General features: G+C 41.9%; 2 protein-coding genes and 1 long non-coding RNA gene across 4 annotated transcripts in view; all 3 read right to left on the bottom strand.

The window, feature by feature from the left end:
- LOC106590989 (sialoadhesin) overlaps positions 1-2,569 on the bottom strand; it is a 6,431-nt gene extending 3,862 nt beyond the window's left edge. For both annotated transcript variants that reach the window (XM_014182164.2, XM_014182165.3), the window contains exons 1-3: positions 2,488-2,569; positions 2,137-2,214; positions 148-402 (exon numbers count right to left, since the gene is read on the bottom strand). In XM_014182164.2, coding sequence (XP_014037639.1) covers positions 148-402; positions 2,137-2,191 — 310 coding nt within the window. In that variant the 5' untranslated portion in view covers positions 2,192-2,214; positions 2,488-2,569. The remainder of the gene's footprint in view (positions 1-147; positions 403-2,136; positions 2,215-2,487) is intronic.
- Positions 2,570-38,066: 35,497 nt separating this feature from the next.
- Positions 38,067-52,983, bottom strand: LOC145862419 (uncharacterized). Its single transcript, XM_082966464.1, has 3 exons — positions 42,494-52,983; positions 42,112-42,271; positions 38,067-40,364 (listed from the first exon to the last, which is right to left on the bottom strand). The coding sequence occupies exon 3, from the start codon at positions 40,134-40,136 to the stop codon at positions 39,066-39,068; it is 1,071 nt and encodes a 356-aa protein (XP_082822590.1). The 5' UTR covers positions 40,137-40,364; positions 42,112-42,271; positions 42,494-52,983; the 3' UTR covers positions 38,067-39,065.
- A 51-nt stretch (positions 52,984-53,034) lies between these two features.
- Positions 53,035-66,893, bottom strand: LOC123730802 (uncharacterized). Its single transcript, XR_006762234.2, has 3 exons — positions 66,566-66,893; positions 65,724-65,843; positions 53,035-53,246 (listed from the first exon to the last, which is right to left on the bottom strand). It is a non-coding gene; the product is annotated as an uncharacterized LOC123730802 (long non-coding RNA).
- Positions 66,894-72,089: the final 5,196 nt, after the last annotated feature.

The following is a 72,089-nucleotide window of genomic DNA, read 5'->3' as shown; positions in this document are numbered from 1 at the left end:
ATTTTAACTCATGAAACATGAGACCAACACTTTACATGTTGCGTTTATATTGTTGTTCAGTATATTTTCTTATCAGCTGATTTAGGACTGAACAATACAACTTTAGTAATAACCTAATAAACTTTAAAACTGTGAATCCATACTCACACACTGCAGGAGAGAGGAGATCCTCATAGCCTTTTACAGCACAGGAGTAAATGTCTGAATAGTAAATGTGGATAGAATATTGTTGGGAAATGTGCTCATCTAGACGTTGTCCATTCTTGTACCAGTTGTAGGTGGGGTTGGGGTTGTCAGTCAGAGTACAGGTTGTGCTACAGGTCAGTGTCTTCTGTCCCTCTGCAGCATTGGTGGGAGGCACCATCACCTGGCTTTGTTGTCCACACTTTGTTGCTGTATTTGCTGAGTTGAGTGTAAATGACAACCGTAAATAAGTATAACTTAGTGATGTGTGAGAGACAGCTGAGTCATTCCACGTAGAGTGCCTTTTGCTTCCCTTTGTGTAGCAATATTGAATTTTAAAAGCCTGTTATAGTAAATGAAGTGCCCTTTAATATAGACAACACGAAGAATTCAATAAATCTGATTACCCCTAAGGTCAATGTCCGCGCCCCGCGGAAATCTAATTAGCACAATAACAAAAATCCATCTATTTAAGATATCTCTATCTGTTTTTTGCATTGGATGCGTCTCAATCCACCGTATCTGCCTATCTCGCACTTCCGCATCTGCTGTGAAAGGTGACCGAGCTAGAGCGGTGTCTTCTCACAAAATCGTCTGTAGCGTCCGAACGGTCTAGGAAGTCCACAGGCCTCACAAGACTCGTCTGAAGGTCCCCCGTACCAGTTAAAAATGAATGGAAGTATATATGGACACTGTTTAGTGCCAAAAATAAGGAGCTAAATACATCTAAAAAATAATAATAATAATAACAATCCTGATCTCTCAGATATACAGTACCCGTCAAAGGTTTGGACACACCTACTCATTCAAGGATTTTTCTTAATTTTTACTGTTTTCTACATTGTAGAATAATAGTGAAAACATCAAAAATATGAGAGTGTGCAATGCTGTCATCAAGGCAAAGGGTAGCTACTATGAAGAAGCTCAAATATAAACTATATTTGGATTTGTTTAACACTTTTTTGGTCACTACATGATTCCATATGTGTTTTTTCATAGTTTTGATGTCTTCACTATTATTATACTATGTAGAAAATAGTACAAATAAAGAAAAATCCTTGAATGAGTAGGTGTGTCCAACCTTTTGAATGGTACTGTAGGTCAGATACTTCAGAACAAACTTCCTTTAGATTTGTTTTTGAAATGATCTGTTGTTCTATGTAGTGAATCTGTTATTCAATGCGATTGTATGGGCTAACAGCTGTAAGGGATTTATGTAATTTTGGGGGGATGCTTTAAGGGGTCTTAGAATTCAAAATCAAGTAGTAAAATGATCCTTGGTATGACGTTCTTAAAACAATTACATGTAGCTAAGTCGGACATCTAATAGTTAAATCATCGTGTAAAAGCAGGTGAGCTGGTTCTACACTTTTTTGCCATTTTCTGGTGTTTTGTGGTGGAAAACTGAGCGGGACGAGAATAACACGTCAACCCTGTTACCCATAGATAGACAGGCTAGAAATGTTTGAACAATTAAAACAATTATGTGAAGCTTGCTTTCGAATGCAACTCCCTGTTGCACACAACAACATTCCATTCCCCTTTATCACAAGGGGATTAACGGCGGATTTAAGATGAAATCGTCAACCCTGTAACTTTATTTGGAACTTAATAGGCACTTACTATAGTCATTTTTTATTGAACCTCTTGAGATGGGAAAACACATGTTTTATTAAGTTGAACACGTGCTCTTTATGACAGAATGTTAAAATTAGGTGAAATCTGAATAATCTTTTAACCAAGATATACTTCTCAGAAGGCACCGAATTGGTGGAACAACCCAGCTTCTGAAGGGAAATGGGAATGCCTAAAAGACCCCTGAACACACCAGAATATTCATAATCATGTTGTCCTGAACTGTCTCATGGCATTTTGTAATTGTCTGTTGATTTAATAGCAACAAGGATACCTATCATAAGATACCTATCATCTAAGAACGTGACCATACAGTACCTGCCACGGACAAGAGAAAGACCACCAACACACTTCCTGCTGTTCTCAAGGCCATTGTTGCATCACCCACCCTGCAGTCTTAGAAACATAAACAACAACTCACTCTATAGCTGGTGAATAACTACTCCTTATAAATCAATTGAGAGGTAAACAATTACTTTTTGAACAGACCTGTCTATAGCATTGTATACACATAATAATCAATTTATTGCTCAAAATCTGTTTTATTCTTACAATCCTACAGCATTGAGACATGGGTCCCTATTATTATCATTAGCCAGAAGAATATGGTTTATCACTAAAAACATATTATCAAACACTATTTTATAAGGTATCTTCAAGTGTACTTACAGAGCAAAGTGGAGAGGTTTTGTAAGACAACTCACTGGCAGTATGAAAACGAGAAGTAAGTGACTGGTTGACACATGATGTAGTCAGGGCACAAGTTGCTGTAATTTCCTTCCTTTTCATGCAAGAAGACAACTATGATTGGACGGTTTCCAGGCAGAACACATTGCAGAAGTTGCATCACGGCTGACAAAAAAACGTGTGGCAAGGCGACATTTGCCCCAGCACATTAGATTTTGTTTAATCAAATATTTAGACGCAAAGGGGACAAACATTTTTTTTAGACAGATTTGCCACATAATTTTGTCAACTCACACACAGAATGCTGCTGCAGGCTCTTTGTATGTCTTGACCAATTAGATTCATTGAAATCGCAGGTCGCTTGGTTCGGGCACAACGCACAAAGGTCAAGGAGCGCACTCCACTTTCCTCCTTTATTTATTTAGTAAGCATGATAACACATCAGTCCCGACAGACAGAAGTACCCGCTTGAGAGAAACATTCGCAGAAGAATAAGCAATAACTTTGCAAAATGTATCATAATTATTTATTTACTGAATTATGTTAAAATGTTAAACAAATGACTTTCATATGAATTTTGATTTAAAATGTTGATGAACTGTTGTTTATCAGCCCGTTGCCAAGCTAGCTAACACGTCGGACGCGATAGCTAGCTAATGCTAGTAGGCGACCTCGTCCGGCTTATCAGGTGTTTAGAGATCAACAACTCAACGAACTAGGCCTAGTCGTAGATTCAGCAATGCATCAATTGTGAAGACCCGGACAGTTTTAAAATCATGAATTGGTGAACATGCTAGCCAGCTAAATACATTTCCCCCATTTGTCTTGTTTGGAGGTAAGACATGTTAAAAAATAAATACCATCTGATGAAATAGTGGCAAATGCAGCCAGCTATTATATTAGATCTAGGCTTGCAAGCCAGTCAAGTTATTTGTGCATTCTCTGTTGATGAGTCTGTTTAGCTACTTTACTAGCTAGCAGCATGCAGTGTCTGTTTACTAACTTTCTCTTGTCACTTTCCCTTCCCCAATTGGGTTTGGTGTTGGGTTTGGTGTTACTAGTTAAAATTAGAGCCTGTTATTCTACTCTTATTCTAAACTGACCAAGCATATGACAAACTGTTGAAAAACCTATTGCACATTTAATGTACCTAGTATTTGCATACCGCCCAAACAGATCCACAGATGATGCAATCTCTATTGCACTCCACACTGCCCTTTCCCACCTGGACACCTATGTGGAACACCTATGTGAGAATGCTATTCATTGACTACAGCTCAGCGTTCAACACCATAGTACCCTCAAAGCTCATCACTAAGCAAAGGAACCTGGTACTTAACACCTCCCTCTGCAACTGGATCCTGGACATCCTGACGGGCCGCCCCCAGGTGGTGAGGGTGGGTAGCAACACATCTGCCACGCTGATCCTCAACACTGGAGCTCCCCAGGGGTGTGTGCTCAGTCCCCTCCTGTACTCCCTGTTCACCCACGACTGCATGGCCAGGCACGACTCCAACACCATCATTAAGTTTGCAGACGACACAACAGGGGTAGGCCTGATCACCGACAACAACAAGACAGCCTATAGGGAGGAGGTCAGAAACCTGGCCGGGTGGTGCCAGAATAACAACCTTTCCCTCAACGTAACCAAGACTAAGGAGATGATTGTGGACTACAGGAAAAGGAGCACCGAGCACGCCCCCATTCTCATCGACGGGGCTGTAGTGGAGCAGGTTGAGAGCTTCAAGTTCCTTGGTGTCCACATCAACAACAAACTAAAATGGTCCAAACACACCAAGACAGTCGTGAAGAGGGCAAGACAAAGCCTATTCCCCCTCAGGAAACTAAAAAGATTAGGCATGGGTCCTGAGATCCTCAAAAGGTACTACAGCTGCAACATCGAGAGCATCCTGACCGGTTGCATCACTGCCTGGTACGGCAATTGCACGGCCTCCGACCACAAGGCATTTCAGAGGGTAGTGCGTACAGCCCAGTACATCACTGGGGCAAAGCTGCCTGCCATCCAGGACCTCTACACCAGGCCGTGTCAGAGAAAGGCCCTAAAAATTGTGAAAGACCCCAGCCACCCCAGTCATAGACTGTTCTCTCTACTACCGCATGGCAAGTGGTACCGGAATGCCAAGTCTAGGACAAAAAGGCTTCACAACAGTTTTTACCCCCAAGCCATAAGACTCCTGAACAGGTAACCAAATGGTTACCCGGACTATTTGCATTGTGTGCCCCCCCCCCCCAACACCTCTTTTACACTGCTGCTACTCTCTGTTTATCTTATATGCATAGTCACTTTAACTATACATTCATGTATATACTACCTCAATATGCCTGACTAACCGGTGTCTGTATAAAGCCTTGCTACTGTTATTTTCAAATGTCTTTGTACTGTTGTTTAATACCTTTACTAACCTACACACACACACACACACACACACACACACACACACACACACACACACACACACACACACACACACACACACACACACACACACACACAACCTTTTTTCGCACTATTGGTTAGAGCCTGAAAGTAAGCATTTCACTGTAAGGTCTACACCTGTTGTATTCGGCGCACGTGACAAATAAACTTTGATTTGAGTTAGCACTCCTGTCAGGTAGCTAGCTACAGTTACCCATAGTTTGGTAATTTATTCCAATACATTTCAGAATTGCACTCCTCACTACGAAACTAAGCTAATTTGCCGACGCTAAAATCGTATTTTTCTGAGATGCCGAAAGTGCAGGTTGTTGATTAAATTTGACACTTCACGGCCACCAGAGTTTGACATGTGACTACAGTTTGCATTGAAACGTGGGTCATATCAACCCCGCAAGTGACCAAAGTTGTTCACTCGCTCCTTCAAGCTAAATCGAGGGCCAACGTTAGGGAATTGGACCTCCCTTAAGATGACAATCAAACTGCATCCGGTTTCGACGGGGATACCTGCGAGGGAAAAACAACGTGTTTGGACTGCAGCCATTTATTTTCTTTGTTAGAACGGCCACTTGAATATCTGGTCAAATAATGGCTAATGTGTAAGATATCAGTGAAGGAATGTGAACATGTGCACACCTCGGGAGGAAGGAGATAATTAGGTTATAGTCACAGATTCCTAAACATGATTGTATTAAATGTTGCAGGACCCCAGGAAGAGTAGCTGGTGCCTTGGCAGCTAATGGGGATCCATAATAAATACAAATGATATAGTTGTAGGCTACTTAAAAAAAATAAAAAATTAAATGATTGAACTAGGCAAGTCAGTTATTTACAATGACTGCCCATCAACTGTGGGTTAACTGCCATGTTCAGGGACAGAAAGACAGATTTTTACTTTGTCAGCTCAGAGATTCAGTTACTGGCCCAACACTCTAACCACTAGGCTACCTGCCGCCCCAAACAGAACTACACATGAATGTGGAGGTAAAAAGATGATAAAAACTAGGCCTAGACATTTTATAAAACACAGCAGACCTATACTGTTAAAACCAGACTTACCTGATCCATTGTGGAAGCTACTGTTTCTTTGTCTCTTATGAAATGTTTTCGGCTACAACAGTACAGTAAAGCTGCTGTCTTATTCTTCTTTAGGGTTTAATGGCAGACTACACCTATTGGCGTATTGCCGCCACCTACTGTACGGCGAGTGAATGAAAAATAAAAATATCCATCCAAATTATTTATATCGTAGGTAAAGAATTCATGCAGGACTTCTGTCCATAATAGTGTCAAATCTTCATGAATGTGTTCAATTATAAATCTACTGATGTCTTGCCACAGATTCTTTACATGAATACTATAAAAAAAAAAGATGCAACACTGTTTCTGGGTGGTCATTACAAAAGGTACAATTTGAATGTACCTATTTTTTTTTACTTCTTCATATATGGTTGGCAGGCTAATATTAATGAAACATTTTATAATAATCTTCCTTAGTTGTGTTAGTAAGTATGTATGTGTGAATAATAAAGCAACACCTGAGGGAATGGAGACTAAAACAATTGTAAACTCTTTAGGCATTATAAACAAATCAAATGTATTTATATAACCTTTCTTACATCAGCTGATATCTCAAAGTGCTGTACAGAAACCCAGCCTAAAACCCCAAACACCAAGCAATGCAGGTGTAGAAGCACGGTAGCTAGGAAAAACTCCCTAGAAAGGCCAAAACCTAGGAAGAAACCTAGAGAGGAACCAGGCAATGAGGGGTGGCCAGTCCTCTTCTGGCTGTGCCAGGTGGAGATTATAACAGAACATGGCCAAGATGTTCAAATGTTCATAAATGACCAGCATGGTCAAATAATAATAATCACAGTAGTTGTCGAGGGTGCAACAAGTCAGCACCTCAAGAGTAAATGTCAGTTGGCTTTTCATAGCCGATCATTGAGAGTACCTCTACTGCTCCTGCTGTCTCTAGAGACTTGAAAACAGCAGGTCTGGGACAGGTAGCACGTCCGGTGAACAGGTCAGGGTTCCATAGCGGCAGGCAGAACAGTTGAAACTGGAGCAGCAGCACGGCCAGGTGGACTGGGGACAGCAAGGAGTCGTCATGCCAGGTAGTCGTGAGGCATGATCCTAGGGCTCAGGTCCTCCGAGAGAGAGAAAGAAAGAAAGAAAGAAAGAAAGAAAGAAAGAAAGAAAGAAAGAAAGAAAGAAAGAAAGAAAGAAAGAAAGAAAGAAAGAAAGAAAGAAAGAAAGAAAGAAAGAAAGAAAGAAAGAAAGAAAGAAAGAAAGGAGAGAATTAGAGAGAGCATACTAAAATTCACACAGGACACCGGATAAGACAGGAGAAATACTCCAGATATAACAGACTGACCCTAGCCCCCCGACACATAAACTACTGCAGCATAAATACTGGAGGCTGAGACAGGAGGGGTCAGGAGACACTGTGGCCCCATCCGATGATACCCCCGGACAGGGCCAAACAGGCAGGATATAACCCCACCCACTTTGCCAAAGCACAGCCCCCACACCACTAAAGGGATATCTTCAACCACCAACTTACGATCCTGAGACAAGGCAGAGTATAGCCCACAAAGATCTCCGCCACGGCACAACGCAAGGGGGGGCGCCAACCCAGACAGGAAGATCACGTCAGTGACTCAACCCACTCAAATGACGCACCCCTCCTAGGGACGGCATGGAAGAGCACCAGTAAGCCAGTGACTCAGCCCCTGTAATAGGGTTAGAGGCAGAGAATCCCAGTGGAGAGAGGGGAACCGGCCAGGCAGAGACAGCAAGGGCAGTTCGTTGCTCCAGTGCCTTTCCGTTCACCTTCACACTCCTGGGCCAGACTACACTCAATCAAAGGACCTACTGAAGAGATGAGTCTTCAATAAAGACTTAAAGGTTGAAACCGAGTCTGCATCTCACATGGGTAGGCAGACCATTCCATAAAAATTGAGCTCTATAGGAAAAAGCCCTGCCTCCAGCTGTTTGCTTAGAAATTCTAGGAACAATTAGGAGGCCTGCGTCTTGTGACCGTAGCGTACGTGTAGGTATGTACGGCAGGACCAAATCGGAAAGATAGGTAGGAGCAAGCCCATGTAATGCTTTGTAGGTTAGCAGTAAAACCTTGAAATCAGCCCTTGTCTTAACAGGAAGCCAGTGTAGAGAGGCTAGCACTGGAGTAATATGACAAAAAAATGTGGTTCTAGTCAAGATTCTAGCAGCCGTATTTAGCACTAACTGAAGTTTATTTAGTGCTTTATCCGGGTAGCCGGAAAGTAGAGCATTGCAGTAGTCTAACCTAGAAGTGACAAAAGCATGGATTAATTTTTCTGCATCATTTTTGGACAGAAAATGTCTGATTTTTGCAATGTTGCGTAGATGGAAAAAAGCTGTCCTTGAAACAGTCTTGATATGTTCGTCAAAAGAGAGATCAGGGTCCAGAGTAACGCCGAGGTCCTTCACAGTTTTATTTGAGACAACTGTACAACCATCAAGATTAATTGTCAGATTCAACAGAAGGTCTCTTTGTTTCTTGGGACCTAGAACAAGCATCTCTGTTTTGTCCGAGTTTAAAAGTAGAACATTTGCAGCCATCCACTTCCTTATGTCTGAAACACAGGCTTCCAGCGAGGGCAATTCTGGGGCTTCACCATGTTTCATCGAAATGTACAGCTGTTTGTCATCTGCATAGCAGTGAAAGTTAACATTGTGTTTTCGAATGACATCCCCAAGAGGTAAAATATATATCGAAAACAATAGTGGTCCTAAAACGGAACCTTGAGGAACACCGAAATGTACAGTTGATTTGTCAGAGGACAAACCATCCACAGAGACAAGCTAATATCTTTCCGACAGATTAGATCTAAACTAGGCCAGAACTTGTCCTTGTAGACCAATCTCGCCAAAAGAATGTGGTGATTGATAGTATCAAAAGCAGCACTAAGGTCTAGGAGCACGAGGACAGATGCAGAGCCTCGGTCTGACGCCATTAAAAGGTCATTTACCACCTTCACAAGTGCAGTCTCAGTGCTATGATGGGGTCTAAAACCAGACTGAAGCATTTCGTATACATTGTTTGTCTTCAGGAAGGCAGTGAGTTGCTGCGCGGACCAGCTTTTTCAAAATTTTTTGAGAGGAATGGGAGATTCGATATAGGCCGATAGTTTTTTATATTTTCTGGGTCAAGGTTTGGCTTTTTCAAGAGAGGCTTTATTACTGTCACTTTTAGTGAGTTTGGTACACATCTGGTGGATAGAGAGCCGTTTATTATGTTCAACATAGGAGGGCCAAGCACAGGAAGCAGCTCTTTCAGTAGTTTTGTTGGAATAGGGTCCAGTATGCAGCTTGAAGGTTTAGAGGCCATGATTATTTTCATCATTGTGTCAAAAGATATAGTACTAAAACACTTGAGTGTCTCCCTTGATCCTAGGTCCTGGCAGAGTTGTGCAGACTCAGGACAACTGAGTTTTGGAGGAATACACAGATTTAAAGAGGAGTCTGTAATTTGCTTTCTAATGATCATGACCTTTTCCTCAAAGAAGTTCATGAATTTGTCACTGCTGAAGTGAGAGCCATCCTCTCTTCGGGAATGTTGCTTTTTAGTTAGCTTTGTGACAGTATCAAAATTAAATGTTGGATTGTTCTTATTTTCCTCAATTAAGTTGGAAAAATAGGATGATCGAGCAGCTGTGAGGGCTCTTCGATACTGCACGGTACTGTCTTTCCAAGCTAGTCGGAAGACTTCCAGTTTGGTGTGGTGCCATTTCTGTTCCAATTGTCTGGAAGCTTGCTTCAGAGCTCGGGTATTTTCTGTATACCAGGGAGCTAGTTTCTTATGACAAATGTTTTTAGTTTTTAGGGGTGCGACTGCATCTAGGGTATTGTGCAAGTTTAAATTGAGTTCCTCAGTTAGGTGGTTAACTGATTCTTGTCCTCTGACGTCCTTGGGTAGGCAGAGGGAGTCTGGAAAGGCATCAAGGAATCTGTGGGTTGTCTGAGAATTTATTGCACGACTTTTGAGGATCCTTGGTTGGGGTCTGAGCAGATTATTTGTTGCGATTGCAAACGTAATAAAATGGTGGTCCGATAGTTCAGGATTATGAGGAAAAACATTAAGCTCCACAACATTTATTCCATGGGACAAAACTAGGTTCAGAGTGTGACTGTGGCAGTGAGTAGGTCCGGAGACATGTTAGACAAAACCCACTGAGTCGATGATGGCTCCGAAAGCCTTTTGGAGTGGGTCTGTGGACGTTTCCATGTGAATATTAAAGTCACCAAAAATTAGAATATTATCTGCCATGACTACAAGCTCCGATAGGAATTCAGGGAACTCAGTGAGGAACGCTGTATATGACCCAGGAGGCCTGTAAACAGTAGCTATAAAAAGTGATTGAGTAGGCTGCATAGATTTCATGACTAGAAGCTCAAAGGACAAAAACGTCAGAGTTTTTTTGTAAATTGAAATTTGCTATCATAAATGTTAGCAACACCTCCGCCTTTGCAGGATGCGCGGGGGATATGGTCACTAGTGTAACCAGGGGGTGAGGCCTCATTTAACACAGTAAATTCATCAGGCTTAAGCCATGTTTCAGTCAGGCCAATCACATCAAGATTATGATCAGTGATTAGTTAATTGACTATAACTGCCTTGGAAGTGAGGGATCTAACATTAAGTAGCCCTATTTTGAGATGTGAGATATCACAATCTCTTTCAATAATGGCAGCAATGGTGGAGGTCTTTATTCCAGTGAGATTGCTAAAGGGAACACCGACATGTTTAGTTTTGCCCAACCTAGGTCGAGGCGCAGACATGGTCTCAATGGGGATAGCTGAGCTGACTACACTGACTGTGCTAGTGGCAGACTCCACTAAGCTGGCAGGATGGCTAACAGCCTGCTGCCTGGCCTGCACCCTATTTCATTGTGGAGCTAGGGGAGTTAGAGCCCTGTCTATGTTCGTAGATAAGATGAGAGCACCCCTCCAGCTAGGATGGAGTCCGTCACTCCTCAACAGGACAGGCTTGGTCCTGTTTGTGGGTGAGTCCCAGAAAGAGGTCCAATTATCTACAAATTCTATCTTTTGGGAGGGGCAGAAAGCAGTTTTCAACCAGCGATTGAATTGTGAGACTCTGCTGTAGAGCTCATCACTCCCCCTAACTGGGAGGGGGCCAGAGACAATTACTCGATGCTGACACATCTTTCTAGCTGATTTACACGCTGAAGCTATGTTGCGCTTGGTGACCTCTGACTGTTTCATCCTAACATCGTTGGTGCCGACGTGGATAACAATATCCCTATACTCCCTACATTCGCCAGTTTTAGCTTTAGCCAGCACCATCTTCAGATTAGCCTTAACGTCGGTAGCCCTGCCCCCTGGTAAACAGTGTATGATCGCTGGATGATTCGTTTGAAGTCTAATACTGCGGGTAATGGAGTCGCCAATGACTAGGGTTTTCAATTTGTCAGAGCTAATGGTGGGAGGCTTCGGCGTCTCAGACCCCGTAACGGCCGGAGTAGAGACCAGAGAAGGCTCGGCCTCTGACTCCGACTCGCTGCTTAATGGGGACAACCGGTTGAAAGTTTCTGTCGGCTGAATGAGCGACACCGGTTGAGCAATCCTACAGCATTTCCCTCCAGAAGCCATGACAAAGTTGTCCGGCTGCGGGGACCGTGCGAGGGGATTTATACTACTATCTGTACTTACTGGTGGCACAGACGCTGTTTCATCCTTTCCTACACTGAAATTACCATTGTCTAACGATTGCGTCTGAAGCTGGGCTAGCAGCACAGCTATCCTCGCCGTAAGGCGATCGTTCTCCTGTATATTATGAGTACAGCGACTGCAATTTGAAGGCGTCATGTTAATGTTACTACTTAGCTTCGGCTGGTGGAACTCCTGACAAACCACGTCCAGATAAAGCGTCCGGAGTGAAAAAGTTGAATGAAAAAAAGTTGAGTGAGGGAAAAACAAAAAATATAAACGGTAATTAAAAAGTAAAAACCGTAAAGTTGTCAGGTAGCAAAGTAAGGTTAGCAACAAACCCACAGCAGCACGTAAACAAGTCTGCACACATGGAACCCTAAAGAGTTCTACCTGGAACCTGAAAAAGGTTCTTCAAAGGGTTCTCCTATGGGGACAGCAGAAGAACACTTCAAGTTTCTAGATAGCACCTTTTTTTCCAAAGAGTGTAGTGTTGTTACGCCCACTCCTCGACAACACTTCAACCTTCCAATAAATGATGTCATGGAGCATCACCATGGCGATGATGATTTGTGAGACGTCATCGACAATCCACAATAGTGACTTAATGACATTTGGAGTTCCTGACTGTTAGAGAGGATGGCAGCATCTGAAATGTCACCTGACAGTATATAGTGAATAGGATGCCATTTCAGACACAGACTATGTGTAGGTCAATTCTAGTCGTGTGGATGGATGGTGTAATAGATTGGTCTATTAACATGGTAATCTGCCTAGATACGATTATCATTCACCTGTTTGGTTAATCCTGTGACCTCTTAACTTTAATACGTTGATAGAACGCGCTGCCTCAAACATGCCCCTGTGTTGTACTACCATGTTTTGGATTAGTAAAGTTTCCCAAATGAGCTCCTCTCTCCTGTCCAGTTATTATTAGTTATTCTATAGGTGATAAAACCTAAAATACTACAGATGGGATGTGATGATTAAATCACTGTGTACATTTATTGTTAGGCCTCTTAAATAAAGCTGATTACATTGTGATATTTAATACATGGAGCGTACTGAGTGTAGGCAGTGATTGTAAGCTGTCATTGTAAATAAGAATTTGTTCTAATTTGACTTGCCTAGTTAAATAAAGGTTACATTTCTGGGGGGTGAAATCAAGCCCAGTTTTATCATATACTTTTATTCAAGAGGATAGTTCAACCCTAAATGAAAGTCATTTTAATTGAGCATTTTACAAAATCATTTATTACAATATTAATAGCAAGATGTGTATGAAGAGCCCAATTCAGACTTGAGATAAGTAGACTCAACATATTTTGACTTATGTCCATTTGAAGTCAACTTAAATAAAGTCTGAATAGGTTCTAAAGTGAATAACAGTGTGGCTGTATAGTCTTGTACATTAATCGTTAACAGTACTGAAGCTATAGTAATGATTCCCCAATTTGTTGTGCCATCACCCATGACGACCTAAAACACTATGGGCAAAATTTTCCTCTCGCTAAAACACACGCAAAGAGCTAAAGAAAAACTGCTTAATGACAAGTTTGGTATTGTCTTGTTCCCTTTCAGATATACAAAGCAAAGCTCAGTCTCAAGCCATGAGCCCATGACTACATAGTGAACTAGAGGGAACAAGGTACCATTTGGGACGCAACAAAGATCTTGTGTTCAGGTCTTCTTGGTTCTGGGTTTGTTAACTGTTCTGTAGAACACAGATGAGACCTCCTCAGCTACCTGTGAGAGAAGTCTGATGAGAAAGGAGATGCAACATGTCATCATCAATCCTCACTTCTGGGGTCTCATTTAAAGTCATTGTTTCAAGTTTTATTAGTCGTATGTACAGAATATACATGGTATACACCATCCAACTAAATGCTTACTGGCAGGTTCCTTCTCAAAAATGCAACAACAATAAGACAGAATAAAAGATAACAATACGAACATAAAGAAAATGTCTCAGTAGAATAAACATTGTGGCATAAGTATAATACAGGGAGATGATTAATAGTCCTATATTTTCTTTTGTTTTGGGGAGGGGGGCAAGTGGTTCAATTGTGCAGTATTTAACAATCATAATAAGAGCCTGGTAGCAGCAGTTGTGATGTGTAGCATGAATGTATATGTGTGTGCATGAGTGTGTGCGTGAGTTCATGTGTTCTAATGTGCAAAGAAACAGTGCAGCTGGTCAGTCCAGTTCAAGTGTTAAGCAGTCCGATGGCTTGTAGATAGAAACTGTTTCTGAGCCGATTGGTATCAGACCTCATGCTCCGATACCGTCAGCCCGACGGTAAGGGTGTGAACAGCTCGTGGATGGGGTGTGTGGGGTCCTTGATGATGATGGGGGCCTTCCTCAGGCACCGTATAGTCTGTATAGATGCTAATACAAATAAACTAAACAACTAATGGTCTGCTTAACATACAAGTCTTGTATACATTCCTAATTGTCAAGCACTAGAACCATCTAATTTTGAAATGATCTGAGATGTTGTAATGGAGTACAGAGGCACTTCCTGATTATTGGAGCCAGAGAAGTGGACGCTGGTGTAGTGACTGTCATCCTGCTCGCCTCTGTCTGCTCTCTGTGCTGCAGTAGGGGTCATGGCCACGCCTGAGATGTTGTCATACATGGGACTACAGTCTCCCTGATGGAGAGAGGACAGACAAGATAAGCAGATCTGGGGACTATTCCATTGGTTCTATTGTACCAGGCAAGATTAATCAACCAATGAAATAAATCTGATAGAAAACAAATACTATTTGATCTGAACTCACCTGTCCATCGTCTGCTGTGTCTTTAATGTCAGAGGTGGATTTGGAGTCCTTCCTGTTTTATATGAATTAATTAATGGATGGATGAATGAATGGATGAATGAAAATTACCAAGTGAAAGATAAGTCTTAGAAAGATTCTCACCTGATCCACATGAAGCCAGAGAGACAGAGGATGAGAAACAGAACAACCCCTATCATTCCTACAGATGCAGTCATAACTGAGGTTTGTTTCACTAAAGAAAAATGTGGAGGAAATTACTACATAGATGTTCTAATGAATTTAAAACAAGAAAAATTAATTGCTATAAGCCTAGAAATACTATGCTTAAAATGTCTCTCACTGAGCTTTAAATGTTATGACTATGAGCAAATAATGAGCTTGAAATGTTTATTTTTATGTAAAGACAGACCATTGTTGATTAAACTGTACCTGTTATAATAATCATCAGAGCTGTAGAGTTCTTAGATGCCATTTTATTCCAGGCCTCACAGTGGTAATGTCCACTGTCCTCAGACCTGAAGTTGGTGATGTTGTAGATCTGTTCAAATCCATTTGGTAAAGTCCTATTTTGAAGTACCAGGTGTATTTGTCCACAGGTGGGTTGGCATCACTGATGCAGGTCAATGTCAACGAACTGCCCTCCGCTATTTCACTACAACAAGGACTGACTGACACTGAGGTGTTCCTTGGAGGATCTGGTGTTGAGAATGAAAGGAGGGTTTAATTTTTGTCATTTAAATTGACTGAGATTACATTCTCATTTTTAGCAACAACCTAGGGAGTAGTTACATGGGAGAAGGGATGAATGAGCCAATAGGAAGCTGGAGATGATTAGGTGGACATGATGGTATGAGGGCCAGAATGGGAATTTAGCCAGGACACTAGGGTTAACACCCCTACTCTTACAATACGTGCCATTAGATCTTTAGTGACCACAGAGAGTCAGGACACCCGTTTAACGTCCCATCTGAAAGACAGCGCCTCACACAGGGTAATGTCCCCAATCACTGCCCTGGGCATTGGGATATTTTTTTCGGACCAAAGGAAAGAGTGCCTCCTACTGGCCCTCCAACACCACTTCCTGGTCTCCCATCCAGGGACCAACCGGGACTAACCCTGTTTAGCTTCAGAAGCAAGCCAGCAGTGGGATGCAGGGTTGGTGTGCTGCTGGTAAAATGGTAAGGACAGTGTAACCAACATCACACTGCATCACAAGGAGATCAGATCTAAGATTCTCTGTCTTGCAAACACATGCGACATCCCTCTAAACTATTAACAATCTCTGTCACCAAAAAGTGAGGAAATTCATTGTGCGGTTTGGGGGTATTTCAAGTTCAGGAGTTTAAAGAACTCAACTCGATTCAAGAGCACACACAGTACAAGTGAAGTTTAAAACTGTCATTCATTTAAAAATACTCACAAATGACAGTGAGTCTCTTCAGGAGAGTAGAGATTCTTGTAGCCTTCTACAGATCAGGAGTATCTGCCTGCATCCTCACTGCTGACTGGATCTACGATCAGGTAGTTATCTAGAGTCTTTGAATTGGTGAGATGTTGTCCGTTCTTGTACCAGATGTAGTTGAGTTTGGGGTTGTCATTTAGAGTACAGATGGTGCTACAGGTCAGTGTCAGGTATTAGGCAATTAACATAATCACCTACTTTTTTATTACGTGCTAAAACATAACAAATATAGAACCGATGCAAAACAAACAAAGGTTTTACTATGAGACTGACATGCAAACATTCATTCTACAGACCAAATCACAAAGAACAAAGGTTTTACTATGAGACTGACATGCAAACATTCATTCTGCAGACCAAATCACAAAGAACAAAGGTTTTACTATGAGACTGACATGCAAACATTCATTCTGCAGACCAAATCACTGTCATGACGTTGGCCTGTGGGTAAGGTTTATGACCACCCCCCCCCCTAAAATACCTATTTCCTTCCCCTCTCTTACTGACCCTACTGAAGGACTGCTGTCCTGTTAAATATAGAGAGTCTGGGAACATCAAACAAATGGGGAAAGGAACCATATTTTGTTAATAAAACCAGTTGGAAATATGCTTGATAACGTAATGAGTATGGATTTCATTTCAGTTGTCATCTGAGACATTATGATTGATGACAGGACGACATAAACTGTATCTGAGAAAGTATACGCCCTCTAGTTATCAGAGGCACATGGAATTGTTATGCAATTGAAATGTTTGATATTGAAATTGTTTGTTAGGAGATGAAATGTAATTTTAGCTTCCAAATGAGAGATTTTGGTTTTCATAAGTAAAGTGCCCTGCTTGATCAGTGGCCCACCCCTGTGAAGAGGAGGGGTTATAAACGATGAAACACATCCTTCCCCCCTCTCCACTATATAAGCCTTTGACGAAAAGATAACCACGTTGTTCCAGTACGGGAGGTCTGCAGCCTCTACGTTAGAAGGACACACATGTCAAGGACAGAACTAAGCCAACCTCGGCGTGAGCTTTGGTGGCGAATGGTATGAACTTTGAGCTTATTCACTACAGAAGTGATACTTCCTAGCCGTTGAGTTAGCCGCTGCTAACGTGTGCTAGGAAAGGATGGACGACGGATCCAGTCTAACAGACGGACGAAGATACCACCACGTCTCCAATTTACCACCAGAGACATTCTTAAGAGTTTACAGGAAGATCTGTTGGCCAACCCGGCCAGCATCTACGACCAATCTACCGAAGCGCAGCTCAGAGTAAATATTTATTGCATTTTCCTTTTCCAAATGGGCGGTAATTTAGAATGCATAAGATAATGTATTTACGATAGCCTAGCTGCTGTTTCTCTGTTCCTAAATCTTCCCGCTCTTTCATTCAAGCCCAACCCCATTTCCTTTGTGTAACCAGCCATGATACAGGTTCCGTCCACCAGGACGTTTTTGTATGACATCATATGTATTCGGTGTATTTGTAATTCTGTGTGATTAGTTTAGGTATTTAGTAAATAAATAATTAAACCCAATTTTGTATTGCTGATTCAACTTGTTAGCCAGAGTTCGTGAAGATAACCAAGAATTTACAACTTTCATTATGAGACTGAAAATAAGACAAGGGTTAATATTGACTGCTATCGATGTAAAATATTACAAAGTATTTTAAGAGTTTATTCGGAAGATAACGGCTCTATAAACGTTCTTCCGTGGTGCCCCGACTTTGTAGTTAATTACATTTACATGATTAGCTTAATCAGGTAATATTAATTACAGAGAAATCATTTTATAAATTAGCATGTCATATCACTTAATCCGGCATAGCCAAAGACACGATATCACAAAGAACAAAGGTTTTACTATGAGACTGACATGCTGACATTCATTCTGCAGAACAAACCACCAAGAACAAATTAGAATTGTAATGTAAAAGGTAATATCAAGTGTACTTCCAGAGTGAAGAGAGGAGTTTGGTAGGATACATTATACTGGCTGTGTGTAACAGAAGTGTGAGTTCTGTGGTTGACACCAACTAGATGTACTGAGGGTCTAAGATGGTGATGCAAATCTGTCTTTTTTGACTCAGTCTACTTATATTAATTATAATAATAATAATAACTATACATGGGAATTCTAAAACCCAAAGAGGCTTGATGCAAGATAACTAGTGATGTGAAGAAAGGAGTTTAGTAAGAGACCTTATTGGCCATGTGAAACAGAGTGTTTGTTCTGTGGTTGACACCAACTAGATGTACAGAGGGGCTAAGATGTTGATGCACAGCTGGCTTCCTCTACCCATGATGCTTCTTCCTGACAACCAACACGTCAGTAAATGGCTTATAAACAATATGTGATCTTTTTGGAGCACACTTATTATAATAGAAGGAATGTTGGAAAATATCCCCATTAAAATACTTTAAAGCAAATGCAACATATTTTGACCATACTAATAGGCCTATGGTTTCTCTGTACTTCCGTATGTCTCACCAGCTACACTAAAACCAACAACAGCCATTCATTTGACTCAAACACAGTCTATGGAGCAGCAATGGGGAGGCTGAATTCCACAGCAGCGTACTGGACATCCTGTTTCTGGGGTTGAGCTAGGATGAAAAATTCAGGTTAAGAAAATGTAATAATTATAAATACATTAATTGGACCAGTGTCGTTGCTGATTCTACAGGATTAGCATTGAAAATGTGACCAGCGGTCAAGAAATCTAGTGATAAAGTGGCTGTAGATCATTTGAATTATTGTGTTGGCTTATCCTTTGATATCTTCAACCTTGTGTACTGTGTCTGTGCTGACTACAGGTTTGGACACCATTCTACAGAGAGCCCTCTATCCTGACACCTCTGGAGCAATTCTCTCTCTTTTTCTCTCTCTCGTAATAAAATAGAACCGCTGTAGTTCTCAGTCAACAGACTCACCGGTGTCTCTTCTGTCTCTTATCAACTCAAATGTAATTGGTCACATGTGCCGAATACAACAGGTGTAGAAAAAATACAAAAAAACCCGAATAATTAAAGAGGCCGAGCAGTTGCCGTGCCAGGCAGTGATGCAACCTGTCAGGATGCTCTCGATGGTGCAGCTGTAGAACCTTTCGAGGATCTGAGAACCCATGCCAAATCTTTTCAGTCTCCTGAGGGGGAATAGGTTTTGTCGTGCCCTCGTCACGACTGTCTTGGTATGCTTGGACCATGTTAGTTTGTTGGTTATGTGGACACCAAGGAACTTGAAGCTCTTGAACCTGCTCCACTACAGCCCCGTCGATGAGAAAGAAGGCGTGCTCGTGCCTCCTTTTCCTGTAGTCCACAATCATCCCCTTTTTCTTGATCACGTTGAGGGAGAGGTTGTGGTCCTGGCACCACACAGCCAGGTCTCTGACCTCCTCCCTATAGGCTGTCTCGTTGTTGATCAGGCCTACCACTGTTGTGTCATCGCAAACTTAATGATGATGTTGGAGTCGTGCCTGGCCGTGCAGTCATGAGTGAACAGGGAGTACAGGAGGGGACTGAGCACGCACCCATGAGGGGCCCCCGTGTTGAGGATCAGTGTGGCGGATTTGTTGTTACCTACCCTTACCACCTGGGGGCGGCCCGTCAGGAAGTCCAGGATCCAGTTGCAGAGGGAGGTGTTTAGTCCCAGGGTCCTTAGCTTAGTGAAGAGCTATGAGGACACTATGGTGTTGAACGCTGAGCTGTAGTCAATGAACAGCATTCTCACACAGGTGTTCATTTTGTCCATATGTGAAAGAGCAATAGAGATTGCATCATCTGTGGATCTGTTGGGGCGGTATGCAAATTGGAGTGGGTCTAGGGTTTCTTGGGATAATGGTGTTGCTGTGAGCCATGACCAGCCTTTCAAAGCACTTCATGGCTACAGACGTGAGTGCTACGGGTCGCTAGACATATAGGCAGGTTACCTTAGTGTTCTTGGGCACAGGGACTATGTAGGCCTTCCTGTTTTGTGAATGAACCAATCAATCAATTAAAACATCAATCAAAGATCAAGCAATCAATCAATATAAATATTTTGATTGATTATAAAACAGAATGTGAAAAAGGGTAAATTCATATGAGAATCAGAACAACAACTGTGATTCATAGAAATACATTTTTCAAAGACTTTTCCCCAACTAACGTAACTGGAGAACAGAGATTCTTGTAGCCTTTTACAGCACAGGAGTAGCTTCCTGCGTCCTCACTGCTGACTTGGTCTAGGATCAGGTAGTTATCTTGGGTGTTTGGATTGGTGAGAAGTTGTCCATTCTTGTACCAGATGTAGGTGGGGTTGTCAGTTAGAGTACAGGTGGTGCTACAGGTCAGTGTCACCTTCCCTTCCTCTGTGCCAGGAGACTCCTTCACCTGCAAGTCTGAAAAGGAGTAAATGAAGACAAAATAGCACAATCATCATTATTTCCACCAATAATATAATGACTTAGACTAGATGATATAATACTGTAAGGACAGTATTACCTGTGACATTAAGAGTTATTCCAGGGAAGCTGTATCCCCATTTTACCTCAGTTGTTGTAAATCTAAACTTGTATTCAGCAGACTCACTCTCTCTCAGGTCTGTGATTCTCAGGGTGGAGTCCTTGTCTGTAGTTGGATGGTACTTCACACTACCTGCGTACTCTGGGTCCTGCCTTAGATCTGTAGTAACTCCAGACTCCCATTTGTTGAACCGGGATACTTCTGTGACGTTATTCCAGCTGGGATGTCTATACGTGCAGGTAATGTCCACTGTTGACCCCTTCAAGGCACATATACTCCTCTTGGTGTAAGTCACATTCAAACAGCTCTGACCATGAACACCTGAAACTAAATGTATCTGAATGTATTCCTCAGACGATAATGAGACTAAGTGTTTTAAATGTATTGGACTGGTTCATTTAAACTAATAAAAAATATAGACACTTACAGTGCATTCGGAAAGTTTTCAGACCCATTGACATTTTCCACATTTTGTTACATTACAGACTTATACTAAAATGGATAAAAAATATATGTTTTTGTAAAACGATATAACAATGTAACATATCAGGCATTTTCTACCTTTTCTATTATACTGTATAATTTCCTCATGGTCTTTTACAGCACAGGAGTAAATGTCTGCAGAGTAACGCCAGACCACTAGAGTATTATAGGAGTATTGTTGGGAAGTAGGGGCATGGAGATGTTGTCCGTTCTTGTACCAGATGTAGGTGGGGTTGGGGTTGTCAGTCAGAAGACAGGTGGTGCTACAGGTCAGTGTTCTCTTCTTTTCCTCTGTGGAGGAAGACACCTTCACCTGCAGCTCTGAATGAGTGCTGATTTCAAGGTTTTACTGCTAACCTACAAAGCATAACATGGGCTTGCTCCTACCTATCTTTCCGATTTGGTCCTGCCGTACATACCTACACGTACGCTACGGTCACAAGACGTAGGCCTCCTAATTGTCCCTAGAATTTCTAAGCAAACAGCTGGAGGCAGGGCTTTCTCCTATAGAGCTCCATTTTTATGGAATGGTCTGCCTACCCATGTGAGAGACGCAGACTCGGTCTCAACCTTTAAGTCTTTACTGAAGACTCATCTCTTCAGTAGGTCCTATGATTGAATGTAGTCTGGCCCAGGAGTGTGAAGGTGAACGGAAAGGCTCTGGAGCAAAGAACCGCCCTTAATGTCTCTGCCTGGCCGGTTCCCCTCTCTCCACTGGGATTCTCTGCCTCTAACCCTATTACAGGGGCTGAGTCACTGGCTTACTGGTGTTCTTCCATGCCGTCCCTAGGAGGGGTGCGTCACTTGAGTGGGTTGAGTCACTGACGTGGTCTTCCTGTCTGGGTTGGCACCCCCCCTTGTGTTGTGCCATGGCGGAGATCTTTGTGGGCTATACTAGGCCTTGTCTCAGAATGGTAAGTTGGTTGTTGAAGATATCCCTCTAGTGGTGTGGGGCTGTGCTTTGGCAAAGTGGGTGGGGTTATATCCTGCCTGTTTGGCCCTGTCCAGGGGTATCATCGGATGAGGCCACAGCGTCTCAGCCTCCAGTATTTATGCTGCAGTAGTTTGTGTCAGGGGGCTAGGGTCAGTCTGTTATATCTGGAGTATTTCTCCTGTGTTATCCAGTGTCCTGTGTGAATTTAAGTATGCTCTCTCTAATTCTCTCTTTCTCTCGGAGGACCTGAGCCCTAGGACCATGCCTCAGGACTACCTGACATGATGACTCCTTGCTGTCCCCAGTCCACCTGGCCGTGATGCTGCTCCAGTTTCAACTGATCTGCCTGCGGCTATGGAACCCTGACCTGTTCACCGGACGTGCTACCTGTCCCAGACCTGCTGTTTTCAACTCTCTAGAGACAGCAGGAGCGGTAGAGGTACTCTCAATGATCGGCTATGAAAAGCCAACTGACATTTACTCTTGAGGTGCTGACTTGATGCACCCTCGACAACTACTGTGATTATTATTACTTGACCATGCTGGTAATTTATGAACATTTGAACATCTTGGCCATGTTCTGTTATAATCTCCACCCGGCACAGCCAGAAGATGGCTGGCCACCCCTCATAGCCTGGTTCCTCTCTAGGTTTCTTCCTAGGTTTTGGCCTTTCTAGGGAGTTTTTCCTAGCCACCGTGCTTCTACACCTGCATTGCTTGGTGTTTGGGGTTTTAGGCTGGGTTTTGTACAGCACTTTGAGATATCAGCTGATGTAAGAAGGGCTATATAAATACATTTGATTTGATTACAATTTGATATTATATATTACATGTGACAGTGGATTGTTCCATGGAAGCTGTACCCCCATTCTGCATACTGTGTTGTCAATCTGAACTTGTACTCAGCTGAACCTCTCTCTCTCAGGTCTGTGATTCTCAGGGTGCAGTCTTTCCTTTTGTCCCAAGGTACTCAGCATGACCTGCATACTCTGGAACGAGCTCAGGATTTTTTACATTTCTCTTGGAGATACCAGTTTGATTCTGAGACTACATGATAACTTGGATGTTGATATGTGCAGGGCAGTTCCACTGTTGAGCCCTTCATAGCACAGATACTCTGATGGGTGTAAGTCACGTTGAAACAGTTCTGACCCAGAACACCTAAAACAGTAGTAGGACCAATCATTTCTTCCATTAGATTCTTCAATTATTACTGCACTCAACAAAAATATTAACGCAACATGCAACAATTTCTACGATTTTAATGAGTTACAGTTCATATTAGAAATCAGTCAATTGAAATAAATGAATTAGGCCCTAGAACATATTCTGGGCATTCTGCCACAAGGTCTGAGGGGGTTATGACCGTCTCCCCCTCATATCTCTACCCAGCACCTACAGGAACCAATGATTGTATAAGACAAGATGTAAAATGAATCTCCTCAGAAATAAACATTTCCCCGACACATGATTATACACCTACTATTGTTGAAACATTATTCTACATTATTCAATGGCTCTGAAAACCCCCATCCCACATAGCACTAGATCAGCACTTCTACTCCAACACACTTGATACATGTGGATCCAGACATGCATATTATGCTACACAGGTTACCATTGTAATCAGACTTAGTAAACTGTTAGAGAATGGGAGATATATGACTCTTTACAAGATGTTTTCTTTTGAACCTTTATTTAGGGATCTGGAACTGGTGCCGGAGAGGAGGTAGATAAAGAAAACATGTTTGTGCTTCCTGGTGTTTTATCAGTGACCCTGAGTGATTGAAGCTCTTGCCACAAAGACAGGAGTAAGGCTTCTCTCCAGTGTGTATGCGTTGGTGTGTAGTCAGGGATCCTGAATTATTGAAGCTCTTCCCACAATGATCACAGCTATAAGGCTTCTCTCCTGTGTGTATGCGTTGGTGTTTAGTCAGGTCTCCTGAATTATTGAAGCTCTTCCCACACTGATCACAGCTATAAGGCTTCTCTCCTGTGTGTATGCGTTGGTGTGTAATCAGGGATCCTGAATGATTGAAGCTCTTCCCACAATGATCACAGCTATACGGCTTCTCTCCTGTGTGTATGCGTTGGTGTTTAGTCAGGGCTCCTGAGAGATTGAAGCTCTTCCCACACTGATCACAGCTATAAGGCTTCTCTCCTGTGTGTATGCGTTTGTGTGCAATCAGGGATCCTGAATTATTGAAGCTCTTCCCACACTGATCACAGCTAAAAGGCTTCTCTCCTGTGTGTATGCGTTGGTGTATAATCAGGGATCCTGAATGATTGAAGCTCTTCCCACAATGATCACAGCTATAATGCTTCTCTCCTGTGTGTATGCGTTGGTGTCTAGTCAGATTTCCTGACTGATTGAAGCTCTTCCCACACTGATCACAGCTATAAGGCTTCTCTCCTGTGTGTATGCGTTGGTGTGCAGTCAAGGCTCCTGAATTATTTAAGCTCTTCCCACACTGATCACAGTTATAAGGCTTCTCTCCTGTGTGTATGCGTTGGTGTTTAGTCTGGGCTCCTGACTGATTTAAGTATTTCCCACAATCAAAGCAGGTATAAGGTCCCTTCCCTGAATGAATTCTCTGATGAGATGTTAAGGTTTTAGATGCATGCTCTAGAGTGTGAATTTGCTCATGAATTGTCAAGTCTTGTTTAGCCAAACTCTTCCCACAGTCAGAGCAGCAGTGGTGAGGTTTCTTCCCTATACCTCTATGCTGGTGTTTCTTGAGGTGTTCTGATCTGGAGAGACTCTTCTCTTTCTTGTCAGCATCATGATGTTGAGGCTCCCCAGATGATAAGCCCTTCCCACTAAGAAAACAATGATTAGGGATGTTAGGTTTTGCAAATATGGGTCCATAAACAGATGGGTCCTTCCATGAAATGAATGCCTTTTGCTTCCCTTTCATATTTTTCCAGTATAAATTGTGCACCAGTATTACATTTTAAATCGTTGACATGCTATGAAAGAACAATTTCTCTAATAAACTTGTTTACATGAACACATATGAAATCAGGCTACCTGACGGGACTTTGATAAATGCTGAAAATGGCCAATCAAAATAAACTTTCTACCACAGCAACACATTTTTTTTGAAGCAATTTGGACAAATAAAGTTTGTATGTGAAAACTAAGCTGAATATTTTCAGTTTTTCCTGAACTCACTGCACTCGAGCAAAAGAAGTTAGCTGGCGCTGCTTGTGTTAGCACATGCACAGATTAAATATACCTCTATAACTCTGATTAAAGCATTTGTGTGTCCTAATCATTCTAAAGATTGTTCAGAAAACCAGGTGTTTTTAAAGGCGTATCCTTACTTCGGTTATTACCTCACACCAATTAAGATCAGCAGAGTAAGATGTTTACATGACTAATGCCATACGCAGTCTACTGCCATAATCAGTTTAATAGGAAATGATTAGTGAGCATGTAAAGCCCTAGTTATTTGGTGACTTTGACAGTCATTTCAGAACATCCTTTATTTCATGTAATTAGTGATTCATTTACATCTGTCCCTCATTTTAAGGTCAACCCATGTTTTAAAATGGTGAAACTGTTCCTCACATTTTTTGGGCAAAAGAAACATTAAACAGTCAAATCATAGAGTAAAAGCAGGTGAGCTGGTTCTAGTCTTATCAATTCTCTGGTGTTTTATGTGGAAAACAGTACAACAGAAAACAGTACAAAAAAAAAAAAGAAAATGCATTAAATGAAATGTATGCATTCACTACTGTAAGTCGCTCTGGATAAGAGCGTCTGCTAAATGACTAAAATGTAAATGTAAATGTAAATGTAAAACCGAGCAAGTGAACCATTTTACCCAGAAATGAATATGGTAGAATTGAAGCTAGCATTCAATTTTCACTCCCCGTGGAACAAAACTAGCTCCCATTACCCCTGTCATAAGCAAATTTGTGGCTGATTTAAAGGACTATTTTACCAATGTGAACTAGTGGTTTTGTTGTTTTCAGTAATCCTCTGTTACTTTATTTAGCACATTGACACTTACTACAGTATGTATTTTCATATAACCTCTTGAGATGGAAAACATGTTTTTATGAGATTGAACATGTGCTCTTCATGAAAGAATGTTAAAATTAGGTGAAATCAATCATTTTGGGGGGGACCAAGTTACACTTCTCAAAATTGGGTGGAACTACCAGATATTTTCATCAATATATAATTAACCAATTAATTGTTACAGAAGCAGACTATAATCTAATCCACATGGTTCTTACTTAATGAAATCAAATCTCCATCTTCCTCTTCTCCGTCTCGTCTCTCAGTTCCACTCTGCCCCGGTGTTTTCCTACAGTCGACCAGAACCAGCAGTAAAGTACGGAGAGGTGGTGGACCTGGGGACTCCTGGAGGGTGGAGGGGGACGGACTAGCTTTGTCCTGTTGGCCACAAGAAGTGTACAGTTGATCATTAAACCAAATATTGTATTAATTCAGTCTGAACCTCTGATTTGGGTGCATCCCTCAAATATCTCCTTTTACCTGAAATGTTCAATCGTTCACTACAACCCACAAATCTAAGAGCATTGGGTTGGTGGGCATGGGCTAGTTTCCACCATATTTCTTATACCAGTCATTTCCTATCAAACAACGCGGAAGAGGAGAAGCAAGAGAGATAACTGGGCCCAAAATCTTGCTTCTGGCTTATTTGATCTTATATACATTTTCGTAACGAGTTGGTTGTTAGGAGTGTATTGGTAAAAGTAGGACACGTGACATCCCGGCAACTTTGAGGAAAAAAACACTTTGTATGGGAGTACCTGCCTGTTTGGCCCTGTCCGGGGGTATCATCGGATGGGGCCACAGTGTCTTCTGATCCCTCCTGTCTCAGCCTCCAGTATTTATGCTGCAGTAGTTTATGTGTCGGGGGGCTAGGGTCAGTCTGTTACATCTGGAGTATTTCTCTTGTCTTATCCGGTGTCCTGTGTGTATTTAAATATGATCTCTCTAATTCTCTCTTTCTCTCTTTCTGTCTTTCTCTCGGAGGACCTGAGCCCTAGGACCATGCCTCAGGACTACCTGGTATGATGACTCCTTGCTGTCCCCAGTCCACCTGGCCGTGCTGCTACTCCAGTTTCAACTGTTCTGCCTGCGGCTATGGAACCCTGACCTGTTCACCGGACGTGCTTGTTGCACCCTCGACAACTACTATGATTATTATTATTTGACCATGCTGGTCATTTATGAACATTTTAACATTTTAACATTATGGTCCATATCTAGGAAAGGCATTGAGAGATCAGTTTGTAAGTGGACTGTGCTCTGAAGCTTTGCAGCACAAGATGCTAGCAGAGAAGGATCTAACATTCAGAAAGGCATGTGAGATGGCATTGTCAACGGAGTTAGTTTCCAAGAACACCAGGGAGATTTCAGAGTAACAAAAGAGGCTCAATCAGTAAATGCAGTGAATAAAATGCTAAAACATTTCCCAGGAGAGGAAAAGGACAGTTCAAGGAAAAGTTCAGAAATGACAATGGAGAGAAACAGTATAAAAAAATGACACAAGGCAAGAGAATTCTGGTCAGCAACCATGCTACAGGTGCAGAGGAAAACATTCTGCTCGTGGTTGCAGATTCAAAAATGAGAAATGCATGTCTGTTCTAAATTTGGACACATTGCCACTGCATGTAGGAACCGCAGAGCAGGACAGACACAGTATGTTGTTGCTGCTGAAAGCAATGGCAAGAGTAAGGAGGATGATTCCAAGTTTTTTGGGGTGTATACAGTTTACACTTCTTCCAATGGGAAAAGGGCATTACAATAAATGTCACATTGGATGGAAAGGATTTGGACATGTTGTTAGACACAGAGACCGCTGTCTCTCTGGTCTCGTAACTGTGTTACCATGATGCTCTGACTCACCTGACGTTAAAGAAAACGTAGTGAGAAAATTCCTTTTCTAGGTGAGACCATTCCTTTGCTGGGTGAGACCATTCCTTTGCTGGGTCAGACCATTCCTTTGCTGGGTGAGACCATTCCTTTGCTGGGTGAGACCATTCCTTTGCTGGGTGAGACCATTCCTTTGCTGGGTGAGACCATTCCTTTGCTGGGTAGCCACAGCTCAGTCTCAAGACATGAGCCCACGACCCATGTAGAACTTGTCCAAGCCCTATATTATACTATATTAAACCCTATAGTAGACCCTATAGTATACTATATTAAACCCTATAGTATACTATACTGCTCAAAAAAATAAAGGGAACACTTAAACAACACAATATAACTCCAAGTCAATCACACTTCTGTGAAATCAAACTGTCCACTTAGGAAGCAACACTGATTGACAATACATTTCACATGCTGTTGTACAAATGGAATAGACAACAGGTGGAAATTATAGGCAATTAGCAAGACACCCCCAATAAAGGAGTGGTTCGGCAGGTGGTGACCACAGACCACTTCTCAGTTCCTATGCTTCCTGGCTGATGTTTTGGTCACTTTTGAATGCTGAGACGGAGTCTACAACCCACACAAGTGGCTCAGGTAGTGCAGCGTATCCGGGATGGCACATCAATGCGAGCTGTGGCGAGAAGGTCTGTCAGCGTAGTGTCCAGAGCATGGAGGCGCTACCAGGAGACAGGCCAGTACATCAGGAGATGTGGAGGAGGCCGTAGGAGGGCAACAACCCAGCAGCAGGAACGCTAACTCCGCCTTTGTGCAAGGAGGAGCAGGACGAGCACTCCCAGAGCCCTGCAAAATGACCTCCAGCAGGCCACAAATGTGCATGTGTCTGCTCAAACGGTCAGAAACAGACTCCATGAGGGTGGTATGAGGGCCCGACGTCCACAGGTGGGGGTTGTGCTTACAGCCCAACACCGTGCAGGACGTTTGGCATTTGCCAGAGAACACCAAGATTGGCAAATTCGCCACTGGCGCCCTGTGCTCTTCAAGGATGAAAGCAGGTTCACACTGAGCACGTGACAGACGTGACAGAGTCTGGAGACGCCGTGGAGAACGTTCTGCTGCCTGCAGCATCCTCCAGCATGACCGGTTTGGGCGGTGGGTCAGTCATGGTGTGGGGTGGCATTTCTTTGGGGGGCCGCAGAGCCCTCCATGTGCTCGCCAGAGGTAGCCTGACTGCCATTAGGTACCGAGATGAGATCCTCAGACCCCTTGTGAGACCATATGCTGGTGCGGTTGGCCCTGGGTTCCTCCTAATGCAAGACAATGCTAGACCTCATGTGGCTGGAGTGTGTCAGCAGTTCCTGCAAGAGGAAGGCATTGATGCTATGGACTGGCCCACCCGTTCCCCAGACCTGAATCCAATTGAGCACATCTGGGACATCATGTCTCACTCCATCCACCAACGCCACGTTGCACCACAGACTGTCCAGGAGTTGGCGGATGCTTTAGTCCAGGTCTGGGAGGAGATCCCTCCGGAGACCATCCGCCACCTCATCAGGAGCATGCCCAGGCGTTGTAGGGAGGTCATACAGGCACGTGGAGGCCACACACACTACTGAGCCTCATTTTGACTTGTTTTAACGACATTACATCAAAGTTGGATCAGCCTGTAGTGTGGTTTTCCACTTTTATTTTGAGTGTGACCCCAAATCCAGACCTCCATGGGTTGATAAATTGGATTTCCATTGATTATTTTTGTGTGATTTTGTTGTCAGCACATTCAACTATGTAAAGAAAAAATTCATTCATTCAGATCTAGGATATGTTATTTTAGTGTTCCCTTTATTTTTTGAGCAGTGTATATTAAACCATATAGTAGACGCTATAGTATACTATATAGAAGCCTCTTTTTAATAATAAAAAGTAACAATAAAATAGGAAGACTTCTTTCTTCTGTGCTGCCGACAACGCAGACAATTTCCCTGATGATTACAATCGTTATTACCTTTCAAATGCAAGTGCAGTATGGAACTTTGACTGAATCCCAGGCAGAGTCATCTTGTGTTCAGAGTGCATACAAAATTACACCCTATCCCCTACATAGTGCACTAGCGTAAACAGGGTACCATTTGGGACACATCAAAGATCATCTTGTATTCAGGTCTCGTTGTTGGTTGTGGTCTTCTTGGTTCTGGGTTCTGGCGGCAAGAAATATTAAACATAGTTTATCATTAAACCAAATATTGTATTAATTTAGTCTATTTGGGAATCCCTAGAATATCTACTTTTTCCTCAAATGTTCAATTGTTCACTACTTCCCAAAAATCTAATAGCATTGGGTTGGCGGAGGAATGGGTTAGTCAGTTTCCACCATATTTATTATACCAGTAATTTCCTTTCAAATCAGAGGAAGAGGCGACTTGTGACGTAAATGATTGAATATACGTTTCAGAATGATTAGGTTGTTACGAGTTTACTGATAAAAGTAGGACACGTGCCATGCCAGCAACTTTGAGAAAAAAACACTAGTGCCAGGTCGACATTAGCTACCACAGCCACAAAGTCATGAACCACACCTATTTCAAAAATGTATCTACTTAAAATGTAATCTTAAACCTAACCTTAACCACACTGTTAACCTTATGACTCACCCTAACCTTAAAATAAAAAAGCTACTTTTTTTCCCATGAACTTCCACGACATACATTTTTGACTTTGTGGCTGTGGTAACGACTGTCTTACATTTAAGAAATGTATTTTTATTGCCATTACATATTAGAAGGCAATCGCTGGGAATTAATTATTGGGTTAATTTGCAGAAACATGATATGTCTCACCCCACAAAAGAGGTGCTACAGAAAGATTAGGAGCATGAATGTGAACAGAATAAAAGCTTTGGATGGGTGGGTGATAACCAGGAGAGTCAGATGGGACTTCAGCCCCACGGTACCTATCCCTGTGAGTCCACCATGGCTACTCCCACCTCCAGTAGTTGATTTACAAGTGTTGAAGAGAGTACGGAAAGACAGGGAGGTGGTTGATCCATGAGAGTTCTTTAAAAGGCAACTGGAAACTGTAAATCTTTTTTTTTTGCCCATATATACAGATAGATCAAAAGACCCAAGGACAGGTCAAACTGGATCAGCCTTTGTTGAACAGGAAAGTGGGGTGGCTGTCAGAAGACAAATTACAGACCACCTGGCTGAGCTGATGGTCGTAGTGTTGACCTTGCAGTGGTTGGAGGAAGTCACGCAGAGTAGTTATATGTTCTGACTCATTTGCTGTGTTGATGAGACTTTCAAATCAGTTGAGGTGAAAAAGTACACACTAAGAGGAATGAGAGGTAAGAGACACAGATTCCTACACATGTTAAAGTAGTAGGTTACTTTGCTGAAGGAAGAAAAATCCCAACAAGTTTTACAGTCATGTTTTTTTTGTCCAGCCATTAACACAGTCCACAGGAATGTGGTGGATCAAAGACTATGAAAACAAGGTGTAACCGGTTCTGTACCGGTACCGTTCTGCATTGTGTTCTGGTAAGGTGTAGGTGGAAGACAAGGCTCTGGACACAATTCTGCCGCTTGTCCCTCTAGTAATGACTGCATGGAATGGATACAAATACAAGGCAAAGTTAATGCTGCCGTCTGGACTCCCATACAAGTATATTTGCCTCTCATCACGCTCTGAGCAAACTCATTAGTAAAAGCATCAACAACAAAAATACATTGTACATGTTCATATTTTTAAAAGACTCACATTTCATTTTATAAATGTTGTACACCAATACAATAACAATTTGCTAATAAGTGCTAAATATTTCTTAGAGTGTACTATTGTACCATTGTACCTGAGGCATACTAATGAAGCAACAAAGTCATTTTTGACATGACCGGACAGGTAACAAAATAAATGACAGCTAACTAGGCACATTAAACATGAAATACAAAATCGTCACATTTCACAACACACCTGCATGGAACGGATACAAGGCAAAAGTTAATACTGCCGCCTGGACCCCCAAACAAGTATATTTGCCTGATAAAAGACCGTGCGGAATGCCCATGAGAAAAGAATTATTGTATCTCAGCTTCCATCCACTTATCAGCTGTTTTAAACTTGAAAACCGCAGAAAGAGAAGGATCTGGGCAGTTTCAAAAACATCATCGTTACCTCTCGGCTGGAGTACTCGATGCTCCCACCCTGCCTCCTCAAACACTCGTCGGCCACATCTACTGCCTTGTTCCAATGGATCCAGTACTCCATGGCATTTTCTCCTAGTACTTGCAAAGTGTTATTAAAAAAATTAGGCAAGAGGCATGGATGAATATGTTGACTCACTGAAAAGTTATTTCAGTATATCTATCATTTCGGGGTTCTCGTGAGGTTTCAGAGATGTATTACTGCGGAGTGTTATATTTACGAGGTCTCTAGCTCTCCCCAGAAGCTTGGACATGATATATTAAGGGAGGGTGTGTCAGTGAATGTCTGGCCTGCACTGGAGCTCTGAGCATGTGCGCCTCTATCCTCCTTCGAGCTGATATAGACTGTCCTATCTGATGGCCGAGTTGTGTGTTAAGATTTCCCAAGTCAGGACTGGCCACCTCTGAACTATCTGAGTGAGTGTCACTAAGCATAATTATAGGAGCTGAGGGTGTGTTGTTAGGAACCCGAGTAGAGCAAAAATGTAGTGAACCTACAACATCTATATTCCTAGCTGGGATCTGAGGCAACTCCCTGGCCATAGTGGAGTTTGGAGTGTGACTGTTTGAGGTTGTGGACAGGTGTCTTTTATACTGATAACAAGTTCAAACAGGGTCCATTAATACAGGTAACGAGTTGAGGACAGAGGAGCCTCTTAAAGAAGAAGTTACAGTTCTGTGAGAGCCAGAAATCTTGCTTGTTTGTAGGTGACCAAATACTTATTTTCCACCATAATTTGCAAATAAATTCATAAAAAAATCCTACAATGTGATTTTCTGGATTTTTTTTCCTCATTTTGTCTGTCATAGTTGATGTGTACCTATGATGAAAATTACAGGCCTCTCTCATCTTTTTAAGTGGGAGAACTTGCACAATTGGTGGCTGACTAAATACTTTTTTTCCCCCACTGTATGTGTCTCTAATATGGTCATACATTTGGCAGGATGTTAGGAAGTATACTCCTTGTATACAATTCCATCTCAACATTACACACGTGCTGATTGCCTAGTCTCTTTTACCCCTACCTACATGTACATATTCCCACAATTACCTAAACTACCTTTTACCCCTTCACATTGACTTGGTACCGGTACTCCTTGTATATAGCCTCGTTATTGTTATTTAGTGTTACTATTTCCTTAGTAATTTAAAAAAAAATGTTTTAACTCTGCATTGTTGAGAAAGGGCTTACCTGTATGTGCGTGTGATAAAATGTAAACTTAATCCACAGTTATTTTTTGAAACTATTGATCCTCTGTAGCTAAATGATGCTCTCTGGTGTATTTTGAACATTGAGAGTGAGCTCCTGTGGTTGGATAAAAAAAATAAAAATAAAAAAAAGTTTGTTATAATATAGTCGTTAGCTTTGACCCATCGCGACTTTTGTGCACATCTATAGCACCGACAGCAGGGGGAAGCTTGGAGAACATTCATAACAATGACATGACGTGACCCACTGTCTGAGGTGCAACCTATGAATAAGCAACATTTGTTTTACATTTGTCTATTTTTCATAGCTCTCAGACTCTGTGTGCTGTCTCTCTGTCGTTCTGTCTTGTAGTTCCAGATGTAGCTGGAGGAGTGGTGTTGGCTGCTGCAAGGCAACTTTAATACTGGAGCTAATGTAGGAGCTCATCATCATAAAATTAATCTACAACAGCTGATACAAGTATTTATATGTGTTAGGTACTGCCACAGTGCTAGCAGGTTAGCCCTCCTTTAATAATCATATTTCATTAATGTACAGGGTCCATTTTGACACAAGACAACAATCCAGACTAAGAATTTACCAAAGGTCAGATCATAATGAATACGGGTGTTATATGGACAGAGTCGAACTGATCTCAGATCAGCACTCATACTCTGATGGCAAATTCTCTCTCTCCGATCATCCTTTCCATAATTTCAGAATGTCACCAGGTGTGGAGGTGTAACCAGGGTGCAGTTATGTAGTAAATTAATGTCACCAGGTGTGGAGGTGTAACCAGGGTGTAGTGATGTAGTAAATTAATGTCACAGTGGGGGGGGTACTGTCACGTCCTGACCCTAGTAAGATGTCATTTTCTATAGTAGAGTGGTCAGGGTGTGACAGGGGGTGTTTTTGTGTTCTATGTTTTATATTTCTATGTTTTAGTTCTAGTTTGTTTATTTCTATGTTTTTTGGAGGGGGGTTACCTTCAATTGGAGGCAGTTGGTCCTCGTTGCCTCTAATTGGAGGTCATATTTAAGTAGGAGTGTTTCTTCCTGGTTTTTGTGAGTTGTTAATTTTGAGTAGTGTATTTCTCTCTGCGTCACGGGTTTTGGTTATTTTTGTGTATTCTGAGTATTTTGGTGGTTTTGCAAAGTTTCACAATTTCAATAAAGATGTGGAACTACAACCACGCTGCGCCTTGGTCCGATCCTTGCTACACCCGTGACACCAGGTGTGGAGGTGTAACCAGGGTGTAGTGATGTAGTAAATTAATGTCACCAGGTGTGGAGGTATAACCAGGGTGTAGTGATGTAGTAAATTAATGTCACCAGGTGTGGAGGTGTAAGCAGGGTGTAATTCTGCTGGAGCTTTAATTAATAAAATACTATTTGATCTTAACTCACCTGTCCATCGTCTGCTGTGTCCCTTGTGTCAGAGGTGGATTTGGAGGCCTTCCTGTTTTACACGTCAACAAATGAATGAATGAATAATCAAGTTAATAAATTAAAATGATAACGTGAAATGAAAGTCTTAGAAAGATTCTCACCTGAACCACATGAAGACAGAGAGACGGCGTATGAAAAGCTGTGATTCCTACAGCTGAAGTCATAACTGAGGTCTGTTTCTCTAAAGGTTCAACAAAAATGTGGATGATAGGAATACACACGTTATCATATACAGTGGGGGGAAAAAGTATTTGATCCCCTGCTGATTTTGAACGTTTGCCCAATGACAAAGAAATGATCAGTCTATAATTTTAATGTTAGGTTTATTTGAACAGAGAGAGACAGAATAACAACAAAAATATTGAGAAAAATGCATGTCAAAAATGTTATAAAATGATTTGCATTTTAAATGAGGGAAATAAGTATTTGACCCCCTCTCAATCAGAAAGATTTCTGGCTCCCATGTGTCTTTTATACAGGTAACGAGCTGAGATTAGGAGCACACTCTTAAAGGGAGTGCTCCTAACCGCAGCTTGTTACCTGTATAAAAGACACCTGTCCACAGAAGAAATCAATCAGATTCCAAACTCTCCACCATGGCCAAGACCAAAGAGCTCTCCAAGGATGTCAGGGACAAGATTGTAGACCTACACAAGGCTGGAATGGGCTACAAGACCATCGCCAAGCAGCTTGGTGAGAAGGTGACAACATTTGGTGCGATTATTCGCAAATGGAAGAAAAACAAAAGAACTGTCAATATCCCTCGGCCTGGGGCTCCATGCAAGATCTCACCTCGTGGAGTTGCAATGATCATGAGAACGGTGAGGAATCAGCCCACAACTACACGGGAGGATCTTGTCAATGATCTCAAGACAACTGGGACCATAGTCACCAAGAAAACAATTGGTAACACACTACGCCGTGAAGGACTGAAATCCTGCATCTCCCACAAGGTCCCCCTGCTCAAGAATACATATACATGCCCGTCTGAAGTTTGCCAATTAACATCTGAATGATTCAGAGGACAACTGATGAAAGTGTTGTGGTCAGATGAGACCAAAATGGAGCTCTTTGGCATCAACTCAACTCGCCGTGTTTGGAGGAGGAGGAATGCTGCCTATGACCCCAAGAACACCATCTCCACCGTCAAACATGGAGGTGGAAACATTATGTTTTGGGGGTGTTTTTCTGCTAAGAGGACAGGACAACTTCACCACATCATTTAACGGGGCCATGTACCGTCAAATCTTGGGTGAGAACCTCCTTCCCTCAGCCAGGGCATTGAAAATGGGTCGTGGATGGGTATTCCAGCATAACAAAGGAGTGGCTCAAAAAGAAGCACATTAAGGTCCTGGAGTGGCCTAGCCAGTCTCCAGACCTTAATCCCATAGAAAATCTGTGGAGGGAGCTGAAGGTTCGAGTTGCCAAACGTCAGCCTCGAAACCTTAATGACTTGGAGAAGATCTGCAAACAGGAGTGGGACAAAATCCCTCCTGAGATGTGTGCAAACCTGGTGGCCAACTACAAGAAACATCTGACCTGTGATTGCCAACAACGGTTTTGCCACCAAGTACTAAGTCATGTTTTGCAGAAGGGTCAAATATTTATTTCCCTCATTAAAATGCAAATAATTTTAGTAATTTTTTGACATGGGTTTTTCTGGATTTTTTTGTTGTTATTCTGTCTCTCACTGTTCATATAAACGTACAATTAAAATTATAGACTGATCATTTCTTTGTAAGTGGGCAAACGTACAAAATCAGCAGGGGATCAAATACTTTTTCCCCCCACTGTAGTGGAGCTTGAAATGAAATATCCTTGTATTTGAATCTCACATTTTTTACCTGTACTTGTTGACTTTCTCTCAGATATGTGATTCTCAGGGTGGAGTGACTCACTCTATCCCCATAGTACTCTGAATGACCACCATTCTCAGGTTTCACACCAGACCATCTATAGGACCATGATGCTTTTATGACTGTATGACCTCTGGGATATGTGTAAGAACAGGACAAGTCCACTGTTGACCTCTTCACGGTACAGATAATCTGAGTAGTGTAAGTCACACTCCAGCCATCCTGCCCCAGTAAATCTGCAACACAATCACACATCAAAAGGATATTAAATTAGGCACAAACCTATTAGCTCATACAGACACAGTTTGTCAACACTTTGTTGCCGTAGTTTCTGAGTTCAGTGTGAATAACAACCATGGAGAAGCATCAGGAGATGTATTGTTGTCGCTACCTTCTTGCGCTTTGTGCTTTTGTCTGTTCCCAATAATGTTCGTACCATGTTTTGTTCCGCTACCACGTTGTTGTCATGTTGTGTTGTCATGTGTTGCTGCCTTGCTATGTTGTTGTCTTAGGTATCGCTTTATATAGTGTTGTGTTGTCTCTCTTGTTGTGATGTGTGTTTTGTCATATATTTATTTATATATATATAAATCCCAGCCCCGAGGCCTTTTGGTAGGCCGTCCTTGTAAATAAGAATTTGTTCTTAATAGACTTGCTTAGTTAAATAAAATAAACAAAATAAATCACTCTGAAGCAGTTTGTTACACAGTTGCTGAGAGACGTGTGTAAACCACAGGCCTATGTATCTATTCCTGCTGTTCTCGAGCCAGTTGCTGCATCTCCCTCCCTGCAGTCATAGAAACATAAAGAGAGACAACAAACACACTTTATAACTGGTGAATAACTACACCTGACAGTCTAATTAAGCAGGAAAAATAACTTATCCTAACAGATGTGTAGCACTGTAAGTAAAGTGTTTCTCTGTCGATTGTTTTGAACCTGTTTTATTCTCATGACTATAACACTGATGGTACTTCACACTACCTGCATACTCTGGGTCCTGGCTTAGATCTGTAGTAACTCCAGACTCCCATTTGTTGAACCAGGATACTTCTGTGACGTTATTCCTGCTGGGATGTCTATACGTGCAGGTAATGTCCACTGTTGACCCCTTCAAGGCACATATACTCCTCTTGGTGTAAGTCACATTCAAACAGCTCTGACCATGAACACCTGAAACTAAATGTATCTGATCAAATCCTCAAACAATAATGAGATGATTTTCAAGTGTTTTAGATGTATTGGACTGATTCATTTAAAATTAATAAAATATATAGACACACACAGTGCATTCGGAAAGTATTCAGGACCCTTGACTTGTCCACATTTTGTTATGTTACATCCTTATTCTAAAATGAATTACAGTGTTTTAAATCTGAACTTGTACTCAGCTGAATCTCTCTCTCTCAGGTCTGTGATTCTCAGGGTGCAGTCCTTCTCTTCAGTCCCAAGGTACTCAGCACAACCTGCATACTCTGGCACCGAGCTCAGGATTTTAGGCACCTCATTACATTTCTCTTGTATATACCAGTTTGGTTCTGAGACTACATGATAACTTGGATGTTGATATGTGCAGGGCAGTTCCACTGTTGATCCCTTCATAGCACAGATACTCCGATGGGTGTAAGTCAATTTTGAAACAGTTCTGACCCAGAACATCCAAAACAGTAGGAGGACCAATCATTTATTCAATTAGTTTCAATTATTGCACTCAACAAAAATATAAACTGAACAATTTCTATGATTTTACTGACTTACAGTTCATATAAAGAAATCAGGCAATTGCTATAAATGAATTAGGCCCTAATCTATGGATTTCGCATGACTGGGAATACAAATATGCATCTGTTGGTCACATATACCTTAAGGTTGTCAGTGTCTGGTGTGACCACCATTTGCCTCATACAGTGCGACACATCTCCTTCACATAAGATAATGGATTTCATTTATTGATGTATTGAATACGTCATTGAAATTAGCACCAGGGAATCAAAGTCAAACATAAATGAATCATTCCTTATTATCAGGTAGCTGGAGAGTTTCCAACAAACTTAATGCACCATAGTACACATCCGTCAGGAGCTCTGACGGGGAAGTCCCGTTAGTTCTCTTATACACTGCTTACACAGACAAGTTAAATTTGCATGATTTACATTATTCATCATTAACGTTTGGTTCCTGCATCTAACTTATAGAACATATTCTGGACGTTCTGTCAAAATGTCTGAAGGATCCATGACCGTCTCCCCCTCACATCTCTACCCAGCACCTACAGGAACCAATGATTGTATGAGACAAGATGTACAATTCTAGGCTCTCCCTTCAGACAACATTTCCCTCACACATGAATATACACCTACTAGTGGTGAAACATTATTGTCCATTATGTAATGAAAAATAGGAGTTAATGAAATAAGATATAGCTCTGAACACATCCCACCCCACCACACACACAGCACTCCTACTCCAAGACGCTTGATACATATGGAACCGGTGGTGGAGAAGAGGGAGATGAAAGAAAACATGTATGTGCTTCCTTGTGTTTTTTCAGTGACCCTGAATGAGCAAAGCTCTTTCCACATAGACATGACTAAGGTTTCTCTCCAGTGTGTATTCGCTGGTGTGTAGTCAGGGTGAAATCTAGAGAAAAACTCTTCCCACACTAATCACAGCTATAAGGCTTCTCTCCTGTGTGTATGCGTTGGTGTTTAGTCAGGGCTCCTGAATTATTGAAGCTCTTCCCACACTGATCACAGCTATAAGGCTTCTCTCCTGTGTGTATGCGGTGGTGTGTAGTCAGGGCTCCTGATTGATTGAAGCTCTTCCCACAGTGATCACAGCTATAAGGCTTCTCTCCTGTGTGTATGCGTTGGTGTGTAGACAGGGCTCCTGATTGATTGAAGCTCTTCCCACACTGATCACAGCTATAAGGCTTATCTCCTGTGTGTATGCGTTGGTGTATAGTCAGGTCTCCTGAATTATTGAAGCTCTTCCCACACTGATCACAGCTATAAGGCTTCGCTCCTGTGTGTATGCGTTGGTGTGTAGTCATGGCTCCTGATTGATTGAAGCTCTTCCCACAGTGATCACAGCTATAAGGCTTCTCTCCTGTGTGTATGCGTTGGTGTTTAGTCAGGGCTCCTGAGTGATTGAAGCTCTTCCCACACTGATCACAGCTATAAGGCTTCTCTCCTGTGTGTATGCGTTGGTGTTTAGTCAGGTCTCCTGAATTATTGAAGCTCTTCCGACACTGATCACAGCTATAAGGTTTCTCTCCTGTGTGTATTCGTTGGTGTTTAGTCAGGGTTCCTGAGTGATTGAAGCTCTTCCCACACTGATCACAGCTATAAGGCTTCTCTCCAGTGTGTATGCGTTGGTGTGTAGTCAGGGCTCCTGATTGATTGAAGCTCTTCCCACACTGATCACAGCTATAAGGCTTCTCTCCTGTGTGTATGCGTTGGTGTGTAGTCAGGGCTCCTGAGTGATTGAAGCTCTTCCCACACTGATCACAGATATAAGGCTTCTCTCCTGTGTGTATGCGTTGGTGTGTAGTCAGTGCTCCTGAGTGATTGAAGCTCTTCCCACACTGATCACAGCTGTAAGGCTTCTCTCCTGTGTGTTTGTGTTTAGTCTGGGCTCCTGACTGATTTAAGTATTTTCCACAATCAAAGCAGGTATAAGGTCCCTCCCCTGAATGAATTCTCTGATGAGATGTCAAGGTTGTTAGATGCATGCTCTAGAGTGTGAATTTGCTCATGAATTGTCAAGTCTTGTTCAGCCAAACTCTTCCCACAGTCAGAGCAGCAGTGGTGAGGTTTCTTCCCTATACCTCTATGCTGGTGTTTCTTGAAGTGTTCTGATCTGGAGAGACTCTTCTCTTTCTTGTCAGCATCATGATGTTGTTGAGGCTCCCCAGATGATAAGCCCCTCCCACTAAGAGAGCAACGATTAGGGATGTCCCCTGTGAAACAAAGACATAGAATATTTAGGTTTTGCAAATATGGGTCCATAAACAGATGGGTCCTTCCATGAAATGAATGCCTTTTGCTTCCCTTTCATATTTTTCCAGTAGAAATTGTGCACCAGTATTACATTTTAAATCTGTTATTAAATCATATGAAAAGACTTGCTAAAGTGACAAAATTCTGAATTTGACAAGTCCCTCCATCAACCCTGTGTAACTTCTAGAACGGTTTTAACCCATCTAATGTTAAGTTCATGTTGTATGTATCCCTATATTTCCGTTATTACGGGGCTATCACTCTGTCAAGAGTGCGCCTGTGTGGGAAGTCTTGTGGTTGATGGACCTAGCCTTGAGTGGAATGGCTACCTTGTAGTGTGTTCATACGGTATGGTAAACTTTGTTCAATTGGAACCTTGTCGTTGTGTCATTTCGAGTTAACACCTAATACAATAATTTCTCCAAGTTTTACCATCGTTGAGTAAAGTTACAAGCGCAGAATAATACGTTAATTGTCAATAGTCAAGTAGTATAAGAGTTTGATTTCAACATTGACATGCTATGAAAGAACAATTTCCCTTATAAACCTGTTTACATGGACACATCTGAAATAAGCCTACCTGATGGGACTTTGATAAACGCTGAAAATTGTCAAAATAAACGTTCTACCACAGCGACTTATTTTTTTTAAGCAGTATGTGAAAAGTATTTCTAAGATACATACTTTCAGTTGTTTTTTCTGAACTCACTGCACTCGAGCAAAATAAGTTAGCTTGCGCTGCTTGTGCTAGCACATGCACAGATTAAACACACCGCTATAACTCTGATTAAAGTGTTTACATGTCCTAATCATTCTAAAGATTGTTCAGAAAACCACGTGTTTTTAAATGGGTGTGCTTACTTCTGTTATAAACTTACACCAATTAAGATAAGCAGAGTAAGGTGTTTACATGACTAATGCCATACTCAAAGTCACCAAATAACTAGGGCTTTATATGCACACTAATCATTTCCTATTAAACTGAGTATGGTATAATTATGGTATAATCAGTTTAATAGGAAATGATTTGTGTGCATGTAATGCCCTAGTTATTTGGTAGATTTGACAGTCATTTCTGAACATTATTTATTTCATGTAATTAGTGATTCATTTACATCTGTCCCTCATTTTAAGATCAACCCATGTTTTAATATGGTGAAACTGTTCCTCACATTTTTTTGGGCAAAAGAAACATTGAATGTCAAATCACAGAGTAAAAGTGGGGTGCTGGTTGTAGTCTCTGGTGTTTTTTGTTGAAAACTGAGCAAGTGAACCATTTTACCCAGAAATGAATATGGCAGATTAATTTTTTGTGTGAAGCAAGCATTCAATTTTCACTCCCAGTGGAACAAAACTAGCTTCCATTACCCCTGTCATAAGCAAATGTGTGGCTGATTTAAAGGACTATTTTACCAATGTAATCTGGTAGTTTTGTTGTTTTCAGTAATCCCCTGTTACTTTATTTAGCACATTGACACTTACTACAGTATGTATTTTCATATAACCTCTTGATGGGAAAACATGTTATGAAATCGAACATGTGCTCTTCATAAAAGCAAGTTAAAATGAGGTAAAATCAAAGTTTTTTGGGGGGGGGGACCAAGTTACACTTCCCAAAATTGGGTGGAACTACCAAATATTTTCATCAATATAATTTACCAATTCATTGTTACAGAAGCAGACTAATCCACACACCATGGTTCTTACTTAATGAAATCATATCTCCATGTTCCTCTTCTCCTTCTCGTCTCTCAGTTCCAATCTGCCCCGGTGTTTTCCTGCAGTCGACCAGAACCAGCAGTAAAGTACGGTGAGGCGGTCGACCTGGGGACTCCTGGAGGGTGGAGGAGGACGAGCTAGCTTTGTCCTGTTGGCCACAATAAGTTTACAGTTGATCATTAAACCAAATATTGTATTAAGTCAGTCTAAACCTCTGATTTGGGTGCATCCCTCGAATATCTCCTTTTAGCGGAAATGCTACCTGCCGCCCCAAACAGAACACAGCAATGTGGAGGTTCAAATATGATGAAAACTAGGCCTAGACATTTTATACAACACAGCGGGCATATAATGTTAAAACCAGATTTACCCGATCCATTGTTGAAGCTACTGTTTCTTTGTATGATATGAACTGTTCGTCGCTAGCTGTCCTTGTCAACAACTTGCTGTTTTCTTGTTCTTCTTTAAGGTTTTATGGCAGACTACACCTATTGGCGTATTGCCGCCACCTACTGTACGGCGGGTGAACAACAATTAAAAATATCCATCCAAACTATTTCTATCGTAGGTAAAGAATTCATGACTTCTCTCCATAATTGTGTCAAATGTTCATGAATTTGTTCCATTATAAATCTACTCATGTCTTGCGACAGATTCTTTACATGAATACCATAAAAATAAAAATCCAACACTGTTTCTGGGTGGTCATTAGAATTGGTTCAATTTTTTATTTTTTTATTTCACCTTTATTTAACCAGGTAAGCTAGTTGAGAACAAGTTCTAATTTTCAACTGCGACCTGGCCAAGATAAAGCAAAGCAGTGCGACAGAAACCACAACACAGAGTTACACATGGAATAAACAAGCGTAGTCAATAACACAATAGAAAGAAAAGAAAGTCTATATACAGTGTGTGCAAATGGCATGAGGAGGTAAGGCAATAAATAGGCCATAGTAGCAGAGTAATCACAATTCAGCAGATTAACACTGGAGTGATAGATGAGCAGATAATGATGAGCAGATGACGGTGTGTAAGTAGTGATACTGGTGTGCAAAAGAGCAGCAAAGTAAATAAAACAATATGGGAATGAGGTAGGTAGATTGGGTGGGCTATTTACAGATGGACTATGTACAGCTGCAGCGATTGGTTAGCTGCTCAGATAGCTGATGTTTAAAGTTAGTGAGGGAAATGTAAGTCTCCAGCTTCAGCGATTTTTGCAATTCGTTCCAGTCACTGGCAGCAGAGAACTGGAAGGAAAGGCGGCCAAAGTAGGTGTTGGATTTGGGGATGACCAGTGAGATATACCTGCTGGAGCGCGTGCTACAGGTGGGTGTTTTTATCGTGACCAGTGAGCTGAGATAAGACAGAGCTTTACCTTGCATAGACTTATAGATGACCTGGAGCCAGTGGGTCTGGCGACGAATATGTAGCAAGGGCCAGCCGACTAGAGCATACAGGTCGCAGTGGTGGGTGGTATAAGGGGATTTAGTAACAAAACGGAGGGCACTGCGATAGACTACATCCAATTTGCAAAGTAGAGTATTGGAAGCTATTTTGTAGATGACATCGCCGAAGTTGAGGGTGTCGATAGAATGGTCAGTTTTACTAGGGTAAGTTTGGCGGCGTGAGTGAAGGAGGCTTTGTTGCAAAATAGAAAGCCCATTCTAGATTTGATTTTGGATTGGAGATGTTTAATATGAGTCTGGAAGGAGAGTTTACAGTCTAGCCAGACACCTAGGTATTTGTAGTTGTCCACGTATTCTAGGTCAGAACCGTCCAGAATTGTGATGGTAGTTGGGCGGGCGGGTGCGGGCAGCGAACAGTTGAAAAGCATGCATTTGGTTTTACTAGCGTTTAAGAGCAGTTGGAGGCCACGGAAGGAGTGTTGTATGGCATTGAAGCTCATTTGGAGGTTAGTAAACACAGTGTCCAAAGAAGAGGCAGATGTATACAGAATGGTGTCGTCTGCGTAGAGGTGGATCAGGGATTCACCCGCAGCAAGAGCGACATAGTTGATATATACAGAGAAAAGAGTCGGCCCGAGAATTGAACCCTGTGGTACCCCCATAGAGACTGCCAGAGGTCCGGACAACAGGACCTCCAATTTCACACACTGAACTCTGTCTGCAAAGTAGTTGGTGAACCAGGCGAGGCAGTCATTTGAGAAACCAAGGCTATTGAGTCTGCCGATAAGAATACGGTGATTGACAGAGTCGAAAGCCTTGGCCAGGTCGATGAAGACATCTGCCCAGTACAGTCTTTTATCAATGATGATGTTATGATATCGTTTAGTACCTTGAGCGTGGCTGAGGTGCACCCATGACCAGCTCGGAAATCGAATTGCACAGCGGAGAAGGTACGGTGGGATTCGAAATGGTCAGTGATCTGTTTATTAACTTGGCTTTTCGAAGACTTTAGAAAGGCAGGGCAGGATGGATATAGGTCTATAACAGTTTGGGTCTAGAGTGTCACCCCCTTTGAAGAGGGGGATGACCGCGGCAGCTTTCCAATCTTTAGGGATCTCGGACGATACGAAAGAGAGGTTGAACAGACTGGTAATAGGGGTTGCAACAATGGCGGCGGATAGTTTTAGAAAGAGAGGGTCCAGATTGTCTAGCCCAGCTGATTTGTACGGGTCCAGGTTTTGCAGCTCTTTCAGAACATCTGCTATCTGGATTTGGGTGAAGGAGAAGCTGGGGAGGCTCGGGCAAGTAGCTGCGGGGATGCGGAGCTGTAGGCCGGGGTTGGGGTAGCCAGGAGGAAAGTATGGCCAGCCGTAGAGAAATGTTTATTGAAATGTTAAATTATCATGGATTTATCGGTGGTGACCGTGTTAGCTAGCCTCAGTGCAGTGGGCAGCTGGGAGGAGGTGCTCATGTTCTCCATGGACTTTACAGTGTCGCAAAACTTTTTGGAGTTATAGCTACAGGATGCACATTTCTGTTTGAAAAAGCTAGCCTTTGCTTTCCTGACTGACTGTGTGTATTGGTTCCTGACTTCCCTGAACAGTTGCATATCGCTGGGACTATTTGATGCTATTGCAGTCCGCCACAGGATGTTTTTGTGCTGGTCAAGGGCAGTCAGGTCTGGAGTGATCCAAGGGCTATATCTGTTCTTAGTTCTACATTCTACATTTTAATGTATCTATTTTTTTAACGTCATGTAGTGGTTGGCAGGGTAATATGAATGAATAATTTGATAATAAACTTCCTTAATTGTGTTAGTAAGTACGTATGTGTGAGACAACAGATATTATCAATAAAACGATTCCAATAAGGCATGACATAAGGTAAATAGATAGATACAAAATCTTGCTGATACAAGGCAAGTATCGCTATGTTGTTGAATGGACCAAAACAAAAACAAATCTTTACTACCGTTGAGTCAACAGCGGTAATCGAAGGTAGGTTCTGAGGGTCTTAACATGTTCCTGAATAATAAAGCAACACCTGAGGGAATGGAGACTAAAACAATTGTAAACTCTTCAGGCGTTATAGGGATCTTGTAAAGTGATAAGAATGAGTCATAATGAAGTTAAAGACCCTCTGCATTTACAAGTTGTCTCATCAATAGGATATTATTTCTGAACCAATATTCTAAAAACAAAGATTTATTGTTATACAATATGTGCTGATTATTCCAGATATAATATACGTGTGGAGAGAAATTATGCTTCTAAATGAAGGACCATGACTAGAAAACCTGCCAATGAAAAGTGGCGTTTCACTGGAACTTTGTCAATATTATAATTGCAAACCAACATGAAGTTAAGGCCATCAAAAGTAGAAACGACATGATGAGGAATGCAGTTCCACATAGAAGTGGGTCTTCTTATGAAGTGTTTTGTCAAACTGATCTTAAAAGTATTATTTATTAAGGTAGGAATGTCCAGAAAATTCAGCCCACCATACTCATAAGTGTTCAATGCAACAGTTTCCTAATGTGACGGGTACGGTTTCTCCACAGAAAGTTGAAAAGCTTCTGGTCTGTTGAAAGGGTTCTTGTTAGGAGAATTCTGTTCTCATTGTTCTTAAACTGAACTTCAATTAAACTACTCAGCTTACAATGATCAATAATGTTTATTCACGAGAGCTCTCCAGTTATACAATGCACACAGCCTTTTATACCTCACATTTGGTCATATTAATGCCCCTCCTCTCTAACACTGTCAATGCTGTTTACAAGTTTTCTACAACACATACATTGCTTATCATATCCTGCAACATGTTACATAATCTACTGTAAGCCTAACGGTTAGGTGGGGAGACCTTCTTCCTGTTATCAGTTTCACAGTGGTCACAAGTTGTCTGCTGTCTGTTAACAGTTTCTCTTTTCCTTGAATGTCTCACTTACATTGCTAAATAGTAAAGTCTTAGCTTGTCCTATGCACACACATTTAGAGAATTAGTCTTATAATCACTCAGTTATACGTTTTCAGGGTGGAATCATTTAGACATTACCTTAAACATATAAATTCCATTATCAGTTCTACATGGAACCCTAAAGAGTTCTACCTGGAACCAAAGAGGTTCTACCTGAAACACAAAAGGGTTCTTCAAAGGGTTCTCCTATGGGGACAACCGAAGAACCCTTTAAGGTTCTAGATAGCACCTTTATTTCTAAGAGTGTAGTGTTGTTACGCCCACTCATCTACAACACTTCAACCGTCCAAATAAATTATGTTATGGAGCATCACCATGGCGATGATGATTTCTGAGATGTCATTGCATCGACAATCCCCAATTGTGACTTAATGACATTTGGAGTTCCTGACATCATTTCTTTGGCTTCTAACTGTTAGAGAGGATGGCTGCATCTGAAATGTCACCTGACAGTATATAGGGAATAGGATGCCATTTCAGACAAAGACTATGTGTAGGTCTATTCTAGTCTGGTGGATGTATGGTGTAATAGATTGCTCCTGAGTGGCGTAGTGGTCTAAGGCACTGCACCTCAGTGCAAGAGTCGTCACTGTAGTCCCTGGTTTGAATCCAGGCTGCATCACATCCGGCGGAGTCCCATAGGGTGGCACACAATTGGCCCGGGGTAGGCCACCATTGTACAGAAGATTTTGTTGTTAACTGACTTGCCTAGTTAAATAAAGGTTAAAAATATATATTTTTTCAAAAATGAACATGATAATCTGCCTAGATACAATTATCACTTACCTGAATGGTTGTTACCCTTTTTATGAGCTTATAATATAAACACCTACATGAAAGGTACTGTTTACTTGAATGGTAATCATGTCAGCACGGTGTAACAGCCATTTACAACATTTTTTTATCATTTTTCTTCCTCTTCCCCAGTCCACTTAAACTGTTCTTATTTATTTTCCATGAGCTTCACCCAAGTACCCCCTAGTGGCTGGAAAACAACTGTATTAAGCCTCTTACAGTTAATCCTGTGACCTCTGAACTTTTATAGAACGTGCTGCCTCAAACATGCCCGTGTTGTACTACCATTTTTTAAATTAGTAAAGTTTCCCAAATGAGCTCCTCTCTCCTGTCCAGTTATTATTAGTTATTCTATAGGTGATAAACCCTAAAATACTACTGATGGATTCAAAAGAACGAACGTGTGGATTGTAAATGGAGCAGCCATGCACCTGCCAGGAAGAAAATACAAAACTATCGCAGAGGATATTAGCCCAGAGAACTGTAGCGATGGAAAATGGCTACTATGCAAGGCGGACAAGTACAAAGAATCGCGGGAGGATTTTGAAAGCCATCTTGAGCTTTTGGAGCTATGGATGTTTGCAAATGACATTAAAGATGACAATAATATCAGTGTGTTTCTTTCTGTGATCGGTGCAGAGACATATGGACTATTAAAGAGACTGATCTCACCTGATACACCAAGTACTTTGCAGTATGAGGAACTGAAGCTAGCGTTGCTAGCTAACTACAAACCAAAACCTCTGGTGATTGCGGAGCAATTTCATTTGAAAAAACGTAACCAGACGGAAGGAGAGTATGTGATGGCTTTGCGATAGCTGTCAGCTAATTGTGTTTTTGGTCCATATCTAGGAAAGGCATTGAGAGATCAGTTTGTAAGTGGACTGCGCTCTGAAGCTTTGCAGCACAAGATGCTAGCAGAGAAGGATCTAACATTCAGAAAGGCATGTGAGATGGCATAGTCAGTGGAGTTAGCTTCCAAGAACACCAGGGAGATTTCAGAGTAACAAAAGAGGCTCAATCAGTAAATGCAGTGAATGAAAATGCTAAAACATTTCCCAGGAGAGGAAAAGGACAGTTCAAGGGCAGAAATGACAATGGAGAGAAACAGTATTAAAAAATGACACAAGGCAAGAGAATTCTGGTCAGCAACCATTCTACAGGTGCAGAGGAAAACATTCTGCTCGTGGTTGCAGATTCAAAAATGAGAAATGCATGTCTGTTCTAAAGTTGGACACATTGCCACTGCATGTAGGAACCGCAGAGCAGGACGGACACAGTATGTTGTTGCTGCTGAGAGCAATGAAAGAGTAAGGAGGATGATTCAGAGTTTTTTGGGGTGTATACAGTTTACACTTCTTCCAATGGGACAAGGGCATTACAATACCATGGATGGAAAGGATGTTGGATGGAAAGGATTTGGACATGTTGTTAGACACAGAGACCGCTGTCTCTCTGGTCTCGGAACTGTGTTACCATGATGCACTGACTCACCTGCCGTTAAAGAAAACGCAGTGAGAAAATTCCTTTGCTAGTTGAGACGATTCCTTTGCTCGGTGAGACGATTCCTTTGCTGGGTTAGACTATTCCTTTGCTGGGTGAAACGATTCCTTTGCTGGGTGAAACGATTCCTTTGCTCGGTGAGACGATTCCTTTGCTCGGTGAGACTATTCCTTTGCTGGGTGAAACGATTCCTTTGCTGGGTGAGTCCATTCCTTTGCTGGGTGAGACCATTCCTTTGCTGGGTGATAACATTCCTTTGCTGGGTGAGACCATTCCTTTGCGGGGTGAAAATATTCCTTTGCTGGGTGAGAACATTCCTATGCGAGGTGAGAACGTTCCTTTGCGAGGTGAGAACATTCCTTTGCGAGGTGAGAACATTCCTTTACAAGGTGATAATCGACGGTAAATCAAAGTGGTTGGAAGTTTTTCACATAACTTCAATGACATCAACGAACTTCATCGAATCCTACAAAGGCTGTTTACAGCCTATGGATTGTGCAAAGAAATTGTCTCTGATAATGGACCCCAGCTGGTCGCTTCTGATTTTAAACATTTCCTAAAAAACAACGGACTCAAGCAGACCCTTCCTGCTTCCTGCCTCAAATGGTGCAGCAGAAAGGTCAGTCCAGATACTTATGCGAGCTCTGATAAAACATGTTTGAGGACAACAGACAATCTACTGTCTTTCTCAAGCATCGCTGAGCCAATGTTCCGCAGTACCCCCCACAGAGTCACATGTCGGATCCCTGCTGAGCTCTTCCTGAAGCGCCAGATCCGAGCACGCTTCAACCTACTCCAACCTGACTTAGCTAAAACAGTGGAAGAAAAACATGTCAAACAAAAGAAACACCATGACAACTTCGAGGTTTCCAGGAGGAAGAACAAGTGCGACAGGGAAAGAGAAATGGATTCAGGTGACAGTAATCTGGAGACTGGGACCTGTGACTTACCTCATTCAAGACGGAAAGAGAAAACGTTCAAATCTCTGTGTAGATTTATTGTTAGGCCTCATTAAATAAAGCTGATTATATTGTGTTATTTAATACATGGAGCGTACTAAGTGAAATCAAACCCAGCATATACTTTTGTTTAAAAGGGATAGTTAAACCCAAAATCATTCTCATGATAAATTATACAAAACATTTTACTAAAAATCTAAAAAATTACAATGTAAATTGCATGATGTGTATGAAGGGCCCAATTCAGACTTGAGATATGTAGACGTAACATGGACTTAAGTCAATAAAACGTTGACATTAGGGAATATTTTGGGACTTAAGTCGATGTTAAGTTCTCAAGTCTTGATAGGGTTCAAAGTGTGGCTGTATATAGTCTTGTACATTAATGAAGAAATTATTTCCCAGTTTGTTGTGCCATGACGAATGACACTTTACAACATTATGGGCAGCAGTTTCCTCTCGCTAAAACACACGCAAAGAGCTAAATCAAAACCTATGCAAATTTCGAGTTTGGTATTTTATCTTGTTCCCTTTCAGATAGCCACAGCTCAGTCTCAAGCCATGAGCCCACGACCCATGTAGAACTTGTCCAAGCCCAATATTATACTACACTACTGAAAAAAATTAAGGGAACACTAAAATAACACATCCTAGATCTGAATGCATGAAATAATCTTATTAAATAATTTTTTCTTTACATAGTTGAATGTGCTGACAACAAAATCACACAAAAATAATCAATGGAAATCTAATTGATCAACCCATGGAGGTCTGGATTTGGAGTCACACTCAAAATTAAAGTGGAAAACCACACTACAGGCTGATCCAACTTTGATGTAATGTCCTTAAAACAAGTCAAAATGAGGCTCAGTAGTGTGTGTGGCCTCCACGTGCCTGTATGACCTCCCTACAACGCCTGGGAATGCTCCTGATGAGGTGGCAGATGGTCTCCTGAGGGATCTCCTCCCAGACCTGGACTAAAGCATCCGCCAACTCTTGGACAGTCTGTGGTGCAACGTGGCGTTGGTGGATGGAGCGAGACATGATGTCCCAGATGTGCTCAATTGGATTCAGGTCTGGGGAATGGGCGGGCCAGTCCATAGCATCAATGCCTTCCTCTTGCAGGAACTGCTGACACACTCCAGCCACATGAGGTCTAGCATTGTCTTGCATTAGGAGGAACCCAGGGCCAACCGCACCAGCATATGGTCTCACAATGTGTCTGAGGATCTCATCTCGGTACCTAATGGCAGTCAGGCTACCTCTGGCGAGCACATGGAGGGCTGTGCGGCCCCCCAAAGAAATGCCACCCCACACCATGACTGACCCACTGCCAAACCGGTCATGCTGGAGGATGTTGCAGGCAGCAGAACGTTCTCCACGGCGTCTCCAGACTGTTACGTCTGTCTCATGTGCTCAGTGTGAACCTGCTTTCATCTGTGAAGAGCACAGGGCGCCAGTGGCGAATTTGCCAATCTTGGTGTTCTCTGGCAAATGCCAAACGTCCTGCACGGAGTTGGGCTGTAAGCACAACCCCCACCTGTGGACGTCGGGCCCTCATACCACCCTCATGGAGTCTGTTTCTGACCGTTTGAGCAGACACGCACATTTGTGGCCTGCTGGAGGTCATTTTGCTGGGCTCTGGCAGTGCTCCTCCTGCTCCTCCTTGCACAAAGGCGGAGGTAGCGGTCCTGCTGCTGGGTTGTTGCCCTCCTACGGCCTCCTCCACGTCTCCTGATGTACTGGCCTGTCTCCTGGTAGTGCCTCCATGCTCTGGACACTACGCTGACAGACACGGCAAACCTTCTTGCCACAGCTCGCATTGATGTGCCATCCTGGATGAGCTGCACTACCTGAGCCACTTGTGTGGGTTGTAGACTCCGTCTCATGCTACCACTAGAGTGAAAGCACCGCCAGCATTCAAAAGTGACCAAAACATCAGCCAGGAAGCATAGGAACTGAGAAGTGGTCTGTGGTCACCACCTGCCGAACCACTGCTTTATTGGGGGTGTCTTGCTAATTGCCTATAATTTCCACCTGTTGTCTATTCTATTTGTACAACAGCATGTGAAATTTATTGTCAATCAGTGTTGCTTCCTAAGTGGAAACTTTGATTTCACAGAAGTGTGATTGACTTGGAGTTACATTGTGTTGTTTAAGTGTTCCCTTTATTTTTTGAGCAGTATATATTAAAGCCTATATTATACTATATTAAACCTTACAGTAGACCCTATAGCATACTATTTTAAACCCTATAGTAGACCCTATAGTATACTATATTAAACGCTCTAGTAGTCCCTACAGTATACCATATTAAACCCTATAGTAGACCATATAGTATACTATATTAAACCACATAGCAGACCCTATAGTATACTATATTAAACCCCCTAGCAGACCCTATAGTATACTATATTAAACCCCCTAGCAGACCCTATAGTATACTATATTAAACCTAATAGCAGACCCTATAGTATACTATATTAAACCCCATAGCAGACCCGATAGTATACTATATTAAACCCCATAGCAGACCCTATAGTATACTATATTAAACCCTATAGTAGACTCTATAGTATACTATATTAAACCCTATAGTAGACCCTATAGGAAACTATATTAAACCCTATAGTAGACCCTATAGTATACTATATTAAACTCTATAGTATACTATATTAAACCCTATATTAGGTCCTGTAGTATACTATAGTAAACCCTATAGTAAACCCTATCGTATACTATATTAAAGCCTCTTTTTAATAATAAAAAGTTACAATAAAATAGAAAGACTTCTTTCTTCTGTGCTGCCGACAACGCAGCTTTTAAAGACAATTTCCCTGATGATTACAATCGTTATTACCTTTCAAATGCAAGTGGAGTTTGGAAGTTTGATTGAATCCCAGGCAGAGTCATCTTGTGTTCAGGTCTTCCGGTGTTCAGGGTGCATACAAAATTACACCCTATCTCCGACATAGTGCACTAGAGTAAACAAGGTACCATTTGGGACGCATCAAAGATCATCTTGTATTCAGGTCTTGTTGTTGGTTGTGGTCTTCTTGGTTCTGGGTTTGTTGACTGTGGTATAGAGCACAGAGTGTTCCTCAGCCTCTGGTGCCGGAGGTCTGTTATGAAAGGAGACGCAACATGTCATCATCAATATTCACTTCTGGGGTCTCATTTTAAGGACAAGTACTATCTAATTTTGAAGTGATCTGAGATGTTGTAATGGCTGGACCTGCTCACCGGGTGGCAGCACTGGGGGGGGGGGGGGGGGGGGGGGGGGTTGAATTTCACAACATCGTACTGGACATCCTCATCCCCTTTCTGGGGTTGAGAAGGTTGGACTGTGGAGTACAGAGGCACTTCCTGGTTATTGGAGCAAGATAGCTGGACATTGGTGTCGTGAACGTCACCCTGCTTGTCTGTGCTGCAGTAGGGGCCATGGCCATGCCTGAGACGTTGTCATACACTGGACTGAGTCTCCCTGGAGGAGAAAAGACAGATAAACATACCTTGGGACTATTCCATTGGTTCCATTGTACCAGGCAAGATTAATCGAGCACTGATAAAAAGATCTGAAAGAAAACAAAGTTAGTAACAAATCTAAATTATAAAGTGAAAGATAAGTCTTAGAAAGATGGTCACCTGAACCACATGGAAACAGAGGGTGAGAACCACAACTACAATTCCTATAGCTGCATTGTTCTGTACGTCCCATCTGCTGCACTAAAACCTGGTAAACGGTTTTACGATAAATATGTCTAGATCTTTTTGGAGAAAACGTATTCTAGAAGAGGCCTCTGGTCCATATAAAAAACAACATTTAAATGAAGTGAGAAGCAGATGTGGTTGAGCAGATAATGGATTTAATATACTGATCTACTAAATTCATGAATACACACCTAGTATTGTTGAAACATTATTCTACGTTATACAATTATTTAATGGATAAAAGGATTTCATGAAATAAGATACAGCTCTGAACACCCCCACCCACCTCAACATCCCCCTCTACACACAAACAGGTTCACTATGACGTTTTCCATTATGATATTAAGCCATTTAGATCAAAATGAGAATACATGGATAGGTGACCTGATCCTAGATCAGCACCACTACTCCAACACACTTGATACATATGGATCTAGAGCTGCATATTATGATACATAGGTTACCATGGCAATTAGACTTAGTAAACTGTTTGAGAATGGGAGATAGAAAACATCTTGCTGATACAAGCTTGTTTTGTGTGACTTTGTCATAAATCTGAGCGTACAGATTTATGAGCTGCTTGGGTGCTACCGCAATATGTGAGCTCCTGTGTTTACAATCGGCAGAAATGTAGCTATGTGGGAAGTGCTGGGAGGAACAGAGTGGTGCCGATAACAGCCATCTTGATCTACACAGACGAGCTAAATTACTTCTTACAACTGTTTCCAGTGGCTGTTTCTGCACATCTGCTAACTGTCAAATATAAAAGGATGTACTTTCAATAAAAGGTGAAAGACAGCTCTGTTCATTGAGATTTCAACACTGACTATTCTTAGTGATGGTTGATTGCTTCATTTTTGCAAATCCTATAATAAATATGTTGTTTGAAGTCTCTCTTCCTATAGAATATCTCTGACACCACAAGGACAGGAGTAAGGATTCTCTCCTGCGTGTGTGAGCAGGAATTGAGTTTAATAAGTAGAACATCGTTAGATACAGTCGCAAATATTTCTACTTTTTAAGAGAAACGAGGCTGGCAGATGGGATTTAGTTCCTCGATCCCTGTTGTTGGCCCACACTCTAGTACATTAGGTGGTGTAATGTACCATAAAGTTGGATGCCAACCACCAATAAACCCCAAAGAAGAATATGTATTTTCACTGTCAGAGTGAGTATCTGGTCATATAATGGATAATATGATTTTCAAATCAGTGGAGCTGAACAAGTGCACAGTGTGGGAGGAAGTAGAAATACATTAGGTAATATGACAGATGACATGATATAGTTGTAGACTACTTTGCTGACGGAAAAAATATCCTAACAAGTTATACAATCATGTTTTTTTTTTGTCCAGCAGTTTAAACCGAACACAGGAATGTGGAGGATCAAAGATGATGAAAACTACACCTAGACATTTATACAACCCAGCAGGTCTATACTGTTAAAAGGAAACCAGACTTACCGGATCCATCGTGGAAGCTATTGTTTTCTTCAGTGTTTCTTACTAAGACAAGAAATGTGTAGGCTACAGTACAGCTACTTTGTTGTCACAGAGTTCAGATAAGGACTAGGGGGTTGGCGGGGGAGAATTCCAGTCTCAAGGCTACAACTGATGCACCCCTAGACCAGAGCAATCAAACATCTATTTAAATATCCAAGCTCAATTACATTATGACAGCATAACATGTCACATCATTATTTAACCAGGCAAGTCAGATAAGAACACATTTTTATTTACAATGATGGCCTAGGAAGAGTGGGATAACTGCCTTGTTCAAGGGCAGCACTACAGATGTTTACCTTGTCTGCTCGGGGATTCGATTTAGCAACCTTTCGGTTACTGGCCCAACGCTCTAACCACTAGGCTACCTGCTGCCCCAGGCTAATCTTACTCCAGAAAGTTCCTGGATAAGATTTTACCTAATCTATACAGGTTGAGTAAAGTCAAGAAAACGTTCAACAACACCCCTTTCCAAAAGTATCCTGTTGTCTGCTATCGTCTACTTTTACCTGACAGCAACTTGGAACAGAGTTCTATTTGAGTCCAGATGTTCTCAAGGCTGTTGTTGCATCTCCCTCCCTGCAGCATTAAACATAAAGAGAGACAACAAACACACTTTATAACTGGTGAATAACTACATCTGATACTTCAATTAAGCAGGAAAAAGCACTTATTATAACAGAGGTGTAGCACTGTAAGACACGTGAATCTCTGTTGATTGTTTAAAACATGTTTCATTCTCAGGACCATGACTACAACATTGAGTATTGGGACACAGGGCAACCACATATCCTGGTCTCTTCTACATAATTCAACTAAACGTTTAAAAAATACATATTTCAAAAAAATTTTACATGCAATCAGCAATGTAAAACAAAACAAGAAAACATGAAACCACATTCGTATGTATGTTTTACAATGACATTTACATGCAAACATTCATTCCACATAACAAATCACCAATAAAAAGTAGAATATATTGTCAAGTGTATTTCCAGAGTGAAGAGAGAGGAGTTTGGTAGGAGACCTTACTGGCCGTGAGAGAACAGAAGAGTATGAGGTCTGTGGTTGACATGACCTATAAGTACTGATGGGCAGAGCTGGCTTCCTGCCCCCATGATGCCTCTTCCTAACAACCAACACATCATTCGATTCACAATAAAATGTGTGAACATCTTTCTGGAGCACACTTAATATACAATAAGGAATGTTCAAAGATATCACTATTAAAATCCTTTAAAATAAATGCAACATAATTTGATGACACTAATAGTCCTATGTCTTCTGTATGTCCCATCAGCTACACTAAAACCTGGTGAAGGGTTTAAAAATAAATATGTGAACATCTTTTAGGACCAAACGAATTATACAAGAGGACTATGGTCCTTTTAAAAATTGATTAGATTTAAAAAACATAATTAATGTCATAAGCAGACATTGTTGAGCAGATAATGGATTTAATTTATTGATCTATTGAATACATGAATACACACCTTGTATTGTTCAAACATTATTCTACATTATACAATTAATTAATGGATAATAGGAGTTACTGAAATAAGATACAGCTCTGAACACCCCCACCGCCAACCCACAGCACTCCTACTCCAAGAAGCTTGATACATATGGTTCCAGAGCTGACTCTTTACAACATGTTTTCTGTTCAAACTTTATTTAGACATCTTGAACCGGTGACTGAGAGGAGGGAGAAGAAAGAAAACATGTTTGTGCTTTCTGGTGTTTTTTCAGTGACCCTGATTGAGCAAAGCTCTTTCCACATACACCTTACTCCTGTCTCTCTCCAGTGTGTATGCATTGGTGTCTGCTCAGGGCTGCTGATTGATTAAAGCTCTTCCCACACTGATCACAACTATAAGGCTTCTCTCCTGTGTGTATAAGTCGGTGTTTGGTCACGGTGAAATCTCAGGCAAAACTCTTCCCACACTTATCACAGCTATAAGGCTTCCTCCAGCATGAATCCGCTGGTGAATGATATATATTGAAAAGTTGCTCAGAACACCAGGTGTTTTTAACAGCGTCACTTTGATCGTCATCTTAAGCCAATTAAGATAAGCAGAGTAAGTTGTTTACATGACGAATGCCATACTCGGCCTACTGCCATAACTAGTTTAATGTCAAATGATGAGTTTGCATGTAAACACACTCATTGTAGGAGGACTAGATATTTTGTTGCTTTGACAAAGTCCTTTCTGAAGATTATTATCAATGTGATTAGTGACCCTCATTTTAAGATCAACCTTGCTACATGAACTGAACTCTCGTTTTAATATGGTGAAACTATTCCTTAAAAAATATGTTTTCAAAAGAAACATTGAACATCTAATAGTCAAATCAGAGTAAAAGCAGGTGAGCTGGTTCTAGTTACTGCTTTTTGTGGTGCAAAACTGAGCAAGTCAACCCTCTCCCAATGCATAGACATGCTAGAAATGTTTTACAATTTCATTTTTTGTGAAGATTGCATTCAATTGCCACTCCTTGTTTCACAAAGCAACCTTTGTCACGTCCTGACCAGTATAAGGGTTATTTGTTATTGTAGTTTGGTCAGGATGTGGCAGAGGGTATTTGTTTTATGTGGTTCGGGGTGGTGTTTTTGGTAGAAGGGTATTTGATTTATGTATTCCGGGGTTTTTGGGCACTGTTCCTTGTTTATGTATTTCTATGTTAGTCTAGTTAGTTGTATTTCTATGTTTAGGTTAATGGGGGGTTGGACTCTCAATTGGAGGCAGGTGCTTTCTCGTTGTCTCTGATTGAGAGTCCTATATATGGGTATGTGTTTGGTTTAGTGTTTGTGGGAGATTGTTTCTTGTTTTGCGTGTGTGAGCCTTACAAGACTGTTTTGTTGATCGATCGATCGTTCTTCCTTCCTTCGTTCCTTCGTTTCGGTGTTCTTATTATTTCAAATAAATCAAGATGAGCATCCACATTACAGCTGCTGCGTTTTGATACTCCATTCCCGACGACAACCATGACAACCTTCCATTCCCCTGTCATAAGCAGTTTTATGGTTCATTTTAATTGACTATTTTACCCATGTAAGCTGGTGGTTATGTTTCACTATATTGGTATCACTCCGTGGTGGAGGGATACATTCGAGGTGAGGATTTACAGATTCCCTGCCGTGCACACCTGTGTCATGTCTGGGATCCGGCCCTATATCTACATCTTTCATTTTCTCGGGGACGTCCGTATGGTTTGAGGTACAAACTTTCTGAAGTTCGCTTGGTAAGTCACTGGTAAGCTTAAAATCTTGCGTGGAAGTATACTCACTGGCTGTTTGCAGCCTGGAGCAGCTGGCCACATGGCCGCCTCTCCTCTTGATTGCTCCACTCGCTGCGTGTGGTTAATCTGTATCTTCCGCCCCTGGTTTGTCGTACTTGTTTCGTTACTGTTACACTACGACTCAGTGTGCATCCATTAGTATGGTGGCTCTTGCTGACACAAACTGTATTTACCTTACACAACTTCCCCACTGGCTTGTACTATGTGTGTGTTGTGAATTGATTTAACATGCTGCTCCCCGCGCCAGGTTCTCTGCTAATTACCCTGCTGGGTTTCTTTCTTGTTCTTTCCCCTGAAGAGTGTAAGAGTATCATGGTGGGCTTTCCACTACGTTGAGACATTAACTTTGGAGTTCCTTAACAAAGTTACTCCATATGGTGCTGTTTTTACTGCTTGGATATTAAACCGGCTAGGTAATATTGCATTTGGCCTAAAAAAAAATAAAAATAAAAAATAAATCAAATCCATTACTTGGTTGCTGTTTTTTTGACTGCCTGTTTTTCCCACAAGGGTCTTCCCCATTTCTTTGCAGAGGTACTGGGTAATTTATCCCTCATCGGGTTCCTATTCCTCCATGCGGATCACGACATAGCTCTCCAGGGCGTCGGACCTCTGCTCCATGGCCTTGCTGGCTTGGCTGAGCTTACGGCTTCCCTTTGTGACAGGTGTGATGGAGGCGTCCCCCCTGGACATCCGCATACCTCGTGTATGCACTACCTGGGTTTGAGCCACGCAGAGAGGGCGGTGGAGCTCCCTACTGGATGTCTGTTTTGTGTGATGTTCTCAGAATGCCTGCGCCTGGTGCGATTGGAGGCCATGCATGAGTGTGTCGGCCAGGCTCGGGCTCAGGCTGGGGACGAGCTCCCTCCCTCAGGAGTGGTGCGGCAGCGAGCTGTTCGTCCCTCTACTGGATCCAGTACCCCTCCCAGGAAGCGTGGCCGAAGCCACCACAAGCAGAGCCCATCTGCTGCCAGGCCTGGACGGGGGCAGGAGTCGGACCACTGGGGCCACCTTGAACAGAGGGCGCATGCCCTGCGTCAGGAGGTTGATAGCGTCGATGGCGACGACAGCTTTTCCCTTTTGGCCAGTGATAGGCTGTTACTGGAGGACGATGCTGGCACTGCTCACCCCCGTGGGCAGGGCTTCCCGGCTGACAGGCCATCAGAAGCCTTCAGCAGGGCTTCATCACAGAGCCTACTCACTCAGGTAGCCACTGCACTGGACATCAAACTGGTGGACAGTGATGACTTTCTATCTGTCCCCATCTCTGCTGAGTTCCGTGAGGCCTTGCAGGAGAGCTGGGCCTCTGCCAGGGGGCTCTCCGACTCACAACAGAGACTGGACCATGGAGTTATGTTGCGGGCGTAGTGTCACTCGGCCTCCGGGAGTACCACACCATGATAGCTGCCATGGTCCTCCCGGACCAGGAGATTATAGAGCGGAACCCGCGACTGAAGCCGGGACCCCCCAGGGTCTTTGATGAGGACTTGAAAGCCACATATGGGTCCCTCTGCTCTCTTGGCAGCTTTACCAAAGTGGCTATGCTACTGAGGTCATGCGGGGTGCAGAATGTCCTCCAATACCTGCAGTCTCGCTTGGATGAGGGCTTGGCAGCCTCTACACTGAGAGGGTATTTGGCCGCTATATCTGCCTGCCATGTGGGGTGGATAGACAGGCCAGTGGGGTGCCATCCCTTGGTCTCCAGGTTTATGAAGGGGGTTCGTCGCCTGCGTCCAGCTAAGACGTGCTCAATGGCGAGCTGGGATCTGGATGTGGTCTTGGCAGCTTTGGCAAAGCCGCCTTTCGAACAGTTGGAATCTGCCTCCCTGAAACCCCTCACTATGAAGGTGGCTTTTGTGGTAGAAATTACTTCTATAAAGAGGGTAGGTGAGCTCCATGCTCTTTCAGTAAGTTCTGAGTGCTACCGGATGGACCCCGGTGGGAGGAGAATATCTCTTCGCCCCAACTCTTCATTCCTCCCGAAAGTTATGTCAGACAGGCATGTGAACATCCCTTTTATCCTGTCTGCTTACAACCCCCCGTGAGTGGCGGAAGAGTCTGGCCCTCCCTCCTGCATGCTGTGCCCTGCGTGGGCACTGGCTGCCTATGTGGCGCGGACACGGGCAGTGAGAACAACAGACCAGCTCTCTGCTATGGTGAGAGAGTCCTGGGGGCTGGGTTATCAAAGCAGAGGCTCTCTCACTGGATTGTGGACACAATTATGACAGCATACTTACTGGCTGGCAGGCCAGTTCTGGGATCTGTGGTGGCACAGTCAACAAGAGGTGTGGCTGTATCCTGGGCTCTACTGAGAGGAGTGCCCCTCGCTGATATCGTTGCTGCTGCCAGCTGGGCTTCCTCTTGCACCTTTGCTAAGTACTATTGGGTAAATGTGGCACCTTCCTCTGCAGTTGGTTCAGTGGTCCTGGGCATCACCTCCCCTTCCGGGGACTGTGCTGGGACCCACCTTCCACATTGACGGCCCCTGCGTCTCGGTCCCGCACTGGGACTTCACCACTGGCTGGCCGGGTCCCTCTAGGACCCACTACATCTGGTACGGGTATACCAATATATTGGAGTGATCCAATATAGTGAAACATAACGAAGGTTACGTATGTAACCACGGTTATGTGAGCTATATGGATCACTCCAATCCTCTACAGTGCTAGAGGAGCCTCAAAAATTATGTACAGAAAGTGTGTCGCGGCCATGGGTTCTATATTTAGGGGCGGACCCCAGCCATGACACAGGTGTACACGGGAGGGAATCTGTAAGTCCTCACCTTGGATGTACCCCTCCGCCGCGGAGTGATGGGCCTGCTACTCAGGCCCAGAAGCTAGGATATGAAACATTTTAACAGAATTGGCAGAACGAACACATCCCTGATCACGCGTAGACACAATTCACTTTCATAGTAGCGACGATGTATTCCTTGTCGCATCTATGCACCGTTACTTTATCTTTTTCTTTTTTTTTAATTGCCAGCGTCTTAAAGCTAAAATTGGGATCATGTTTACTGTGCTAATGACCATACCAACAGTAAAGGAATGCAATGTAGAATACAGTGAACTTAGCAAAAGGAGTCATTTGTGGTAGGTACATGCGGGCCGCCATCTTTATGCACCTCCGCTATTGTTACAGAAGCAGACTGTAGTCTAATCTACACACTATTGTTCTTACTTAATGAAAACAAATCTCCATCTTCCTTATCTTCTCCTCCTCCTCTCTCAGTTCCACTCTGCCCCGGTGTTTTCCTGCAGTCAACCAGACCCAGCAGTACAGCAGTACCGGGAGACGTTTGACCTGGGGACTCCGGGAGGGTAGAGGGGAACGGGCTAGCTTTGTCCCGTTAGCGGCAAGAAATATAAAACATATTTGGTTTAATGATAAACTGTTGTATTAATTTAGTCTATTTGGGAATCCCTAGAATATCTCCTTTTTCTTCAAATGTTCAATTGTTCACTACCTCCCAAAAATCTAATAGCATTGGGTTGGCGGAGGCATGGGCTAGTTAGTTTCCACCATATTTATTATACTAGTCATTTCCTTCCAAAACAGAGGAAGAGGCGACATGTGACTTATTTGATAGAATATACGTTTCATATTAGGTTGTTACGAGTATACTGATAAAAGTGGGACACGTGACATGCCAGCAAAACACTAGTGCCAGGTCGACATTCATTACCCCAGCCACAAAGTCATGAACCACTTCTATTTTAAAAATGTATCTACTTAAAATGTCATCTTAAACCTAACCTTAACCACACTGTTAACCTTATGACTCAATCTAACCTTTAAAAAAAACACATTTTGGTTTCCATGAACTTCCACAACATACATTCTTGACTTTGTGGCTGTGGTAACGACTGTCTTACATTTAAGAAATGTATTTTTATTGCCATTACATATTAGAAGGCAATCGCTGGGAATTAATTATTGGGTTAATTTACAGGAACATGATGTGTCTCACCCCACAAAAGAGGTGCTACAGAGAAGTTGGGAGCCTGAACGTGGACAGAAAAAAGCTTTGGATGGGTGGGTGATAACCAGGAGAGACAGATGGGATTGTACTGCAGGGACTTTAGCCCCACGGTACCTATCCCTGTGAGTCCACCATGGCTACTCCCACCTCCAGTAATTGATTTACAAGTGTTGAAGAGAGTACGGAAAGACAGGGAGGGGGTTGATCCATGCAAGTTCTTTAAAAAGCGACTGGAAACTGTAAATCAGTGTTTTTTTGCCCATATATACAGATGGATCAAAAGACCCAAGGACAGGTCAGACTGGATCAGCCTTTGTTGAACAGGAAAGTGGGGTGGCTGTCAGAAGACAATTACAGACCACCTGGCTGAGCTGATGGTTGTACTGTTGACCTTGCAGTGGTTGGAGGAAGTCATGCAGTGTAGTTATATGTTCTGACTCATTTGCTGTGTTGATGAGTCTGCAATCACTTAGCTCACATAGCAGACGAGGCCTGCTGTATGAAGGAATTCAAATTCATGCCCGGGTGAGACAGATAGGTGTCCATATAAGCTTTGCTTGGATCCCGGTCCATGTGGGGGTGGAAGGGAATGAGGAAGTAGATGTGCTAGCTAAACAGGCCCTTAGGAGACAGGAGGTGGAGGTGCCAATGAGCAAAGCAGAGGCTAAGGGAATGATATGGGCAGAGATGGCAGGAGCAGTGGAACAGTGACAATAAGGGCAGGCATCTATTCATTGTTGATATTTTAGTAATTTAGCAGGCACTTATCTAGAGTGACTTACAGGAGCAATTACGATTAAGTTGCTCTAAGGTACATTGACAGATTTTTCACCTAGTTGGCTCGGGTTACAGGCCCAACACTATAAACCACTAGGCTACCTGCTGCCCCTATTCCAGGTACAGAGTAAAGTAGGGGAGGATGGTAGGAATGGACAGAAGAGAGGAGGCTATCCTTACAAGGATAAGAGTGGGGCACAGCCAGCTGAATAAGTTATTAAATGTGATAGGAAATCATCCAACAGGAAGATGTGATTACTGCCAGGAAACAGAGACAGTGGAGCATGTACTGATGCAGTATGATAGGGAAAGAGAGACTGATACAGTATGAGAGAGAAGGGGTACAGGAATTGAGTTTGATAAACTGTTGAGGTTCGTTTCCTTGTTCCTTGTCAATCATTGGCTCATTGGTGAAATTAGCATTATGACAATATCTTTAATTAAATCATTCAAAAACCTTTATTAATGCAAAGAAAAGGTCCCAAGTTATTTTATCAAACCCGAAGTCCATGTGGGAGCAAAACTCATGACTATGATTACATTTCCATTATTAGCAGCATTCAGGCTGTCCACTTTGAAGAGCTGAGACAGAATAGCCATATAAGGAATGGAACATATATGACCAGGCCCTGCTACCATTATAACCCATACAGCTGTCAGATGTGGGCGCTAACAAGTAAGAACTGAGATGGAAAGATAATAATGGAGAAAGGTCAAGGAAAGCTATTTACATATAGAGGGAGGGGACTCTACACGTTATGCAAAGACAGAATCCTATAAAGGTAGGACTCTGTAATATGAGAATTTAGTATTTTTCGTGGAAGGGCTCGGCTCTGTTACGTGTGTAATAGGGTCCTTCCATGGAAGGGCTCGGCTTTGCTACTCTGTATTAAAGTCTATATTGAATTCACAAGTTTCTGAGGCAATATTCCACGGCATCCAGCCCTAGTGATGTCACTGCCTACGTCATTATCTTTTACTCATGAGACCAAAACCATGCCTACACAGCTATATAAACAAGGTGCTTAGTGTTATCTAAAAGCTTAGCAGTAAATGTCCATGTTGATTTATAGTGGAATGTCTGACTAGTCTCCTATCTCTTACACTCCCCTGCAGAGTTCTGTCTTCACAGTCACACATTTCTCAGACAGTTTCTTAATAAGTGGCAGAGAGCCTAGAAAAGCACTGTGGAACAATATTAAACCTCATAATGTACATATATTGTTAATCTGTAGTCTAGGACCCTATAAATGTAAGGAGGGAGTCTATTAATACAACATCAGCATACTCATTTATTCTAATACATCAATCATTTGTTACAGCACCAATCATGACCGCTAGCTGAACCTCTAACAAAGCATACTGAGTAGGACATCGTTAGATAGTCACAAATATTTCTATTTTTTTAAGAGACACGGGGCAGGCAGATAGGATTTAGTTCCTCGATCCCTGTCGCTGACCCACACTCCAGTACAGGAGATGGCTTAATGCACTATAACATTGGATGCCAACCGCTGATAAACCCCACAGAAGATGTATTTTCATCGTTTGAGCGAGTATCTGGTCATGTAATGGATAATCAGACTTTCAAATCAGTTGAGGTGAATAAGTACACACTTTAAGAGGAATGAGAGATAATTAAGTAAGAGACACAGATTCCTACACATGATAAAGTAGTAGGTTACTTTGCTGAAGGAAGAAAAATCCCAACAAGTTTTACAGTCGTTGTTTTTGTCCAGCCATTAACAGTCCACAGGAATGTGGTGGATCAAAGACTATGAAAACTAGGTGTAACCGGTTCTGTACCGGTACCGTTCTGCATTGTGTTCTGGTAAGGTGTAGGTGGAAGACAAGGCTCTGGACACAATTCTGCCGCTTGTCCCTCTAGTAATGACTGCATGGAATGGATACAAATACAAGGCAAAGTTAATGCTGCCGTCTGGACTCCCATACAAGTATATTTGCCTCTCCTCATCACGCTCTGAGCAAACTCATTAGTAAAAGCATTAAAAAAAAAACGTTTTAAAAATGTTGTACACCAATACACTAATCATTTGCTAATAAGTGCTAAATATTTCTTTGAGAGTGATCTATTGTACCATTATACCTGAGGCATACTAATAAAACAACAACGCCATTTTTGACATGACCGGACAGCTAACAAAATGAACGACAGCTAACTAGGCACATTAAACATGAAATACAAAATCGTCACATTTCACAACATACCTGCAAGGAATGGACACAAATACAAGGAAAAAGTTAATGATGCCGTCTGGACTCCCATACAAGTATATTTGCCTGATAAAAAACAGTGCAGAATGCCCTGAGAAAATCATCAGAAAACTCAAGATGTCTGCACCTGAAAGAGACCCTCTCCCGCAACAAAGCTAACGGTAGCTGGGTTAGCCTTGCAAAGTTGCACTCAAACATTATCCCCATTCACGTTAATATATATTCATATAAACAGCAATGCAACACTCTGAGTAAACTGAGAAGTAAAATAATGGCTCCCGTTGATGACATCACAGCATTAACACAATTTAGAAAATGATTACAATAAAATAGTATCTCAAAATAACCTTAAAATAAATATGAGGGATTTTCGTATATTTTACACCTGTTACATAGGCCTATACATTTTATATAGCAACAGCAGGCCTATACCGTTAAAAGGAAACCAGACTTACCGGATCCGTTGTGGAATCTATTGTTTCTTCATCAGACAACTTGTCTTAGACAAGAAGTGTGTTGGCTGCAGTAGTACAGTTACTTTGTTTTAAGTGTTCCGGGAGTCGAAATTCTGAGTCCTTAACGAAACACAAAACATAATGGACAATTTATCTTACTTCGGATCTGAAACCTAATAGTAAGCATCAACTTCAATGACAGTTAACGTAAAGTTAAAACACAAATATGACATTCATGCGCCACAATAACATTGTCGCCGAGGATGGCTTGCTAGCTAACGTTAGAGTTTGATTCATATCATCCGTTTTGTCATAAAACAGTTTAACTAGGTAGCGAAATGATAGTTCGCGACGCTTGCTGACTCGGGAGTTCGTATGGGGACATTATGTGCTTCAGGAGCCTGTGGGTTTGATATGATTCCACCATGGGCAACAACAACTGGCTACTAGTTCGTTTTCTGACAAGTTCAACTCAGAGCTCGTTTATCCAGTGACCACCGCATTTGAAAGAACAACTACGGGCTGGCTAGTTAGCATTCTGGCTCACACTGGCCATGCAGTAGCAAAATACACAACTATCTCGATGTAAGAGTTCATGGTAGAGATATTTCATGTAAGGAGAATATAGGAATCCCATTCGTTAATGAATGGAGGAACGTATATCGCCTCACCCAGCAGACTGTTGAACAATCTGGTTCACGTTGTCATGCTGGGTCACGCGGTTGCTAAACGAATAGTCAGGCTATGAGTCGAGAAACCTGCTTATTTTCCTCCAAGGTAGATAATGTCACGAATCCAAACCTATACGATATTACAGAGAACAAGTAAATTATCTCACATACCGAAAAATATTTTTAAATACGAAATTGTTGTTCTTCTTCAGTGGACGTTATTAGTGGTTGGCATCCAATATCTTGCATTACCGCCCCAATCCTATAGTATAAATCCATTATGCTTTACGGACAGGCAGAAATGTATGCGTAACCGATGTGAAATGGCAAGTAGTTAGCGGTGGTGCGCGCTAATAGCGTTTCAATCAGTGACGTGGCTCGCTCTGAGACTTGAAGTAGGGGTTCCCCTTGCGTTGAATGGGCCGTGGCTTTTGTGGCGCGATGGGTAACGGTGCTTCGTGGGTGTGCAAGGGTTCCTGGTTCGAGCTCTGGTTGGGGCGAAGAGAGGGACGGAACCTACACTGTTACATATGCAATTACTGTATTTCACGGAGGAAAATGGAGGAGGGTCATTCTATTTCAATTTCAGTCAGGGGGAGGGTTTAGTGTTTTTTAAATTTAGTCCAGGGGAGGGTCATATAATTTGTAATTGATTAAATATCAGTATTTGTCACCATTTTGTACGTATTGAATTCCCATCTAACCTCAGTGTACAACCCTGCTCTCTCTTTCTTTTTTTATCTCTCTTTCTCTCTCAATTTCAGTTTAAGGTGCTTTATTGGCATGGGAAGTATATGTTTACAAGTGAAATAGATAATAAACAAAAGTGAAATAAACAATACAAAAATGAACAGTAAACATTACACTCACAAAAGTTCCAAATGAATGAAGACATTTCAAATGTCATATTATGTCTATATACAGTGTTGAAATGATGTGCAAATAGTTAACGTACAAAAGGGAAAATAAATAAACATCAATATAGGTTGTATTTACAATGGTGTTTGTTCTTCACTGGTTAGCCTTTTCTTGTGGCAACAGGTCACACATCTTGCTGCTGTGATTGCACACTGTGGTATTTCACATAATAGAAATGTGAGTTTATCAAAATTGTATTTATTTGTTTTCAAATTCTTTGTGGGTTTGTTTAATCTGAGTGAAAAATGTGTCACTAATATGGTCATACATTTGGCAGGATGTTAGGAAGTGTACTCCTTGTATACAATCCATCTCAACATTACACACGTGCTGATTGCCAAGTCCCTTTTACCCCTACCTACATGTACATATTACCACAATTACCTAAACTACCTTGTACCCCTTCACATTGACTTGGTACCGGTACTCCTTCTATATAGCTTCGTTATTGTTATTTAGTGTTACTATTTCCTTAGCAATTTTTTTTAAAACCTTTTAACTCTGCATTGTTGAGAAAGGGCTTACCTGTATGTGCTTGTGATAAAATGTAAAATGAATCCACAGTTATTTTTATGAAACTATTGATCCTCTGTGACTAAATGATGCTCTCTGGTGTGTTTTGAACATTGAGAGTGAGCTCCTGTGGTTGGATAAAAGAAAAAGAAAAAAAAGGTATGTTATTATATAGTCGTTAGCCTTGACCCATCGCGACTTTTGTGCACATCTATAGCACCAACAGCAGGGGGAAGCTTGGAGAACATTCATAACAATGACATGACGTGACCCACTGTCTGAGGTGCAACCTATGAATAAGCAACATTTGTTTTACATTTGTCTATTTTTCACAGCTCTCAGACTCTGTGTGCTGTCTCTCTGTCGGTCTGTCTTGTAGTTCCAGATGTGGCTGGAGGAGTGGTGGTGGCCACTGCAAGGCAACTTTAATACTGGAGAAAATGTAGGAGCTCATCATCATGAAATTAATCTACAACAGCTGATACAAGTATTCTATATGTGTTAGGTACTACTACAGTGGTAGCAGGTGAGCCCTCCTTTAATAATCATATTTCATTAATATACAGGGTCCATTTTGACACAAGACATCAATCCAGACTAAGAATTTACCAAAGGTCAGATCATAATGAATACGAGTGTTATATGGACAGAGTCGAACTGATCTCAGATCAGCAGGCCTACTCTGATGGCGAATTCTCTCTCTCCGATCATCCTTTCCATAATTTCAGAATGTCATCAGGTGGGGTGGTGTAACCAGGGTGCAGTTATGTAGTAAATTAATGTCACCAGGTGTGGAGGTGTAACCAGGGTGTAGTGATGTAGTAAATTAATGTCACCAGGTGGGGAGGTGTAACCAGGGTGTAGTGATGTAGTAAATTAATGTCACCAGATGTGGAGGTGTAACCAGGGTGTAGTGATGTAGTAAATTAATATCACCAGGTGTGGAGGTGTAACCAGGGTGTAGTGATGTAGTAAATTAATGTCACCAGGTGTGGAGGTGTAACCAAGGTGTAGTGATGTATTAAATTAATGTCACCAGGTGTGGAGGTGTAACCAGGGTGTAGTGATGTAGTAAATTAATGTCACCAGGTGGGGAGGTGTAACCAGGGTGTAGTGATGTAGTAAATTAATGTCACCAGGTGTGGAGGTATAACCAGGGTGTAATTATGTAGTAAATTAATGTCACCAGGTGTGGAGGTGTAACCAGGGTGTAGTGATGTAGTAAATTAATGCCACCAGGTGTGGAGGTGTAACCAGGGTGTAGTGATGTAGTAAATTAATGTCACCAGGTGTGGAGGTATAACCAGGGTGTAATTATGTAGTAAATTAATGTCACCAGGTGTGGAGGTGTAACCAGGGTGTAGTGATGTAGTAAATTAATGTCACCAGGTGTGGAGGTGTAACCAGGGTGTAGTGATGTAGTAAATTAATGTCACCAGGTGTGGAGGTGTAACCAGGGTGTAGTGATGTAGTAAATTAATGTCACCAGGTGTGGAGGTGTAACCAGGGTGTAGTGATGTAATAAATTAATGTCACCAGGTGTGGAGGTGTAACCAGGGTGTAGTGATGTAGTAAATTAATGTCACCAGGTGTGGAGGTGTAACCAGGGTGTAGTGCTGCTGGAGCTTTAATGAATAAAATACTATGTGATCTTAACTCACCTGTCCATCGTCTGCTGTGTCCCTTGTGTCATAGGTGGATTTGGAGGCCTTCTTCCTGTTTTACACGTCAACAAATGAATGAATGAATAATCAAGTTAATAAATTAAAATGATAATGTGAAATGAAAGTCTTAGAAAGATTCTCACCTGAACCACATGAAGACAGAGAGACGGAGTATGAGAATCTGTGATTCCTACAGCTGAAGTCATAACTGAGGTCTGTTTCTCTAAAGGTTCAACAAAAAGGTGGATGATATGAATACACATGTTATCATATAGTGGAGCTTGAAATGAAATATCCTTGTATTTGAATCTCACATTTTTTACCTGTACTTGTTGACTTTCTCTCAGATATGTGATTCTCAGGGTGGAGTGACTCACTCTATCCCCATAGTACTCTGAATGACCACCATTCTCAGGTTTCACACCAGACCATCTATAGGACCATGATGCTTTTATGACTGTATGACCTCTGGGATATGTGTTAGAACAGGACAGGTCCACTGTTGACCTCTTCACGGTACAGATAATCTGAGTAGTGTAAGTCACACTCCAGCCATCCTGCCCCAGTATCACTGCAACACAATCACACATCAAAAGCATATTAAATTAGGCACAAACCTATTAGCTCACACAGAAACAGTTTGTCAACACTTTGTTGCCGTAGTTTCCGAGTTCAGTGTGAATAACAACCATGGAGAAGCATCAGGAGATGTATTGTTGTCGCTACCTTCTTGCCCTTTGTGCTTTTGTATTTGTGCCCAATAATGTTCGTACCATGTTTTGTTCCGCTACCACGTTGTTGTCATGTTGTGTTGTCATGTGTTGCTGCCTTGCTATGTTGTTGTCTTAGGTATCGCTTTATGTAGTGTTGTGTTGTCTCTCTTGTTGTGATGTGTGTTTTGTCATATATTTATTTATATATATAAATCCCAGCCCCCGTCCCCACAGGAGGCCTTTTGGTAGGCCGTCCTTGTAAATAAGAATTTGTTCTTAATAGACTTGCTTAGTTAAATAAAATAAACAAAATAAATCACTCTGAAGCAGTTTGTTACACAGTTGCTGAGAGACGTGTGTAAACCACAGGCCTAAGTATCTATTCCTGCTGTTCTCAAGCCAGTTGCTGCATCTCCCTCCCTGCAGTCATAGAAACATAAAGATAGACAACAAACACACTTTATAACTGGTGAATAACTACACCTGACAGTCTAATTAAGCAGGAAAAATAACTTATCCTAACAGATGTGTAGCACTGTAAGTAAAGTGTTTCTCTGTCGATTGTTTTGAACCTGTTTTATTCTCATGACTATAACACTGATGGTACTTCACACTACCTGCATACTCTGGGTCCTGGCTTAGATCTGTAGTAACTCCAGACTCCCATTTGTTGAACCAGGATACTTCTGTGACGTTATTCCAGCTGGGATGTCTATACGTGCAGGTAATGTCCACTGTTGACCCCTTCAAGGCACAGATACTCCTCTTGGTGTAAGTCACATTCAAACAGCTCTGACCATGAACACCTGAAACTAAATGTATCTGATCAAATCCTCAAATGATAATGAGACTATTTTCAAGTGTTTTAGACGTATTAGACTGATTCATTTAAAATGAATATATATAAACCCACACAGTGCATTCGGAAAGTATTCAGAACCCTTGACTTTTTCCACATTTTGTTACGTTACAGCCTTATTCTAAAATGAATTCCAAAATTATAATTCTAAAACAGTATAACATGATTACATACCATCAGCCATTGTCTACCTTGTATATTATACTGCATCATTTCTACTAGTGTTACTATCCAAGAGTGCACAGATGTGTCTGTTTTCCCCCACATGTTCTACTATTGGTCCACAGCTCTTAATGATTGATACTTAAGATGATTATTATAGGTGAGTCAAGACTCACACACTGTAGGAGTGAGAAAATCCTCATGGTCTTTTACAGCACAGGAGTAACTGTCTGCAGAGTAACGCCAGACCACTAGAGTATTACAAGAGTATTGTTGGGAAGTAGGGTCATGGAAGCTGTACCCCCATTCCGCATACTGTGTTTTAAATCTGAACTTGTACTCAGCTGAATCTCTCTCTCTCTCAGGTCTGTGATTCTCAGGGTGCAGTCTTTCTCTTTAGTCCCAAGGTACTCAGCACGACCTGCATTCTCTGGCACCGAGCTCAGTATATTAGGTGCCTCATTATATTTCTCTTGGAGATACCAGTTTGGTTCTGAGACTACATGATAACTTGGATGTTGATATGTGCAGGGCAGTTCCACTGTTGAGCCCTTCATAGCACAGATACTCTGACGGGTGTAAGTTACATTGAAACAGTTCTGACCCAGAACACCTAAAACAGTAGTAGGACCAATCATTTACTCAATTAGTTTCTTCTATAATTATTGCACTCAACAAAAACATAAATGCAACAATGTGTACGATTTTACTGAGTTACAGTTCATATAAAAAAATCGGTCAATTGAAATGAATGAATTAGACCCTAATCTATGGATTTCACATGACTGGGAATACAGATACAATTGAAGTCAGAAGTTTACATACACTTAGGTTGGAGTCAATAAACTTGTTTTTCAATCACTCCA

Source organism: Salmo salar, chromosome 02 (assembly GCF_965601325.2).
Source record: "Salmo salar chromosome 02, fSalSal1, whole genome shotgun sequence".
NCBI classification, from domain to species: domain Eukaryota; kingdom Metazoa; phylum Chordata; class Actinopteri; order Salmoniformes; family Salmonidae; genus Salmo; species Salmo salar.
The sequence above is the reverse complement of the archived record's forward strand: the minus strand, read 5'-3'. Positions and strand labels throughout refer to the sequence as shown.

Excerpts from the sequence above, each read along its gene's own strand:
- LOC145862419 (XM_082966464.1), bottom strand. The coding sequence starts at position 40,136 with ATGCATCTAACAACCTTGACATCTCATCAGAGAATTCATTCAGGGGAG.